The 72,089-nt window shown below is 33.1% G+C and overlaps 3 protein-coding genes across 3 annotated transcripts in view; 1 reads left to right on the top strand and 2 right to left on the bottom strand.

Moving 5' to 3' along the window:
* Nucleotides 1-18,428: 18,428 nt before the first annotated feature.
* On the bottom strand, nt 18,429-24,586 carry LOC130825975 (plastid division protein PDV1-like). Its single transcript, XM_057691439.1, has 2 exons — nt 24,138-24,586; nt 18,429-19,354 (listed from the first exon to the last, which is right to left on the bottom strand). The coding sequence occupies exons 1-2, from the start codon at nt 24,462-24,464 to the stop codon at nt 18,854-18,856; spliced, it is 828 nt and encodes a 275-aa protein (XP_057547422.1). The 5' UTR covers nt 24,465-24,586; the 3' UTR covers nt 18,429-18,853.
* A 5,705-nt stretch (nt 24,587-30,291) lies between these two features.
* On the top strand, nt 30,292-44,510 carry LOC130824852 (uncharacterized). Its single transcript, XM_057689868.1, has 4 exons — nt 30,292-30,615; nt 30,793-32,757; nt 33,159-33,216; nt 44,071-44,510. Exons 1-4 carry the CDS (start codon nt 30,292-30,294, stop codon nt 44,508-44,510), a joined length of 2,787 nt encoding a protein of 928 aa, XP_057545851.1.
* Nucleotides 44,511-61,799: 17,289 nt separating this feature from the next.
* The window catches only part of LOC130825537 (dihydrofolate synthetase), a 12,395-nt gene continuing 2,105 nt past the window's right edge, over nt 61,800-72,089 (bottom strand). The window contains exons 4-11 of the mRNA XM_057690810.1: nt 71,766-71,916; nt 70,885-70,947; nt 70,631-70,792; nt 69,959-70,150; nt 69,723-69,822; nt 66,986-67,117; nt 62,735-62,866; nt 61,800-62,502 (exon numbers count right to left, since the gene is read on the bottom strand). Coding sequence (XP_057546793.1) covers nt 62,165-62,502; nt 62,735-62,866; nt 66,986-67,117; nt 69,723-69,822; nt 69,959-70,150; nt 70,631-70,792; nt 70,885-70,947; nt 71,766-71,916 — 1,270 coding nt within the window. The 3' untranslated portion in view covers nt 61,800-62,164. The remainder of the gene's footprint in view (nt 62,503-62,734; nt 62,867-66,985; nt 67,118-69,722; nt 69,823-69,958; nt 70,151-70,630; nt 70,793-70,884; nt 70,948-71,765; nt 71,917-72,089) is intronic.

Genomic DNA, 72,089 nt, shown 5'->3' with positions numbered 1-72,089 from the left:
CATTATAATTTATTTTCAAAAAAAAATTTATAATAATAATATTTTATTAACAAACATATTTTATTAACATAAATATTAATTATTATTAATAACAACAATATTAAATTAATCATTATCAACAAACATAATTTAATAACATAAATATTAATTATTATTAATTAATAACATATAACGCAAATATTAAAAATTAAAAAAAGGGGGGGGGGGGGGGGGGGGGGGGGGGTGGGGAGTTTTTAGTAATTCGACTTTAATAAAGTACTATTAAGTATGAATACTACTACTAATAAGAACATAAAGCTATTTTAATGATTATGTTGTTTGGTTTGAGGTACAGAGAATAAGATAAAATATTAAAATGTGTGAATAAAATAAAAGCTCTTCAAAGAAACAAAGATTTAACCATTTAATATGTCATTAAGGATTAATTAAATATAGAGTGTGGGATAATTTCTAAAATTAAATATGTAAAAAAACTCTATAAAACGAAATAAAATAAATTACATAATCAAATTCAACTTGATGCAGGGAGCAATAGCGTTTGATAAGTGGTGTTTCGTATTATTTTTTATGTTTTAGTTAATGTTTTGTAAAATTCATAAAATTAGACTTATCAGTATTAAATTAAATAAAATCGATAAGTTTTTATTCCTGTCAAGGACCGAATGGAATCAATTAGACTGATACTCTTAGCAATTCAGCCTTTTTGTATGGTTTGAGGTGATGTACCACCTTGGAAGTTATATTGGGTGTAGTATGGAAACGATAGCCTGCTGGATCAATCACTCTATCTTGCTTGAGGTGGTGTGATTGTGTGAACTATCGGGTTTTATAGGGTTACACAGGTCCTTTAGGTTTTTAAGGTTGTTACGAATTAGTCTCATAGCTTATGAATTTCATAAATTTTGCGAGTTTTCTTAAGCATGCAGCTAAGGCGATTTTTGACATTTATGGAACCCTAGGCGAAATAGTGTAATAGGGCCCTTGAAAAATAATAATAGATGTAAAAAAAATTCATTCATTGTAGCATAAAATATTTTGACAAGTGACATCTCCAAAAAAAAAAAAAAATGAGTTCTACCAACTTTTTACAATAGTAAAAGATGAAAAAAAAAATTCATTGTAGCACAAAATGTTTCAAACAATGTACTTCTATCATGTAAATTTACAAATATGATTTAAAGAATTCAGCAAAATAATTAGCAAAATTACAATCAACGTAAATAAAAAATAAATAGCAAAATCAAATCAACACAGGTCCTTCCAACGCACTTTGGTCTCACTTGTGCACACCTAGGAAAACATCCCAGGAGGTCACCCATCCTAAGATTGCTTCCCAACATTCACGCTTAACTGTGGAATTCTTAGTGAATGGACTCCATTAAAAAAAATACACCTTGCTAATATAAGTAGTATATCAATCCTTTTTAAAGCTAAATCTAGGCTATTACTCTACAGCTAGTCTCTTGAGAGACCGTCTCTCAAACCCAACCCATTAAAGATTAATGTCTACTTAACGTATTCTTAATGCTTACTTACCATATCCTTAATGTCTACTTTCAATATCTTAAATGTCTACTTATATCATTCTTAATACGTACTCATAATATTTTAAAAAACATATAATGGATCGGCCCAATTAAAAATGATTTCTAAAAAGATCATCTTTCACAAGAATATGTGATTACACTAAGGGTCTCGGTCCGGGTCCAAATTTTTTCAGACCTATCAATCTAGGTCCGGGTTTGGGTCTAATAAAAATTACGGTTTTAATTTAGATCTAGCTGGATCAAATCCAAATCCGATCCATGCCCATCCCTACCCATGACTCTTTCAGAGTTAGCCTCATCACTATCGATTCACTCGACCAACGTCTCTTCCCCTTTATCGCTCTATACATCTTCTAGTATCTTCCAACTTCTTCGAAAAGAAAACATTAACCATTGGAGAAGAACGATTTTCAAACGCGTAAAGATAATTCAATAATTCTAACAAGAGAGCGCCTTATGGTGACGCCACTCCTACAAGAGTAGCCTAATAGGCCCAATAATGATTTTTTTTTAAAAACAAAAATAAATACATGATCACTAAATTGATCAATTCAAGGTTATATAATTTTTAGGTCAAAATTTATTTTTTTAAAAGTTATAACTTATCATTTATAATTTATTATTTGAAGATTAAAATTGACCACTTGAAGATTATAATTAATCATTTAGGGTTATAATTTGATGGATCCTCTTAAGATTATAAGTTCTAGTTGATCACTATACATCTGATCTGATGACGTACAATTTAGCACTATAAGCTTTAAATGATCAATTTAAGATTGTATTGATCACTTTTAAAAATGGTTAATAATCAAATTAAAGTTGGCCACTCTAATGATATTATTGTCACTTTAAGGTTCGAATTGATAATTTTTATGTGAAAATCAAGAACTTTAGTTCAGATTTGATCACTTTAAAAGGTCATATATACTTTGAGTTAAAATAGATCACTTTAAAGTTAAAATTAATCACTTTTAGGTCAAAATTAATTCCAACTCAAGCTAAAAAAACAAGCATATTGAAAATTGGTCAACACGTATATATTTAGTCTCACTATAAAACAGTTTTTATTGATAGTTTGTGTAAAATATTCAATTAAATAATTCGAGACATTAACGAGTAAGATCGGAGCATATATTGTTGCTGGCCATGCGCCAGAACGTTTTATTGTAAGAACACATTTTTTGTAGTCGGAGATTGTTTGGTATTTATAGTGTTGTTCAAAAGTGATCCAACCCGAAATTTAAAGTAAACCGATTCAAAAATGAGTTCCTTTTTTAAGGTTTATCGAACCGATGTTACCCGACCCGAAGCTATACCCGAACCGGTTGACAACCGAAAATGGGAGAACTGAACCCGAGCTGTAACCGATTTTTCTAACCGAGAAGTAACTATTAACCGAGATTACCCGAACTTAATAGTGACCGACCCGAGTCATATCCGACCCGAATAATGCTCAAAATCGAACTCAATCCGGCTAAAACCGACTTAACCCGAACGCAGTTTAGATCAAACTGCTGTAAACCTGAACCAATTTTTTACATAGAAGTATAATTGACTCATATGCAATCATCTTATTAGTTAATCTAATAAAGTCATAAATATTTTAATGAAATAAATTTTATAAATACATGGTTACATATATTTAGAGTTAATAATCAATGGTCAATGTTTATTTAACTACTTTTAATCGAATTATATGAAAATTGATAGAACTTTATAATTTTAATTTCCGGTCAAACAAGTAAAAGTAACGATGTAATAATGATCACTAATTAATTTGCATTTTCACTATTTTGCTTTAAGTAAATGAACCTTATCATCAATTAAAAAATAACTAATAACTTAATCTGATGCTAACTCGATCAATAATAATTCGCAATTCGTAGCCGAATTCTACTTGAAAAATACCTGAACCCGATCTGCACCCGGTAAAACCGAACCAATTATTAATCGATGACAACACGAGACCGATTGAAACTCGACATGAACTTCAACCGACACCGACTTGATGCTAAACCGATAGCTCGAATAACTGATCTTCAACCGAACAGTGACTAACCGACCCGACCCGAGTATGACCCGTCGCAACACGCATCTGAAATATAAACGATCCGAAATACAACTGAATTGAATGACACCCGTCCAAAACCAATCCGATTACCCGAATGAACACCTCTAGGTATTTATGATGGCAGATATCTTTAAAATTCTTTTCATTGGTTCCCACTTCCAACTTGCTACCGGAAAAATGGTCCACTGCATTTTTGTTTAAGATTTTCCATACCTAAGAGTAACGACATTTCATGAGTGTGAACATGTCTATATAAACAAAGAACGCGTTTTTCTAGCTTTTACAACTTTAAGTATTCAATTTAACGAGATAAAATCTTTTTATAATATTTTTTAATTCATACTTACAAATATTGAGAGTTAAACATGTGTTTAAAAGTTGTGGAAAAAATTGTTAAACAAAGGGTTTTAATTGAATATATAACGTATTCTGAGATCTCAATAAAAAGCTTAAGTTAATAATTGATTCCCTATGATATGCTATATACTCTAACATGCTTCTTCAAATGAAATTCCTTTAATCGTTAGAAGTGTGGATGCAACACATGTCTTTTTCCTCATACCTAGAACGAAATATTTCAGAGTTGAATTTGAGAGGTAGTTGAGATTCAAACCCATGACCTATGCATGTTTGGTGACTTGAACTAAGTTTCGAACATGAAAAGAAATAAGTAGAATGGTTTACGAAGTTTCTATCAGGAACATACACTAATCTCGGTCGAGATTAACATAAATCACGGTTGAGATAAAATTGGGGAAGACAGAAGTTTTAGCAATTGGATCTCCGATGAAACTCACTTAGTGTCGGGCGAGACTGGTGGCCAATCTGCTTGAGATTAAGAGTTTGTAGAAAATAGTGACTTTGGGCGAGATTAACTCTCGGGCGAGACTCAAAGCGACTTCGGAAGATATTGATAATCTAGGTCAAGACTTTGTTAGAATTAATATGAGGAAGTTAGTGGGTTATTGTTGCAAGTTAGGGGAGGAGTAAAGATGAGTTGGACAATATTTTTGAATTGTTAAGTGAATATAGCTTGCATTACTTACTTCTCCAAAGTACAAGAAGTGGCTATTTATAGCCTTGGTAAGTCTCCTAGTTTCTAGACTATTCTAGCTAAGCTTAGAGTGTTATACACTTTTTAGCATATTATATTCATATCTAGATAATTCTTGAGATTATTCTAGGTTGCTATATCTAGATTTTTCCTAAGATTTTACTAACAATATTCTAGAAACATGTTCTACAAGTTTCTTGTTTAGATTTTTTACATAGATTTTTCTAGATTAACATCTAATACTCCCCATTAATCTGAAAAATCTTGAATTCCAAGCTGTCTTCTAAATTCGATGAACTTTTCCGTTGGAAGTGCCTTGGTAAATATATCTGCGAGTTGTTCCCCTGTCTTGCAGAATTGTAGCTCGATCTCTTGTTTCTCGACCAATTCTCGAATGAAGTGGTGTCGTATCTCAATATGCTTTGTGCGACTATGGAAGACTGGATTCTTTGTCATGGCTATTGCTGACATATTGTCACAATAGATGGTAGTTGGATCTTCTGTATCTTGTCGTAGGTCTTGAAGAATTCTCCTTAGCCAGACTGCTTCACATGCTGCGCTCGTAGCTGATATGTATTCTGCTTCTGATGATGATAGTGCCACCGTTGCCTGTTTCTTTGATGACCAGGAGATGGACTTCGATCCTATCTGAAACACGTATCCACTTGTACTTCTTCGATCATCAATGCTTCCAGCCCAGTCGCTGTCTGTGTAGCCAGTGAGCTTGTACTCATTTTCGGACTCGTACATTATTCCATGGCTCTTCGTTCCTTTGATATACCTGAGAATCCTCTTTACTGCTGCAAGATGTGCCTTGCTAGGTTCACTCATGAATCTAGAGACAATGCTGACTGCATGTACTATGTCGGGCCTTGTGTTTGTGAGATAGATGAGAGATCCGACCATGCTACGATAGAGCGATGCGTCTACTTTCTCCTTTCCATCATATTTGGAAAGTTTCTCATTCGTACCCATTGGTGTCGTCATTGGCTTGCAATCGCTCATGTTGAAATTTTTGAGCATATCTTCAACATATTTCTCCTGTGAGAGAAAAATTCTTCCTGGACCTTGCTTAACTTGCATGCCAAGGAAGTATTTCATAGCTCCAAGGTCGGTCATCTCATATTCCGACATCATTGCTTTCTTGAAATCTTCGATCATTTTTGAGTTAGTGCCCATGTAAATGAGATCATCTACATAAAGGCACAAAATGAGAAAATCATGTGACTCTTGTGTCTTGATGTAAAGTGATGGCTCACTTGGGCTTTTTGTAAACCCATTTTGAATAAGATAGCCATCAATATTGCTATTCCATGCACGAGGAGCCTGTTTGAGCCCATAGAGGGCCTTTCGAAGGCGATACACCTTTTCTTCCTTGCCTTCGATTACATATCCTTGCGGTTGCTCGACATATACTTCTTCTTTTAACTCTCCATTAAGAAAAGCAGATTTGACATCCAATTGAAAAACTTGTAATTTAAGTTGAGCTGCGAGTGCAAGGACTGACCTGATCGTCTCCATTCGAACAACTGGAGCATATGTCTCGTTGAAATCAACTCCGGGTTGTTGTGAGTAGCCTTTTGCAACTAGGCGAGCCTTGTACTTTTGAATGGAGCCATTTTCATTGTATTTGATCTTATAGACCCATTTGAGGCCTATTATTTTTTTGTCTCGAGGCTTGTCAACAAGCTCCCATGTGCGATTCTTCTCGATCATCTTGATTTCTTCATTCATGGCGTCAATCCATTCCTCTTCTTGTGCTGCCTCTTGGAAGCCTTGTGGTTCGTTGGCAATGAGAGCCATGATAGCATGATTACACTGATATTTATCCAAGTAGGCTGGAGGACGTCTGGGTCTTTGTGATCGTCGAACTTCTTGTGTTGGACTTGATTCTGGCGTTGGACTCGAGCTTGATGGTGATCTAGGGCTGCTTGGTGGTGATCTTGGGCTGTTTGGTGTTGATCTTAGCCTGCTTGGGCCTTCGCCTTGGTCTGGGCTTGGAGGTGGAATGACTGTCACTGGAACTTCTGTATTGTGAACTTCTGGATTGCTCTTGTTCCATTGCCAATGTGCTCCTTCATTGAATATGACATCTCTGGAGATGATCAACTCCTTGGATTCGGGCTGATAGAGACGATATCCTTTAGACTCGTCACTATATCCAATGAAGATACATTTTTCTCCTTTTCCGTCTAGCTTATCCCGATTCTCCTTCGGGACGTGGGCATATGCAATGCACCCGAAAACTTTGAGGTGCTCAACCCTTGGCTTTCTTTTGTGCCAAGCTTCATACGGCGTCATGCTTCTTACCGCTTTTGTGGGAGACCTGTTAAGTATGTAAATAGCTGTGTGGACAGCTTCTGCCCAAAAATGTTTAGGCAGATTTTTTCCTTGCATCATACTCCGAGCCATTTCAGCAATTGTCCTGTTTCTCCTTTCTGCAACACCATTTTGTTGTGGTGTGCGTCTGACTGTGAGCTCCTTTTTGATGCCGTGTTGTTTACAGAATTTTTTGAATTCATTGCTTGTGAATTCTCCCCCACGATCGGTTCTTAGAACCTTTATTGAATGCCCACTTTGTTTTTCTGTGAGGGCTTTAAATTGCATGAAGTGGGATAATGCTTCTGATTTTTTCTCCAAGAAATACACCCACATCATGCGTGAAAAATCATCAACAATCAACAGAAAGTATCTTTTTCCGCCAAGAGACGGATTCCTGGTAGGACCCCATATATCAGCATGGACAAGCTCTAATGGAGCTCTAGCCCTCCAAGATGAGGTTGGGAATGGTGATATATGCATTTTGCCATAGATACAACCCTCACAAATTTTCTTTTCATTAGTGATTGGTGGTAGCCCAATCACCATTTCTCTATTTTTTAATAGTTTTAAACTGTCAAAATTTAAATGTCCGAATCTCAAATGCCACAATGTGGATTCATTCACCATTGTACTTAGGGCAGTATTAGACTCCAATTGCATTTTAAGTGGAAAAATTTTATTTGTAGCCATTTTAGTGGTAGTGATTAATTGCCCCTTTTTCTTATCATATATGTGGCATTGATTATTATCAAATTTTACCATATAGCCTTTTTGGACTAACTGACCCACACTTAACAAATTTTGTGCAAGCCCAGGGACATAAAAGACGTCGGGGATGAATTTAGAGGAGCCATTTTTTGTTTTAACAACAATTGTTCCCTTTCCAGAAACTTCTTGATTACTCCCATCACCAAGAGTTATTTGTGATTTTATATTTTCATCAAGAGTGATAAAGAAATTTTTATTTCCGGTCATGTGGTTGGAACAACCACTATCAATGTACCATGTGTCATTTTGCTCTTCTTGAGCATTTAAACAAGTATAAAATAATTGATCATTAGAGTTATTATTTTCTATAAAATTTGCCTCTTCTTTTTGCCGGAAATAACAATCTTTTTCAAAATGAGAGTGTCGTGTACATCTTTTACATTTGTACCGACAGTCTCTTGTGTTATGGCCATTTTTCTTACACAATATGCAAAAAGAGTTATTATCTCGGCTCCCTTGGTTTTTATAATTTTCTCTGCCCCGACCACGGTTATTAAAATTTTTCTTTTTTGGTTGAAAATTATTTTCATGGCAATTATTATTTTTTCCATTAGAAAATTTTAATTTAGCCTGAAAGGCTTGTTCTACCGACTGCTCATCAAATCTACGCATTCTTTCTTCATGAGCCAATAGAGAGCCCATTAGCTCAGTCATGTTGAGCAATCTTAAATCTGTATTAGACTGTTCTATAGCAGCTACTATGTGATCAAATTTTTTTGTAAGAGTTCGTAGTATTTTTCGGATTATTTTAACATCTTCAATTGTGTCTCCATTAGATCGAATTTGATTAACAATACTTGAGACTCGATCAACATAGGATTGAATTGATTCATTATCTGTCATTTGTAAGCTATCAAATTGACCCCACAAAGATTGAAGTTTAAAGAGTATTACCTTTTCCGAGCCTCTATATTTTGTCTCCAGGATACTCCACGCCTCCTTCGCTGTTGTAGCGGCCATGATCGTAGGTAGTATTGTTTCATCTATCCCACGATAAATTATGGAAAGGGCATAATGATCCCTTCTTATGTTTTGTTTATATTGGCCTCTCTTTGAGGCATCCCAAGAAGCCTCTTCATTGGCATCTTTGGGTTTCTCGTAGCCATCTTCAATAATTTCCCAAATATCTTGGGTGATGAAGATTGATTTCATTTGCATACTCCATTGATCAAATTTCTCCCCTTTAAATATAGGTACCCAATTAACTTGGGGATTAAAAATGTTTGTGTTTGTGTTTCAGTTTGTAGAGGAGGCCATTCTATATTTTTTTTTTGTGTGGAGTTAATATAATGTTGATATGACGGTTAGAAGATGGATGATAAAAAGTGGAGGCTTTGGATTAAATTGGCTCTTGATACCAAATGTTAGAATTAATATGAGGAAGTTAGTGGGTTATTGTTGCAAGTTAGGGGAGGAGTAAAGATGAGTTGGACAATATTTTTGAATTGTTAAGTGAATATAGCTTGCATTACTTACTTCTCCAAAGTACAAGAAGTGGCTATTTATAGCCTTGGTAAGTCTCCTAGTTTCTAGACTATTCTAGCTAAGCTTATAGTGTTATACACTTTCTAGCATATTATATTCATATCTAGATAATTCTTGAGATTATTCTAGGTTGCTATATCTAGATTTTTCCTAAGATTTTACTAACAATATTCTAGAAACATGTTCTACAAGTTTCTTGTTTAGATTTTTTACATAGATTTTTCTAGATTAACATCTAATAGACTTCCCTAATCTCGTTCAAGATTGGGCACGTCAACACGTTTTCAGTTCATATTTTGGCGGTTGGGGTTTTGTTAATTAGTTTTTCGATAAATCTAATTTCTTTTGTAAAGGGTTACTATCCAAACCCCCATGGCTTAAGTTTATGGGTTAAAAGAGAGAGGAATTAAATTGAGAGCCACAAATTTAGAGTTTTTGGTGAGCACGAAAAATACTATGTATCATCTTGTTCAGTATTCTCTTTACATAGTAAAATTTATTCACGGTGCTTGGTGGACGTAGCTATCACATTGTTAGTTAAACATGTTAAAGACCTAGTGTGTTTCCTTATTGTTGTTCATTTTTTTTGTTTCTCGATTGTTTTGATAAATTGCTTTCCTTGTCTGCACAACGATTGGCATCAAGAGCACAAGCTCCGACCTTAGAGTGTTTTTTAAGGGAAACGATGGTTGGAAATTCAACAATTAGAATTGAGAAATTTATAGGCAAGAATAGTTTTGGTCTATGGTAGATAAAGACGAAGACGTTGCTAAAGTAGCAACGAATTTGGCGTCCATTGATTTCGAAAAGTGCGACTTCTACTTTGGGATCTGAAGACTGATTGACTGAAGGGGCAATTAGAGGCGATAGAGGACTCTATCATTTTACTCAGCCTAGGTGATCATATCATAACGGAGGTTGCTAATCAAGTTACGGCCCTGAAGTTATTATTGAAATTGGAGTCGTTGTATATGACAAAATCTTTAATCAACAAACAACTTTTGATATAAAGGTTATTTAGCCTCTGAATGCAGTCTTGTATGGCATCAAGAGAGCATCTAGAAAAATATAACTCTATTTTATTACATCTACGTAATTTAGATGTTAAGATAGATGATGAGGATGCTGCTTTGAGTATGCTTGTTTCTTTACGTCAAATTATGAAATTGTATTGAGTCTTTTGTGGTGGATAAAGATTTCTTAACCCTAGAAAAAGGAAGGTTGCACTTCATACTAGGAAATTACATTAAAAAGTAATAGGTGATAATGGAGATAATTCTAGTAGTAGGTTATCTGTTAAATCTGGTAAATCTTCTAAAATAAAAAAGGATTTAATAAGGATAATAATGTTGGATCGAGTGCTGGTAACAGTACAGATGGGTTTATTAGCACTAAGAAAAAGATATATTATTAGTGTCATGAATTGGATCATTTCAGGGCTAATTCACCTAAAATAATTAATACGTCCTAAGTCGTCGTTGTAGAAAATAAGCCTTAAGAAAGTTACAATTTAGAAGAAGACTTAGCATTAGTCAGTTCTATTAGGTCTGATGATCTATCATATATATGATTTCTTTACTCTAATTGTTCGTTTAATATGAGTGAACATGGGGAATGGTTTGATACTTATGAAACTTGCAATGAGGGTATTGTAATGTTAGTAATAATGCCCCATGTACAATAATAGATAGATTTTCATGTTTGGCCATTTGCGTTTCCCTCTATTATTTTTATTCTTCCCGGTTCTTAAATTCTCTCCCTCCTATTTCACGCTCTATCCCTAATACTATTTCATAAATCTATGAGTTCTTCCTTTCGTCACCAATTAATGCCAAACAATTCATAAATTTTTATTAATATCAGTTTTCTTAATCATTTCATTTGCTTTTCTTTTCATCCTCCATTCAAACATTCTTTAAAAATAGTCCAATTATAAGGGTTTTGTTAACCAAGTAATTCTATAAAATTGTATTATTGTCTAAGTTATTATTGATTCTTACTACCTCCCCTACATAATATGTGTAACATTTCCGCTAAGCACAAGTATTAAGTAAAATACAATTATTGTTATCCTTTTATGATGACAAAATTATAAGAGTTAAAAGAAATTTAGAGTATGAATAAAGTATAGATAAATAGGACAATTATTAATATGTTACTTTTTGACATACGTAATAATGGCGCAAACATTGCAAAATAAATGAAGAATGAAAATGAAGTAAGTATTATGAAAAAGAAAAAGTATATTTATAGGTTAAAATCAACAAGACTATTATTAGGAAAATACTGGGGATGACAATGGGTCAGACTCGAATCAAATTATCTACCCTCTGCCTTTATTCTAGATAATACTTGAATTATTTTTGTTAGTTCACTTCTACTCGAAATTGGATTATACATACTCCAACTTTGCTCCGACTCAGATTCTCAAATCTCCAATAGAGTTCAAATATCATCAACTATTCTTTTCGTTACTAATGATTTAAAAACATAAAAAAATTAATAGAGTAGTCTTTCAAATACAATCAATGCTGAAAGATCTAGCAAACTAAAAGCACCGTCAAAGCAACGATTGAGATAGGCTATGCAAGTATGTCTCTAGCAATCTTAAAAAGAGTAGGAAACTCGCTTGATTAGTTTGCCTTCTATACCGAATGGATTTAGAGAGAGCATGTTTAGCTTGCCTTCAAAGTCGATTGGGTTATGGCAAGACGATGGATGCTTGTGGTGGCTGGAGAGCAACATGATTTTCTCATTTCAAGTTGTCGGTGTGCATTGACGGGGACAAGAGGGTGGCGGCGAGAAGGGCAGGTTGATTCTAGGGTTTAGTTTAGTGAGTGTGACCCGTAAAGAGTAAGAGACATAAGAGTCTTAGATTTTTTTTATTCTTTCTAAAGGCTCTAAACCCAAAAACTCTAAATCCAAAATTTTAACAAATTCAAATATTGAAGGCTCTAAACCCAAAGAATGCACATTTTAATTTCAAAAATTTAAACTTTCAAGTAATAAAAAATTTAAAATTTTGAATTCGGATGTCATTGTTCAGACTTGAAATTTGAGAATGTTGAATTCCATGTGTTTTAAGAAAACTTATTGTCAAATTTAGTTTGAATTAACTTATTTTCATTTTATTCTTAATATGAAGTTCAAATTTGTTTAAAATAAAAAATGGCTTAAATTCGAATTCGAAGTCGGTTGTCGGGTCGAGTCGGAGTTGGAGTAGAATCGGAGTATTGGAATTTTTATGAGGTCAAGCTCGGGTTTGTCTCTATATAAGATTCAGACTATATAATCGGATTCAAATTTGGATTTTTTTTTCTCGGTTCGGATTTGATTAAATTTGCTTGGATCGAGTCGGATTAGAGTTGAATTCAGACTAAATAGTCATCCCTACAAATTACCTTTATATTGTACTCACGTTATTATTTTTATTAATTTAAAATTAGATATGTCCTCTATATTTTTGCTTGCACCGTTTGCTTTTCATATTACTAAATGCATGATTCAATTGTAAATATCTTTTAAGTATACAAATCAAAAAATTACAAAAACTAAAAATTAATAAATTTTGAATTGGTATGATTGAAAGAAATTACATATGACTATTTCTAACTTGTAAATTAATGATAATAAGCAAGTTAATTTGATTGATGAATAATACTTAATTCAACACAACATGTGAAAACTTTTTAAGATATACTTCCTCTATCTCACTTATTTTGTATCAATTGTCATTTTAGTCATTCTCTCTCATTTTGCACCATTTTTATTTTCAGATATTGGCTCACCAATTTTTTAAATCTCATTTATAAATTTTAAGTTTCTTTTAATTTCGTTCATACAATTCATTCTTTTTTTCACTTATTACCAATATCTATTTTTTTTCTTAAAAATCCTTAATTTTCTTTTTAATGCAAATCTCTTGGGAGAGAAAGAATAAAAACTTCCAATATAAAAGGAGCATTTATGGACATCAACATTTTACCTCGGAAGTACAAATCAATCTTTTGGTTACCAAATCATGATATTGGTCTTTAAAAAATTTTAATGGTGTTTGAGGGTTCCACTTGTGAAGTGCCCTTTCCAATCAGAAAGTTTTACACATGCATGGTTGATATTGGGCTAATCATGAAGATTAGTCAACTTTAAGCCCAACTCGAATCATAAGCTGTATCATTGCCTAAGCAGCAAGTCTTATGAAATAGGGGTGCATACAATCATCTTAAGCTCTTATTAATCACTTTATATGAGAGAAAATCATATATGGACTTGGTCTATATTATTTAAGTATGTATGAATTTGAAAATATATATAAAAAAAATAAGTATTTTTACTTGATAAGTACAATTAAGTATAATTATTCAGAATACTTGATATTATTAGGTTACTCACATAAAAATAGTGTACATAAAGTGTATATAAAAAAAGTGTATACAAGACTTTTACTTAATTATAATTAGTCACTTTAAGACTGATTGGTCATTTTATGATTGAAAATAGTCAATTTAAGATTATAAGTGATCAAGTTAAGTGATCAATTTAAAGTCATAACTTATAAGTGATTACATTAAGACTATCACTAATTCTTCGCAGAGGCCGTCTCACCGTGAAACTAATTCAATTGGGTCAGCCCAAAATATTTTTAAAAAATAATCGTTTCATATACAACTGGAAATTTAGTTCCTTATTTTGTTTTTTATTTATAGGTCTTTCGTATAGACATGTCTCACGATGAGACAGTCTCATATAAGACGGACTATAAGACTATTATGGAATGAGTTTGAAGTTATGGGGCAGCTATAATTTGTGGGCTCGATTTTTCCTACTACTTAACCTGCTCGCTACAAAACACTCAAAAAAAATGAAATTGAAATCAATAAGCTAATTCATCAAAAAATGCACGATATAAGATAAGTTTCAACTTATTTCCAAAAATAAGTGTGTAATTCCTAAGCCTGTGAAATTCAAAATCCTTTTGTTCCTTCCCCATCTTGTACTCTTTCTCAACCCCCTCCGAATCAAGTTCCAATTGATTCAATGGTTAATTTAAGAGAAAGTGATGAGATGGGACCTTGGGATGATGGAAATGAGAGTAATGAGCTCATTGACGATCCTTCTGAGGATGATGTGGATGTCGATGAGGATGCGCAAGCAAATGACATGACCCTAGGCTACATTCCTACAATCATTGCTCCTACACCTTATGCCCTATGTCCACCTCTAGATGAGTACGTGGAGGACAACTCTTGGAGGACATGAACATGTGATACCACTTACACCGAAGAAGGGGAGTTGGAGAAGGGTATGATGTTTGATAGTAAGGAATCGTTGTTGGAAGCTATTAGAGTGTATCATATTCATAGAAATGTGGAGTATAGAACGGAGACCTCAAATCAAACCATCCTTACCTTGAAGTGTAAGTGGGGCTGTTCGTGGAGACTTAGGGCTACGCTCGATTCATATTCATCTTCATGATGTATTGTTACGTAAAAAGGTAAGCATGGGTCTTTTGTTTTGGGTAGTGACACTGTCTCGACTGGACACATTCACTTGACATCTTCTGTCATTAACAATGTCATTAGAAATTGTATTGCTAAAGACCCATCCATTAAGGTATCTATCGTACGACAGATGGTTAAAGATCGTTTTGGTGTGGAAGTGAATTATAAGCAAGCATGGTGTGCTAAGCAACAAGCCTTGTTGTCCATATATGGAACTTGGGAAGGTTCTTACTCACTTCTTCTACGCTTTTTAAAAGCTTTGCAACATTCTAACCCGGGCCTAGTAGTTGAGTGGTCTTTTAAGGAAGACAATGGCGCAGGTGTATATGTGCGACCTAATGTTAGAACCTTCCAACGTGTCTTTTGAGCTTTTAAACCAAGCATTGAGGGCTTCAATCACTGCAAACCTCTTATCGCAATTGACGGCACACACTTGTATGATAAGTATCATCATACCTTAGTAACTGCCATCGCCCAAGATGGTGATAAGGGAATCTTTCCATTGGCGTTTGCCTTGGTTGAGAAGGAGAGTATAGGTGCATGGTCGTGGTCCATGGCTTGTATTCGTGAGCATGTCACACAGAGGATGGGTTTATGCATTATTTTTGATAGACACGCGGGTATTTTAACAACTATGGAAGAGCCGGAGTGGCAACCACCTTATCTCTATCATAGGTTTTGCTTACGTCACTTGCTTAGCAACTTTAATCGTGCTATGGGTAATGTTCAGCTGAAGAAGTTGTTTGGTAGAACTGTTGAGCAAAGACAACAAGTTAAGGTACTGAATGGTTTGAAGGCAATCAAGACCGCAAAACGAGAGGCAATTTTCTAGATTGATGACGTGGGTGAGATATCTAACTGGTTGTTGTGTCATGATCGAGGTCATAGGTATGGCGTTACTAACACGAACTTAGCTGAAGTTTTCAACTATGTGATGAAAGGTGTACGCTTCTTACCTTTGACAACACTAGTTGAATTCACCTTCTATCGGGTAAACGATTATTTTTTTAAAGACATGAACGTGCTAGTGCATGGTTACTTGGAGGACACATGTACACATTGCATGCCAACAAGATTATCAATAGAAACACCTAGAATGCAAATTTTCATGAGATAATCGCATTTGACTATAAAAGAGGTGTTTTCAAAATTAAGACTCGGAGGAGAAATAGAGGATCTTCCAAGGGGGGTAAGATTCAACAAGTGGACCTAAATCAAAGGAAGTGCACATGTAACAAACTACAGATATACTAGCCATCACAGTACCAATCCCCTACTCTACCTGAGCGACACACGAATGCCTTTTACTACCGTAGGAAGCGTAGGAGACCAACTCAGTTGGATAGGATAGATGAGGGTGATAAGTGTTAGCGTTAGCGTTGTGTATTTGGATTGACTATGTATATATATACACACACACACACACACACACACACACACACACACACACACACACACACACACACACACACACACACACACACACACACACACACACACACACACACACACACACACATATATATATATATATATATGTATATATATATATATATATATATATATATATATATATATATATATATATATATATATATATATATATATATACATATATATATATATATATATATATGAATACATATATATATATATATATATATATATATATACATATATATATATACATATACATATATATATATATATATATATATATATATATATATATATGTATATATATATATATATATATATATATATATATATATATATATATATGTATATATATATATATATGTATATATATATATATATATATATATATATATATATATATATATATATATATATATATATATGTATATATATATATATATGTATATATATATATATATATATATGTATATATATATATATATATGTATATATATATATATATATATATGTATATATATATATATATATATATGTATATATATATGTATACATATATGTATATATATATATATGTATACATATATATATACATATGTATATATATATATATATATATATATATGTATATATATATGTATATATATATATATATATGTATATATATATATATATATATATATATATATATATATATATATATATATGTATATATATATATATATATATATATATATATATATGTATGTATATATATATATATGTATATATATATATATATATATGTATATATACATACATATATATTTATATATATATATATATATATATATATATATATATATATATATATATATATATATAATACATAATTTCAAAAAAATGAGGCCCCTTTAAAAATAATTTCAAAAATTAAACATTTCATCAAAAAATACGAATAATCACATAAAATACATAGTGTTCAAAAAATATTACTCCTACAAATTGTCCTAAGAACAAGATTAAGTAAAATTTAATAATTTTCCATCAACTTATCGACTCCATCAATTCTAAAGAAATTTCCTCCTTGTGTCATCACGTACAAAGAAAAAAAAAATCAAATAAAATGGTTCCTACGAACATTTTGGGATGCAAAATTAGAAATAATATCTGTATCAATTTTTACTAATAACTCTTTCACAATTAATGATATGGTCAAACCATTTAATCCCTCTTGTGATATTGAAGACCTCAAATAGGTTTTAATTAGTTTTAGCTTTAAAAAGCTTTATTCTGATGCCACAGTTGCAGACAAAGTTAAAAATATTCTATAAGCATTTAAAGCATTTGGATAATAATTTACAAACTTCAGAAACTTAAGAATGTCATTAGCAGACATTGGTTTATTTGGAAGAGTCATTTAGAATTAAGAGAAAAAATTAGAAAATATTACCCAGAATAATTCAATTGTTGACTGATTTTTCTACAATAATCTCAATTATTAATTAATCATAAATAATTTCATATATGGGGTCATTTAACCTGTAGCGTTGTATATACTTGCAACTGATATCAAATTGAAAAATCAATTTTCTCTTTTTCTATAAATCTTACTAAAGTATGTTTTTTGAAGTACCACCTCTGTCTCTCTTCTTTTTATCTATTTTTCAACTCCCACCTAACAAAACAATAATACAAAAGAATTAAATATAAATAAATCCAATAAAATATTAATCAATTTCCTTTTTTTCTTTCTTTTATTGAGGACGAAATAATGGGATGAAGTAATGCTCCTCATAGTAGGGGAGAGAGAGAACGAAATGAAGGACAAAGGATAGAAAACGAAGAAGAAAAATTAATTGGTAAGTTTAGTTTGAATGAAGTACATAGGGAGATAAGGATGAAGACCTTCAAACAGTTAAAATACTACGTATAATAACCAGTTAAAAATGAGCTAACAACGCTACATGTGAGAAGACTTATTTATGGTTAATCAATTATAATTATATTATTTTTTTTGGAATAAAAGGAGATAAAAGCTAAGTGATACAATTTTTTTGGGATGAGTTATCCCACATCGATAAATTGAAAATGGTGTGCACGCTTTATAAGCTATTAGAGACCTTCTTCCCATTGCCATATGGTTTTGGGATGATATATATCTCCTTGACTTATGATGTTTGTGCACTTGTGTCCCCCGTTAATATGCTGGCATTCACAATAAGTCCAGCCTAATTTAACAAATTTGTAAGCTTATGAGATTATTGCATTCTCTAATATTATTAATCTACAATACATATTACAAATACAAAGATTGTTTCCGAAACTTCTAAATCAAAAAAACCTTAAAAACAAATTCAACAATACTTATGAAATTCAGAGTATTTAATCACTACAAGACAAAGAAGAAGACTAATCAAAATGAACAACAATTTCTATTCTTCATCTTCAAATGCACATTAAACACATATTTTCCAAAAAAAAAAAAAACCAGCACAGACAAAACTTTACAGTAAAATATTCTAGTAGCCTAAAATCTTATTACTTCTTGTTGAAGAACTCCACTTGTGATCCCGCATCACTGTGATCTCGCATCGAAAATCAGAGGGACGAGGACCAACATCCAAAAAGATTGTATTTTTCGGTACCTTACAAAACTTCCCGGAAACAAAAATGGGACTGGCTTTCAACCTCTTGCAAATCGTACATCCAGGGGACTTGATTGCGCAGAGGAGGAACTATCTCTTAGTGATGATTTCTTAACAGTTCTGTAATGCTTCAGGCCGATGTTATCCTTGTATGTTGCTTGTTGTAGATGAAGCATTGCAAGCATGCTAAGAGCAAATAAAGCAGTATTACCTAGAACTCCACTCAATTTATCGAGTTGAAGTGTTCTTTTGGCGGAATCTAGCCCAGCGAACAGTAGTTTTACAAAGATATTGGCATCGACTCCTTTTTGCTGCATTGAGTGGTCGAAAGGTGCGCTTGCAGGAGGATTAGAGGAATTCTCGGGTCCCATAAAGCAACTGGTGGCATCTCTTACACTTCCCACGAAATCCATAGCTTCGTCAATTACTTTGTATCTTTTGCCATGGTGTTCAGCCAATCTCACGGCAAGAATGATGCGGCTCTGCTCTAATCGTGCAACTGCAGCATCTCTTTCTGCACGCTGCTGAATTTGAACAGTCTGACAAACACAAACATACAAAATAGAAAAGCTTAGGCCCAACTAAAAAGAAGAACTACACATCCACTACGTGGGACAAAGAAAGACCACAAAGTATATGGACAGAAAACAGAACGGAAACAAAGCTCTGGCTGAGGAAAGTAATACAAAGACTCAAGGCTATGCACTAGCTAATTAAGTTTACTTGGATTATGCAACACACATTAAGGCAGATTACAAGCCACTCTGAATGTCTATTACTCTATTCAACTCTCTTCACTTTAAATTTCAGTCAGCAACATTCCTAGGATTCAGGATAGAGTACAACACACCAATTTCGGGATGTGAAGGACTCAGTCGTGCAGGACAATGATATTTCCAAACAGCACATTCATAGAAGTATGCTCTCATATAAGTAGGCAATAGCGAAATAATAGTTATTTTGGAGGATGTTAAAAGAGGATACAATCCAGTCTATACAAAGAAAACTACACAAATTCCAGCAACAGTGTGAAGCCAAACACAACACCCTACATCAACATCACCCTCAATTACTTTGCTACAGTGCCAACTGCCAACCAACTTGGTTCTTCAAAAAACAACAATGACAAAACTTTAATCCCATCCAAGAACAACAAATAGTATAAAAAACTATAGGGTTCAACAATGAAAAGGGAGTTTGAGGAAAAGGCTAAATGCACAAAATCCAAGAATTTAAGAGACAAGAGACGTCCTAAATCATGGCTTTTCAAGTGCAAGCATAAAAACTTAGATAGATCCAAACTCAACTACAGTAATAAGCTTAAAGAGCTACTGCCCACAATTAGAGTCAAAATTGTTCTCCCCTTTATATTGCACTCAATTGTTTTCTACAAAAGGCTCTTGAATAAAGAAAATAATGAACAGCTACGTATCCATTAGGTTCTCATGGATAAAATGAATAGAAAACCTGCATGTTAGAAACATCCCAACAAGGGCCAAGCAATTTTCTAGTAGTATTCAGACCATAGGGTTCCATCTTTTTAGCCAAAACTTAGCTAATGAAAGAAGATAAATGCACAGTAATTTACTCTCATTTGCTTCCTCCGTTCTTTTAGTTGCACCCTATCCATTTTCACACTAATCATCATTTGATATTATTTTACATGTTGCGGCTATTATACAAGAAAGGGATTTGTTTTATTCGTCTCATCGGATATTTTCATAATATCAAATTTTTATAATTTTTGGTTGAGTGTAACTCTAGATATAAGCAACCAGAGAAACGCATTGGACTGCGCAAAAAGGTGTTTGGGTGCATGTAAAACAATAGAGGAAGTACAATGTATTGAAAAAAGGCCTCTTCCTATAGATTTTCCAACTACAAATGCAAGTTTTAAACATGGAAAAAAATATAATCATAGAACATACTATTAATAACTACCCCGAGCTTTGATTTACCACTTGGTTTACTAAAAACTGAGAACTAAAGTATGCTTAAAGGGCAAGTTTTATCAGACGGCCATTAGATCAGTGGTAGTATATGTATCAGAATGTTTGGCTTTAAAATGAATCGTAGTTAAAAAATGAGAGTAGCAGAAATGCAAAAGCTTCGATGAATGAGTGGACAAACCTTGATTAGAATTTAAAATGAAGATATAAGAAAGGGTTTAGGAGTTGCAAATTTTCAGGAAAAGGTGAAAGATAATCGTTTAAGAAGTTTTGGGCATGTGAAAAGATGGGGTATTAGCAAACCAATAAGAAAGATAGAAAGTTAGAGTTTGAGAAACTTAAAAGAGGATGAGGAAGACCGAAAAAGACTTGGAGAACATAACAGAAGTAGATTTATAAATTGAGATGATAGAAAATGAAAGAAGATAAATCCATATGGATGACGATGAAATTAATATATTGGTTCATGTAGCCAATTCCAATCCATGTGGAAGGAAAATCATAATGAATGAAAAAGCAAAAACCATCACTCATTTTCGAATGGGCCAAAATATCATTGATGTTTGACTTAGAATTGTTCATTGGTGGGCTGCCCATCAGGTTCGGCCCATATGGCTCGAAAAATGGGCAGATTTGTACAAAGTTCAAAATTGGGCGCGCCTGTAATGCTCGAGATAATGACACAAAAACCAGCTTATTTATACTATTTGTTTTACGACTACAATTAGTTTATTAACAAGAAACATATATTATTACTTATTGGTGCCCTTTTTATTTGCTGACTCGCAAATGCACCCTTCATTTGTTTTTATTTGTTTACAACTAATTTAAATTATTTATAACTAAATTCATCTATATAAAACTAAATCCTACATGACTAAGCTACACTATGCCAAATTAAGATATCATGTGACCATATGAGTTTTGGCTAAAACTTTTGTTTCCATATTAAAGGGATGTATAAACTCTAATTATAGGCAATGATGTTGACAAAGAGGCATAGAATAACCCCTTTTATATACCTTATACTCCTAATGAATAACCCTTTTTCCATGAGTTCATAATGAATACAACAAAATAAGGGAATGCATGATGAATAATGAGTGGATACTAATGAATTTTAGAGTCTTAAACCTACATTGAATAATTAGACCTAATTATATAAGAAAAAGCTCGTTTACCAGGGCGTCCCACCATAAGAAAAAGGCGAGTAGCGGTAAATAAATTAAGCTCACAAAGGCAACAGGCTTTTGAAATTTTTAAGCTTGCGAGTAGGACTATAGTTTCAAGTCTCATGTGCTAACCATCCAAATCTGCCAATGAAAACCTCTTTTACTGTCCTAAAACTTGAAGACAGATTCTCAAGTAGTCAAGCCCCTTGTTAAATTAATCTCAAAAATGTCATCTCGACATGAAACTAATTGTAAAATTGATTGAGCAACACCAAGTGAATGAGTGAATTATTTATTGTCGAAATCATTGAGCTTAAAGCATCAAATCAAATTATAACCTCAATATCTTCAACATCGATCATAAGTTCACCATATCACATATTCAACAACAAGAATAAAAGTGGCAACCATCTGCACACTATTGTAAAATCTCGACACTAGTGACGACATTGGTATAATTATTAGACACTCCGTTTTGATCCAAAAATATGACAAGATCGCCAAGTGGGACACCAAGTGGGACACTTGAACACATATTTATGCCGGATACAAGTATGAAAGTTTGAAAAACATAGGAAACATGTGGCTACACAAACATAGCAATTTAGAAAGCCATGCCTAAGGCAAGTAACAAAGTGCTTATGAAGAAATCAATAAGGATGAGTCAACACACCAATAATCTTTTAAGCGAACTGTAATCTCAAGTTCTTAGGCTAATATCAAATACTTTCACCATTACATCTAGAATCTCTTACAATCTAAATACTAATTATCCTCCAATAACCATAGTCCTTACAAGACGTAACAAGACACAAAGCAACATACCAATAAGCACACCAATAATCTTTTAAGCAAACTGTAAGCTCAAGTTCTTAGGCTAATATCAAATACTTTCCCCCTTACATCCAGAAATTTCCCAATCTGAATACAAATTATCCTCCAATAACCATAGTCCTTGCACGACGTAACAAGACCCAAAGCAACATACCAATAAACACAAGTCAACACACCAATAATCTTTTAAGCAAACTGTAAGCTCGAGTTCTTAGTCTAATATCAAAAAAAAAATCACCCATTACATATAAAAATCTCTAGCAATCTAAATGCTTATCTTACAATAGCCATAGTCCTTATGGAACGTAACAAGACTCAAATCAACATACCCTAAGAAATACAGAAGGAATAAGCTACTACACACCAAACTGCTTCTAGAAATTTCCCTAATGCACTTATTGAAGAGTCACAACTCAACATAAACCAAAAATTGACCAGTAAGCAAAACTCCATAGACTAATTCCATTCGTTTTACCTTTATACATTGTTAATCTATTCCAACATTAGTCATATCATAATCAAGGCATGTAGGGAAAGGAACTGGAAGGACATGGAGGGAAACATTTCCTTCATTTGGATACCAAGAGGGGAGGGGTGATGGAAGAAAGGGAATAGGAGGAGATAATTTCTTTACCTTTTGTACTAAACAAATCCTTCAACATTCGAAATATTTCGAAGGTTAACACGTTAATCTTCCCTCCTCTATCCTTCCATCCCATCCCTTCATCTCCTTTTCATTAGTTTTCTTCCTAAAATTCTATCCAAACACACACTAAAGGTTTAATTACAAAAAGAAACTGACAATCATAGCAACCATATGAAACAAATTCAGCATTAATTTGGTGTCTGCAATGACTCAGTTATCAAAATTTATAACACCAATAAACGACTGACGCTGAATTACACCAAAACAAAAGAAAATAATAATATAACGAAACAATTCTCCTGAGCAAATAAAGCTAAATTCATCCACGGTGCAAATTGGTCCAGTCTAATATACCAACAATTTCTGGGTAGCAACAAAATTCTCCCCAAACACAGAAATCTAATTTTCCTACATTTTCAAGAAAACAAACAAGTTATCCTAACAAATAAATAAACCCATAATTATGGGGGAAAAAAACAGAGAACCTAGATAAAACCCACGCAAAATTTGGACATAATTATGTAGAAAAACAATAAATGTTAATATATTGATTAATAAGAATACAAGCTACATAAGAACCTACAACAATGAGCAATGAAAATTAAATGAAGTCCCTAAAATTAGATTTTTTTTTAAAAAAAAATCGTTTATATTTGTTGCAAATTGCAATAATTATAAATGAACAGAAGAACAATTTATAAGCATGAAGAGAGAAACTAACATCGAGAAAGCCAAGCTGTTGTTCAAGATGTTCAAGGGCAGAGCGAATAGAATTAAGACTCTTAGCCTCGGCAATGGCGGAATCCTTAAAAAACACAAACCCATTAACATTCTCGTTATTCGTCTTGAAATCGTGATCAAAGAAATGACATTCATTACTCTTGAAATTGTTGTGGTCAGCAGAATTGTTGTTATTTTTGAAGGATTTAGTGGAACTAAGGAAATGGGTTCGAGAAATAGAATGAATTGCATCACTCAATTTGTCATGTAAATCAGAAATCTTGTCTAAAACAGCTTCAATTTCTTCCATTTCAACATCCCATTTCATTTTTTAGGGTTGTGGAATTAGAGGGAAAAAGAAGGGTGAGATTATTAAGGGTTATTAAGACTTGAGAGAGAAAAAGAAAAGGAAAAAGGAAAAAGTAGACATCTATGAGCTTGGCATTCAGGGTGGTAAGCACGTTTGGAATTTGGCCTTGTCTAAAGAAGTGTTCGTGTGATTGTAATGCGAAAATTTGAAATCATTAAATCAAAAAATCAAAAAATAATCAAATAATACCACTTTTATAATTATTTCAAAAGTATGCGTGAAATTATCAAATTAGAAGTTTGGAGCTGTTCGCAGTTATGCACAAATACTCATATCAACTTTTTTTTTCCCAATTCTCAAAACCCTACCTTCACACTCGACATTCTCCCTCTAAAACCATAGATTCAATCCATCATTTCTTGCATTCCTTTTTCAATTTGACACTTTAAAATTAGTCTGGAATACTCTATCTTGCTCAAAGATAAACTTGTTTGTGTTTTTTTAGTGTATATGTAGTTTTTTTAGGTTTATAATCAAACTTGCTTATTTTTTCAAATGTAGGTCACTAGTTGTTAAATCAAGACTCTTCTTAATTATCCATAACAATTCAAGGTAATTTTTAATTGTTTTTATAGCTTTATGTTGTTTTTTGAAGTAATGTTGTTGAATTAGTTGAATTCAATGTTGGTAATATTATTAGAAATGTTGATGTTAATGTTGGTATTAGAAATATTATTTATGAACTTATGAATTGATTTATTATTTGGATTTTATGTGTATTATATATGTATGAACTTAGTTACATTATAGACTTTAATAATTTTTATACCAAAACAGATTATAATCAATTGAATATAATGTACTTGTATGGGCATGAAGTTGATGATGATGTTGATTTTCTTTATATTAATGTAGAAAATGGCATCATTTCGCGTGACCATAGTATGTTTTTGAAATGGTTCTATTCGAGAAAGTAGTGGCAAAGTTCATTATGTTGGGGAAAGACGTAAATTGTTTGCATGTAATTCGAACATGGATTTAAACCACTTTAAACGTTTTATAAGTTCTAAGATTGGATTGGACCCTACTAGAAGTATCGTGAATATAAGCTTTAAATATGACATGAGTAGAGAACTGCTTGCCTTTCCTGTTGAGGATGATGAGGCTATAGATACTATGTGTGAGCATTCAAAGTCCACCCAAATTCCCTCTTTGGAGTTATACGTAGAAGAAGTACCCTTAGGGAATGTAGTTGCTTCTAATCCTACTCCTACCCCTATGCCTATATTAACTCAAGAAACTCCTAATCCTTTCATTCCTTCCGCATCTTATACTTTTTCTCAACCCCCTACGAATCAAGTTCCAATTGATTCAATGGTTAACTTAGGAAAAACTATTGAGATTGGACCTTGGGATAATGGAAATGAGAGTAATGAGCTCATTGACGATCCTTCTGAGGACGATGTGGATGTTAATGAGGATGCGCTAGCAAATGACATGACCCTAGGCAACATTTCTACAATCATTCCGCCTACACCTTATGCCCTATGTCCACCTTTAGACGAGTATGAGGAGGACAACTCATATAGGACTTGGGCTTGTGATACCACTTACACCGAAGCTATCATAGTGTATCATATTCGTAGAAATGTGGAGTACAGAACGGAGACCTCGAACCAAACTGTCCTTACCTTGAAGTGCAAGCGGGGTTGTTCGTGGAGACTTAGGGCTACGTTTGATTCTTATTTATCTTCATGACGTATTGTTACCTATAAGGGTAAGCATGGTTCTTGTGTATTGGGTAGTGACACTGTTTCGGCTGGACACATTCACCTGACATCTTATGTCATTAACAATGTCATTAGAAATTGTGTTGCTAAAGACCCATCCATTAAGGTATCTGTCGTGCGGCAGATGGTTAATTATTGTTTTGGTGTGGATGTGAATTATAAGCGAGCTTGGTGTGCAAAGCAACAAGCCTTCTTGTCCATATACGGGACCTGGGAAGGTTCTTACTTACTCCTTCCACGCTTTTTAGAAGCTTTGCAACATTCCAACCCGGGGTTAGTACTTGAGTGGTATTTTACGGAGGACAATGACAAGGATGTATATGTGAGACCTAATATTAAGACCTTCCAACGTGTCTTTTGAGCGGCTACAATCATTGTAAACCTCTTATCGCCATTGACGGCATACACTCGCATGGTTAATATAGTCATACCTTATTAACTGCCATTGCCCAAGATGGTGATAAGGGAATCTTTCCATTAGCCTTTTCCTTGGTAGAGAAGGAGAATATAAGTGCATGGTTGTGGTTCATGGCTTGTATTCGTAAGCATGTCACACAGAGGATGGAATTAAGCGTTATATCTGATAGACACGCGGGTATTTTAGCAACCATGGAAGAGCCGGAGTGGTAACCACCTAATGCCCATCATAGGTTTTGCTTACGTTATTTGCTTAGCAACTTCAATCGTGCTATGGGTAATGTTCAGCTGAAGAAGTTGTTTGGAAAAACAGCTGAGCAAAGACAACAAACTAAGGTAATGAATGGCTTAAAGGCAATTGCGACTGCAAAATGAGAGGCGATTTTCTAGATTGATGACGTAGGTGATATGTCTAAGTGGTCGTTGTGTCATGATGGAGATCATAGTTATGGCGTTACTAACACGAACTTAGCTGAAGTTTTCAACTATGTGATGAAGGGTGTACGTTTTTTACCTTTGACAACACTTGTTGAATTCACCTTTTATCGGGTAAACGACTACTTTGTTCAAAGACGTGAATGTGCTAGTGCATGGTTACTTGGAGGACACATGTACACAATGCATGCCACTAGGATTATCAATAGAAACACCGAGAAGGCAAATTTCCATGACATAATCGCCTTTGATTATAGAAGAGGCGTATTCGAAGTTAAGACTGGGAAGGGAACTAGAGGATCGTCCAAGGGGGTAAGATTCAACATGTAGACTTGAATCAAATGTAGTGCACATGTAAGAAACCTGAGGTATACCACCTACCTTTTTCACATGTACTTGCTGTTTGCATTAAACGACACCTTACACAGTGGCGGACCCAAGAATTTCAAATTGGGGGTCAAAATTTCGGATATCGGTTGTGGCGACGGAAAGGCGAGGGCAAGTTTCGGATATATATATATATATATATATATATATATATATATATATATATATATATATATATATATATATATATATATATATATATATATATATATATATATATATATATATATATATATATATATATATATATATATATATATATATATATATATGTTTGCATATGTATGTATATATATATATACATACATATACATACATATACAAACATATATATATATATATATATATATATATATATATATATATATATATATATATATATATATATATATATATATATATATATATATATATATATATATATATATATATATATATATATATATATATATATATATATATATACATTTTTTGATTTGTGATTTTCACATTTATTTTTGAAATAAGTTTGAAAGTTGGATTATTTGGTTCATTTTTTTGATTTTTTAACTTAAACATTTCAAATTTTCTTGTATTGCTTGGTGCTTGCCACACATATGGTCTATGGACCAAAATCTATCACTTATTTGGGTCTTTTTTGGTGCTCATATGATTGTTGTTTTGTCATTGGAAAAAAAAAAAGAAAATTGTACCTTTTAAGAAATCAGTTTCACAAAATATAAGAAATCATTTTCATAAACAAAAATTCTTATATGAGACAGTTTCATCGTGAAACATGCCTCATACTTGGATTAGATAGCCCGATAATAAAAATTTTTAGCTGATGTGCTTCCTTTTTTGAGGTCTCACTGTGAGACAATCTCATACAAGACGGATTCACAAATGCTCATATGAATGTCTACTTGACTGTATCATTTATTTTTTTTATCTCTCTCTTAGAATTTTTTTTCTCTCTTTGTTTTCTCATCCTATGTCTTTGTTTTCTCTTCTCCTCTTTGATTTCTTTGTGAAAATGAGTGGATGTGGTTCTTCCAATTGTGCTCAAAGTTGTAGCTCAACTGGAATTCGTTGTTTTCGCAAAGAGGAGGCAAAACTCTGTATTTGTCGAAGGGTACCTAACACAGGGAGAAGTTGTACGGTTTCCGTTTTTGGCGTGTAAGGAGTCCTAATTAGAGTTCACATTAGGAAGAATTTGTCTTTTTTTGCTTTGATGTAGAAATGCTTCTTAATACAGAGGTTTTGATGTATTAATAATATATTCACAATGACAATCAATGAAGCAATGAAAGTGAATGTCTTTTGGTGCAAGTTTATTACTTCATTTCAAGTGTAATATCATAAACTGCCTATATACTAACTATTTTGGGACTAATTGCCTTTATTCTAACTAGTGAGTTATAGTAAGCTAAGTAACAGTATTATTTTCGGTCGATACTTGAGTTGATTGAAATATAGTCTCTGCGAAGGTGTGAGTGATTGACCTTGGTTGGGACGAAATTGGAAATTTGTGGGGTTAAAAGTTCAATTTCATGAAAATGAATGGATGGAATTGAAAATTTGTGATGCACATACACATCCACTATCCTATTCTAAACTACTACATCATGCAAATGGACAACATCATTTTTCCCAACTTTTTTCCTTAATCCATCCTTCAAACTAAAGGCTGAAAACATGTAAAAAAAAGTCCATCTATCCCTCTATCTCCACTGCACTTAGTAACTAAAATTATCAAATAATTTGTGGACAAATATGATCAATTCAAAATGTCCTACCAAAACCTTCGATATACATACTAGAACCTTTAGATTCAGTAAATTCACCCTCATACCAAACTCTGATAGGCACATTAAGATCCATTGTGTAATTAGTGGCGGACCTAGCTAGGGGCAAGGGGGGGCAGTGGCCCCCCCAATTTGAAAAAAATAAATCAGATTTTTTTAAAAAAAAAAATATATTTTTTGCGACCACTTAGCGACCACCTGGCGACGAAAATTCTCGTCGCTAATAACCTTTTAAAAAAAAAATTAAAAACGGCAGCCTACTGCCTACCTACCCAGCCTTCCTGAGTTCCTTCTCATTTCGAAAAAAAGGTACCGAACCCTAAACAGCACAGGCTTCCTCTTCCTCTCCCTCTCCCAAATCTGAAATCTCCACCGCGGCACCGCCACAGCCCACAAACGGCAGCCTTCCTCTTCCTCTTCGTCGCCAGTCGCCACAGCCACTGCCACAGCCCACAAACCGTTCCACAGCCTTCCACAAACCGTTCGTCGCTCACAGTCACTGACTGTTCTTGAGTTCTTCCTCTTCTTCGCTACTCGCTTCTCACAGACACGACAGTACACTTCGTCAATTGTGAGTTCCATGCTTCCATTACTTATTTAATTGTTAATTTGTAATTGTGATTGTTAATTTGTTTAATTTGCAAGATAATTTACTGTATTGTTTCTTGTTTTTTCGTTTTCTTCCATGAATTTTGTTCTTGTTCTTGTTGTTGATGGAGTTGTCAGTTGTAATTGTAAGATGAATTAGATGATGTAATTGTTCTTGCTTGATGATGTTGATGGAGTTGTGGGTTTGTAAGCTCTTTTTTTTGTCTCATTGGTTGATTGAATGTTAATTGATGTTAATTGATGGAGTTGTTGTCTCATTGATGTTAATGGTTCAATTTTGTTCTTGTTGTGGGTTTAATTGAATAATTTGTTTGGTTCATTGGTTGCAAGTTGTTAAATGTTACTTGATAGTTTAGTTCACCTTGATGGTTCATTGAATAATTAGATTGAATAATTGAGTCATATTTTTAAATTAATTAGGAAATGTCAAGTAATTCAAGTTCACCTTGTTCGAAAAAGTCAAAAGCAAAGGGAATACAACCCGATCTTCGTGAATTATTGTTTAAAAGAATGAAATCCCAACAAACATCTAACGAAGGCAATGAATCTCCTCCTTTAAGTTCCCCTCTAAGTCCTCCTTTAAGTTCCCCTCCAAGTGAAGATGTTAATATGGAAGTAGGTGGTTCAAGTAGAAGTAGTTGTGATGAACCATTGGATGATGAGTGGGTGTATGATGTTGAACTTCTTCCTCATGACCCGGGATTGAGGAAAAACATAATGGACTATCCCCCTAATGAAAGAAATCCGGTTAGGAGAGCATATATTCTTAAAAAACCTTGCCAACCCAAAACACATGATTTCCCTCAAAGTAATATCTCCGGTAGGTTACGCCGTTTTAGTTTGAATTGGTTCAAAAAATGGGATTGGCTTGAATATAGTGTTGAAATGGATGCCGCATTTTGTTTTGTTTGTTATTTGTTCAAGAGGGATGTTGAAATTAACAAGGGGGGTGATGCATTTGTTGTTGGAGGTTTTAGAGCGTGGAATAAACCTGAGAGGCTTGAGAAGCATGTTGGAGGAATTAAAAGTGCTCATAATATTGCTTATGAGAAATATGTGAATCTAAGAGATTCAAAGAAGACATCAATTGAATTTTTATTTGATAATGCGAGTGAGGTTCAAATGAATGAATATCATATTCGTTTGAATGCATCCTTAACTTGTTTGAGATTTCTTTTGGGCCAAGGTTTGGCATTCCGGGGACATGATGAAAGTGAGGAGTCATATAGTAGAGGTAACTTTATTGAGCTTTTGAAGTGGTTGGGTGGGAAGGTTGAGGAAATAAGAAAATATACTTTCCAAAATGCACCCAAAAATTGTCAATTAACATCTCCCAAAATTCAAAAAGACATTATCACTTGTTGTGCAAAAGAGACTACTAAGCGCATAATAGAAGAGGTTGGTGATGGTTACTTTTCTATTTTGGCCGATGAATCAAGTGATGTGTCTCAAAAAGAACAACTAGCTCTTGTTTTGCGGTTTGTTAATAGAGAAAATGGATCGGTAGTGGAACGCTTTTTAGGCATTCTACATGTGGGTGATACTACCGCTTTATCTCTTAAAAATGCCATTATGTCGTTGCTTATGGAACATTCATTGAGTCCTTCCATGATAAGAGGTCAAGGGTATGATGGGGCAAGTAACATGAGGGGTGAAATCAATGGCCTCAAGACTTTGATTATGAATGATAATCCAAGAGCCTATTACATTCATTGTTTTGCTCATCAACTTCAACTAACTCTAGTTGCGGTTGCTAAAAAGAATGTTAATTGTACTTGGCTTTTTGACGTACTTGCAAATTTGTTAAATGTGGTGGGAGCTTCTTGTAAGAGAAGAGACCTTATTCGAAAACACCAAGCTCAAGTAGTGGCTCAAGCTTTGGAAGTGGGGGAAATTGAAAGTGGATCGGGTTTGAATCAAGAACGTGGTTTGAGTAGGCCGGGAGATACACGTTGGGGATCTCATTACAAGTGTTTAATAAGTATCATCAACTTGTTTCCTTCAATTATTAAAGTGCTTGAGGAGATTGGAGAAAATGGCTCTCCGGATGATAAGCTCAAAGCTCAAGTTGTTTTAGGATCTTTGGAGTCCTTTGATTTTATTTTTATAGCTCATTTCATGTTGACTATTTTTGGCTACACTAATGATTTATGTGTTGCTTTACAAAGAAAGGAACAAGATATTGTGAATGCCATTAGCCTTGTTAAAAGTACAAAGAATGTGTTGCAAAAGATGAGGGATCAAGGATGGGATAGTCTCTTAGACAAAGTCATTTTATTTTGTACTAAACACGAGATTGATGTTCCATCTATGGATGCTCAATATGTACCTCAAGGAAGATCAAGACGTTTTGCTAAACAAGCAACAAATCTACATCATTTTCGCGTTGACATCTTTTTGGAAGTAATTGATTTGCATCTTCAAGAGATTGATAACCGTTTTAATGAGAAGAACATGGAGTTACTTACATGCATGGCTTCCCTGAGTCCTAGAGGTAACTTTTCATCTTTTGATAAAGAGAGGATACTTAAACTTGCTTCTTTATATCCCGAAGAGTTTTCATGCTATGATTTAACGGCTCTTGATCTTCAACTTGATGTCTTCTTGGATTCTATGCAAAATGATGAAAGATTTCATGATTTGCAAGATATCAATTCTCTTTCCATGATGCTTGTTAAAACAAGGAAACATGAGACTTTTCCTCTTATACATTTGCTAATCAAGTTGATGTTGATTCTTCCTGTTGCTACGGCAAGTGTAGAAAGAGTGTTTTCCGCAATGACGTTTGTCAAAAATAAGTTGAGAAATAGCATGGGTGATCAACTAGTGAATGATTGTTTGGTTACTTACATTGAGAAGGAAGTGTTTCTACAAGTTTCTGATGAAAAGGTTATTGATCGCTTTAAAAATATGAAAACTCGAAGGATGAATTTGTAATTTTCATTTGAACGCTTGTATTTTTTTTTTAATATTTTGGATTGTAAAACTTTTAACATCGGATTTGATATTGTAAATTGTAATTTTCTATTTTTCTTGTAATTTTCTATTTTTCTTTAATAAAAAATTATTCGGACGACAATCAAATTATTTGAACGACGTGACGTTCGGATTTTGCCCCCCCAAATTGAAATTCCTGGGTCCGCCACTGATTGTGTTTAATGATAAAACCCTATAAAATCAAAAAAACATAAGTAAAAAAAACCCATAATTGACCAGCAATTGAGGAAAAGATAATTTCTAAGCAAAATACGAAGCTTTTTTAAACAAAAGTGCAATGGATAATTTAACAGTTAAAAAGAAACACTTGTGCACCGAATATGTTCTGGCAAAAGAAAAGTGCAAATCATGGTATATAAACTTCGTGAGAGATCTTCAAGTCCAAAAACCAGAAGTCGTCATTGAAGAAAGCGAGAATTTGATTGCAAGAAAATGGGTTGAAGAGTACAATTGCATGAGAGAGGTTGAAGTTAGATGAATTAACATTAACTGTTTCGAAATAAAGAGAAAATGACAGCAATAACTAGTTAACTGAAAGAAATAAGTGTTTTTTTGGTTGCCAGTCATTTAACCTTTCTTTGAACATAGGCATAAAAGGTTAACATTTTGTAGTATAAATTAAAGGTTGACCCTTTATTTGAAAATGGGTTAAAGGTTAGCCTTTTAGATATAATTTTTCCTTAAGTTTTTTATATTATGCTACACTGACCGTAAAAGATTTTAGCATTAACTTTTTGATCCCACTTAATATAAATCCTAAATTCGCCACTATGTGAAATAGTAGTAAATTAGGCTAAATAGTATAACTAAATTGATTAAAACATCTATTATTAAAATTTAGATACTCACTTAATTTTTTTTATCTTTAACACGTAATTTTAAATGTGAAATTTGACAATGACTATTTAAAATTTAAGTTGTTTTTGAATTAAGGCTAAATTTGTCTCGCCATAAGACGGTCTTATATAAAAGTTACTTATTTTGTGCAGTTATTACAGATTATTATCTAAAATTTTTTATTTGTATCCAAATATTTGGGATTGCATTTGTTGATAATTGTATACTCCTTTTTTCATTATAAAATCACATCATTCTAGTAATAGTACTCAGGCCTATTACTTTGTAGTTGAAGAATAATGCACAACACAAGTCGATAAAAAATAAGTGAATGTAAATATGTAATCATGTAATAAATAAAGAGAATAAATTTGTGGATAAAACTAAAAAAAATGAGATATTAAGAGTTGAACCATTACCATTAAAAAAGAACTGCGAGGCTTTCTTTGAAATTTGATAATAATTATTAAGCTATATTAGAAATCAAAATCAAATCAAGGGAAGAATGTAAGTATATTAAGCACTTCATCTCTAAATATTTGATAACAATTATTAAGTTATATTATTATAATTTGATAAAATCATAATAAGTAATTGTAGTTTACTTTTAAATTTATATTTATATATGGTTTAATACTAACAACCACTTGTATTGCACGAGTGTATATATACTAGTATATAATAAAATCTTAATTTTAAGATATAATCACGAAGTAGGAGATGATCATGCAATGGATCGGATCCAACCAAACTCAAACCCAAATCATTTAATTTTTAGTGGCCCCATACCAAACCCATACAATTAGGATGTGGAAATTATATACCAGCCCCGTCGGGTCTTATGCTCTCATTAATTTATAATTAATTGCTTTTTCGAATTATTATTAAGCAAATCTTCTGTCCGACGGTTGTACCTATGCGACCAACCATAAATTCAGCCAAACAATTTTTAATGTTATTAATTAACATCATACTTTAAAGTTTTCAATGCTTACTCTAAGGCTTAAGATGCTCATCCCAATGATTTAAATTCTCATTCTAAGTATTAAAATGAACATGCATGTCAAGGCTTAAGTTCAACATCCTATACTTTATTTCAAGTCTTCAAATGTAGTGCCTCTGCCCCTCTTAATTTGCACCACTTTTCATATTAATTTATCCTATTTATTTTGCACCCCTTTTTGGTAATAATTCCACACATTTTATTTTATTCTCATTCACAAACTTATTTTCTTTTTTCATTTTAACTATTTATTTTTATAATAACTTGTTTTTTGTCTTATTCTCCAACCTAATTTCTCATTTCACTCAAAAGTTTTGAGTGCATCCTCTTAGGGACAAAATAAGTATATTCCAAAGCTTAAAATGTATATATTCAAGGATTAAAATCTTCATATTATTAGTTGCTTTTGTTGGTACTTTATTAAGTATATAAGCTGCAATCTTAAGCACTTCTCCGTAGAATGACTCTAATAAGGTAGAATGACTAATCATGCTTATTACCATTTTCTTAAGAGTCCTATTTTGTCTCTCAACAATACCATTCATAATTGGAGTACCAGGCATGGTGTAATAAGGAACAATACCACATTGATCTAGAAATTTAGCAAAAGGCCCTGGACGTTGTTCAGCTAAACCGTCATAACGACCATAGTATTCATACCCACGATCATATCTAACGACTTTAATCCTTTTGTCAAGTTGATTATCAACTTCAGCTTTTTAATTTTTGAACACGTCTAATGATCGATTCTTTTCATGAATGAGATATATATAGCCATATCTAGAATAGTCGTCTTTGAAAGTGATAAAATATAGTTATTTATTTCAAGGACTTGGAAATGGACCATATATATCTGTGTGAATAAATTCTAAGGGATAATTTACCGATTACAACCTTCAAATTACCAAACACGACATTGATACAACCACTTTATTCAGATAACCTGCTAAATGACCGTCGGCCAAGGTAAATGACCTTTGATTTTCAATTAAATTCATTAATCTAACCTAATTTTCCGATTACCCTCCTTTAAAACCTTCTTTCCCAATCTCTCTCTACCCCTCCCCAAAAACCATCATTTCCTCACCCCCAACACCACCACCATCACCAACCTAACAAAATAACAACTATAATCTAAAATTTATTTCTTAAAATTCTAATTTCTTAAATGATACAAATATGTTGAATCATTTATTAAAGTCGTACATCGCTTGTGTAATATCTAATTATAAATCAAAATAGTTGGCAGTCAGGGTGATAGTCTCCTTGGCTATCTTTACAAGCTCTCCTCTTTCATGCCAGGCTTTCCTCTTCAACATTCGCAAATATTTGTATGTACTTGTTCATATTTCAAGGTCGGATATTATTGATGTTTAATTCTTGTTTTTGGGTTCCAATTTTTATATTTAAGTATCTCTTCACAATATAACTTAAATAGCTAAGAATATCACAGGACTCAACTATTGACGTTCACTTTTAATTTGGATACGCCCATGTGCCATCGCTATTTTTCCGTGTTTCTGTAGTGAGTCTTCAAATATAATCATGGATAGGCAAATTTTAAAGAATGCTTCTCTATAGCATTCGTTACCAAAAATAATAATATTATATTTGAAAGAGTCACTACAACATAACTTGCTTTTAGTGTAATATATTTAGCGATATTTAATTTAAATGTCGCTACTTTAAATTTTTAAAAGTATATATATAGTATTTAGTGACATTTATTAGACCCTTTAGCAGCATAATAAAAAATCATACTAAAGCTTTTTGCGACATAAGATCTAGTGACATTTATCACAAATGTCACTATAGACTACAGAAACAATTACATATGCCAATAAAGACCAAATAAAGTGTCGCTAAATCACTTGATAGTGGAACTTAAAATAAAAACCAATGATTATTACACTAAAAATATAAATCAGTAGCATATTTTTAATGTAACTAAATCTAATATCGCAAAAAGTTAAATTTGTTTTAGAGAAACAAAATAAAAAATAAAAACATTATAATATATTTTGATGCGCAATTTAATGATAAATTTCAAAATTTTATAGTTTACTAGGTAATATCATTAATACTTTATATGATTAATAAATCATAGTTTACTATTTAAAAATTGATTTTATATTTCCTCGTGAAAGAACGCCAGGGCGTTCATTAGCAATATAAAATAATAAATACGAAAGGACTACACAACTCTAACTTTGTAGGGAGTAATTAGTTTTTGGTGTTATTTTGATTTTGATATAAACAAAATCAAATCAAACTAAATTCGTTTGTATTTTCAAACCTAGAGTTAAACTAATTTTTTTGTTGACTGTACACTAGTGGAAAAAATCTCATTTGCTGCGGTTTTTGGTGAGATTTTTTGGCCATAATATGCTACGATTTAGACCCCAAGCGTTAGTGATAACAACATATGACCTATTTTAAATGATACGGTTTTATAGGAACCGCAGCATATAGCATATATATATATATATATATATATATATATATATATATATATATATATATATATATATATATATATATATATATATATATATATATATATATATATATATATATATATATATATATATATATATATATATATATATATATATATATATATATATATATATATATATATATATATATATATATATATTGCTTATTTCGTTTAATATTAATAAATAATCCAATAATTAATATACAATGTAATAAACAATGATTAATGTACAATGTAATAATCCAATGATAATCACCAATTATCACCAATAATCACCAACTAATATATATATACACTCTCGATCGTATATATAATAATATGTACATATACAAATTCAAGTCTTAAATCTAAACTAATTACATTATTTACCAAGAACAAAAATTACCAAGATACGCAGCAATCTTGTGTTTCAATTCGCGCATTTTTCCATCTCTCAAAGGGTGTGTTTCCCTAGGAGTGTCGTATAAAATCTATAATATAATATTAAATTAAATGATACATAAACATTAGATTTTACTAATAGTAAATATATAATATTTAAGAACGTAACAAATACTTAAGGGCATCAATGTTTTCGACTCCAACCTCCTTCCAAATTGTAAGATATCGTTCATGTATTTGAGAGTGTAGTATCCGCAATCAACTGTATTATAATCTTGTCGAAAGAATTAAGAGAAAATAGATGTTAATGTTGTGTGCCAAGTTTCGTGCAAAACAAATCAAGTTTGAGCTACTTTATGCGCAAAAGTGCCAAAAAAGCTTAAAAACCCTTAAAATCGCAACTTAGCACGTAATTTCTAGCATATGACTATGATTTTCAATTCTAACCACTTCAATACAACAATATATACCAATCTTGTTGTGTGCCAAGTTTCGTGCAAAACAAACCAAGTTTGAGCTACTTTATGCGCAAAAGTGCCAAAAGAGCTTAAAACCTCTTAAAATCGCAACTTAGCACGTAATTTCTAGCATATGACTATGATTTTCAATTCTAATCACTTCAACATAATAATATATACCAAATAGTGTTGTTTTTTACCACGCTTTACCTAATTAATCAATAGAAATCAATCAATAGAAATCAATAGAAACCAAAAAACCCCTAAAACCGTTTTGCTTGCTGATTCAAAAGCTTTACCATGCTTTTCCTAATTAATCAATAGAAATCAAATGTCATATATTAGTTTAATGATTGAATCAAAAGAAGTAAATTTAAATCAAAAGCTATAATATAATATGGAATACTTACAACTTCAATGGGAGTTGTTCTTTTGGCAAAAAAGGCCTCTCATTCATTCTTCGATATGACCCCATATTTCATAGGGTATCTTTGAAGGTGCTTGCTCTCCACCTTCGTTTCCCGTTTTGATCTTTTTGGTCTTACGGGCACGCTTCTTCGTGATCCAGCCAGTTATTAGCTTGGATTTGAAATCTCTAAATCTTTCAGCAACAGTTGAAAGAAATACATTCTTCTTCTCCTCATCGTTCTCGATGTGAAAAAGATTCTACGAAAGAAAAATTATATTTATTAGTGTCAATTAAATTAATTTTAAAATGAAATTAAATGAATAAAAATAGTAAAGTTGCTTACCACAGTATCATCCCATAGAGAGTTCTTAAAACCCTCCGGAACCTCGTTCCATGCGTACAATATCGAAATCTTGTGGATACATAGGCCCACTAGTTTTCCATATTTCCTGCGCCATTTTCCACAGGGTTGGCCCAATGCATTGTATTCCAAATACATGGGTTCTGTGACTTTGAAGTTTTTCGTAGGACCTCGCCCTTTTCTTTTCTTAGTGGTAGTGGGAGCATTCATTGGTGGGGCGTCTTCAGTGTCATAATCATTGTTAAGTGGTAGAGCGTCTTCAGCCATACGCTCGTATCTAACAATTTGGTCCTCTTTAGTGTCATAATTATGATGCTCATTATACGAGACCTCAATCTCGGGGACAATTTGATCTTTGAAAAGATGCATTGTAGATGAGTACCTGAATGAGTATGAATAGAAATATATTAGAACATAGGAACGTATTCAAATATAACCATTTCAACACAATAATTTATACCAAATTTAACGCATCTTTCTTTATAGAAAACAAGCACTTGAATCTAGGTATTTTTGGAAGATACCACAATACCTTAGCCGAGGGCTCTTTAGCATTCCGAGCCCCTTTACGTTTGTAGCGCGATAACCCACACCTAGGACACTCTTCTAAGTTCTCGTTTTCATTCCGATACAATACACAATCATTCGGACACGCATGAATATTCTGGTACTCTATGCCGAAAGGACACATGAGCTTTCTGGCATAATATGTTGACTTTGAAAGTTCATTTCCCTCAGGAAGCATCTTACCTAACACTTTTAATAACACTGTGAAACTAGCGTCACTCCAATTGAACATTGACTTAATATTAAAAATTGTCAACACTGTTGTTAGTTTGGTGAAGTTTGTACATACATGGTACAAAGGCCTTTGAGAAGCCTCTGTCAACAAGTCAAAAACACGAGGATTTTTTCCTAACTCATCCTCGACTCCCTCCATCATCTCATCAACACGATCCACATCCTCATCGACATTCTCTTTATCTGTCTCATACCCATCAACACGATGTACTATATCCTCATTGACATCCACATTATTGACATCCTCAACAACACTTCTCTTTGTAAACTCCCTCCTCACCATGCCAAACCCAAACATGATATTAAGGCCTAAACCCACATCGAAGTATGTGCTCCCTAAGGATATGAACACTATCTACCTTTGATACATTGCCACAAGTGACACATGGGCAATAAAAACCAACTCCCCCCGTCCTAACTTTATGTTCAACCGCAATACTACAAAATTCTACTACGCCATCAATAAATTCTGACGATTCAATGCTTCCATACATCCAAGAACGATCTTTTGTCATCCTAAGTGTGATTAATTAATTCAAAACAAAATTAATATACAAATTTTAACATATATAATTAACCCTAATTAACCCAAATTAACCCTATTTAATCCTATATAACCTTTATATTATTTAAAGTAATCAAATTATGTATATTTTAATTACAAAACATATATAACAAAAAAAAACCATTTTCTTTAATCAAATACACATAAATCAAAATAATAAGAAACTAATAATATACAACTACATACATAAGTAAATTATTCACATTCAAATATACAACTACATATATACATAAGTAAATTATTCACATTCAATCTACCCTAAAAATCCTAATTAATTAAAATTATTCACATTCAAATATTCAAGTACAACATACATAAGTAAATTATTCACATTCAAATATAAAATACATACCTTGGTAATTAGATATGATAATTTTGTTTCTACAATAGGATTATGTTGCCTACAATGAAAAACAAAATCAAAATTAATATAAAAAAAGACTAAATCCTTAAAACACAATGAAGCTATATTCTTGAAGAACTTAAACAAAGATTGAAAAATTTATACCTTGAAGAACAAGACTTAGCCCTAATTTCGTGGCTTTTTGAAGGAAAAGCAACAATGGTGGGTTAAAGAACTTAAACAAAGATGGAGAAGGAAATTCGTGCAACGGATGTGTTATTGAAGAACATAGTACGTAGCAGTCGTGGGGTTTAGAAGATGATGAACGAAATTGAAGAGAAGAACACAGTAGCAGTTGTGGGTTTTTGAAGAACTTGAAGAGATTTTTGAAGAGATTTTCGTGGGTTTTTGAAGAAATTTTTGAAGAGCTTGAAGAAATTGAAGAACTTGAAGAAGAACACAACAATCGTCGTGGGTTTTAGGAGGGTTTTGAGCAAATGAACGTTGAAATCGAATTTTTAACTTTTTTAGAATCACTATTTGCTGCGGGCTGCCAAAAACCGCAGCATATACTCAAGTCTGAACGTGTTTTTAATTTTTTAGAATAACTATTTGCTGCGGGCTGCCAAAAACCGCAACATATACTCATGTCTTTTAGATTATATGTTGCGGGCTACAACAAAATCGCAGCATTTGAACTAATTTTTTTTTTACGAATTCTTTTATGCTATTTTAAGCTGCGTTCAACAAAAATCACAGTAATTAATTAGCAACAACTATGGTTTTTTTCCCTAGTGGTACCAAACTAAATTGAATTACACCTTAAAAAAACAAAATCAAATCAAACACAAAGCCATATTAGTTAAACCATATATTATAAATTGCCACTATTAACTAAATTTCAAATAAATATTTAAAAGTTCGATCAATCAAACACTTCAAAGTTCAAAGAAACTAAACTAAGCCAAATTTAATTGTTTTGACAAATTATTAATTATTTAAAGCTGATGTATTTTTCTTTTCTTTTAACACATGCTCTTAACTATAAGCACTCCAAAGTTAAGTCTTATTTTTTTCTATTGAAAACCGATTCCAAACAAAAAATCAGATATATATTTTTCCAATTTAAACTACATCAAATAAGAAAAAAAAATCAAATTATTAACCAAAATTAGGTGGATTTGATTTTATGTGTTTATCAAACAATGACCTTGTCAAAAAAAAAAAAAAAAAAAAAAAAAAATCTCACAACTTTTTTAAAATAATATTGTCCCTCAATAAATGATTGGATTTAGATAAGAGCAGATATATTGAAGATCTGAAGAAACAAATAGTCCAATAAAATATTGTACCGACCTAAAAATGGTCCACATTCAGTCTTAAAATCTGAAAAATGAATACCAAGATTATAGCCCTTTTTATTTATTAACGTATTTATTTATATATGTATTTATTTATTTACTTGATAGTTTATTTTTATTTGTGCATTATGTTTATTGCAAAAAAAATGTCCCCCGTTTCACCTTTGTTTGCGCTCATGAAAAAATCTTATCCTAATCCAAATCTGACATTGTCTCAATTTGGAATATATTCCATTTTTGGCATTCTACATTGCCATATAATTTGTTGACGTAGGAGGTGGAACAGAAAAATTATTTTTTTTTAAAAAAAAGGAATTTTTTTAATACACAAAAAGGATGTTTATATATTTACATATTATTCCCTAAATTCAAAAAGTGCTTTCAAAAAATTAGCAAGAATCCAATACTCATAAGTCAAAGAGTCATGGAAGAAGATTTATCTTAGCATCCAAAAATTCATTAAAGAAAATATGCCTTGCAATCATCTAGAGTTCTTTTCTCAAATTTTATGTGAATTAATTCCTCGAATCTTAATATTTAAGTTTATCAAAAATAATGTCCAATACATAAGTCAATTCTTTTTTTTTTTTTTTTTATTGTTTATCTTAAACCTTTTTGTTATCTTTTTTTAACTGTGAAAATCTCATTAATAATACAACATATTCACAATTCGTTAAACATAAATTCACTTATTGTTTATTTCAAATAAACCGACCAAAGGGATCCATTTCACATAACAACTCCACCAACAGATAACATTAAGTTACCCACCCATCTGCACACTACCACAGACATATATAGCGTTTAGCTGACCGGAGGAAGGTGGGAGGTGTTCATTTAGTGTTGGGGGTGAGGTATTAAAAGTAATTTAGAAAAATGTAGAACTTTAAAAAATAGTAACATAGAAATATCTAGATATTAGTAAAGAATTAAAAAAGATAAATCTAGCTAGGAAAAATCTAGAGAAATGTAGTGTAAGAATATCAATAAAAAAATAAAATATTAAGACATTCACCTACTTTAAATAGGTGATGCATAATTAATGTAAGAATAACAAGTAAAAAAAAACCAATTAATAAAGTACTAATTGTTCAATTCCAATACTCTTCCCAATTTTATAATTTCCTTACATTATACTCCCTCCGAACCAAATAATTAGTCCCATTTCCTTGGGCACGGATATTAAGGGTTGTGTGGGGTCCATTAAAAAGGTGGTAGTTGGGTATTTTTAGTAATTGGATTGATTGTTAATGATTCCCTCCTTTTGCTTAATAAAGTAGATAGAATGAATTTTAGAGGGAAAATTGGGTTTCACATTGTTTAAGACTTAATTGAAATTAATACATTTCCGAAATTTTTATAATTAAACAACCATTAAACTACTTAATTTAAATTATAGAAAATTACATCAAATAAATTACAAAGACCGTCAAAATCATAAAATAAACTAAGTCTTCAATTCTTCCTTGATTTCTTCAACGTTTTTTGAACGGCAATTGAAAACGAGCAACCCTCTCGCCACATGTGCATGCGGATATTAAATCTTTCGTTGACTTCAAATTTATAAAAAAACAAACACGGTATGCATTTAGTGTTCAAAATTAATTAAAAAACTACAAAAAATCTAAATGTTTTGATTTTGAAAAGAAGCCATCAATGACACTGGAAGAAAAATAAACTGATCAATAGAAGCCATCCATGAAACTGGAAGATTGTAACACTGATGAAAAGAAGCCAACAATGAAACTGGAAGATAAATACAGTAATGAAAAGAAGCCATCAATCCAATGAGTTGACAATTAGTAACACAGTAAAGGGAAAACAAAAAAATTAAGTGGAATGGCGCCAAACTTAAAAAAAATTGCGCCCATACAACAACAAAAACCACCAAGCATCAGTAAATGTATATAAGACAACATTAAGTGAAGATATCAGCAGCTTCAATTAATTTCCACCACCTTCAATTAAGTATATACAATGGGTAAAAAAAAAAGATGTAGATAATTTTACTAAGACTCAAATAATGCATGAGCTTTTAACGTCACTAAACAGTAATGGAAAGCCTTAACATAGGTTCATCAATGAAATTGCGAAGAAGTACGATTTGCATAGGAGGAGAATCGGAAGGATATGGAGACAGATTCGGGATAAAAAAAAATAAAGTTCCAATTAATGTCAAAAATCAGCATACAACTATGCACAATTAGTTAACGCAGTGACTACAGCATTTGACAATCTGACACCAAATGCACTGAAGAATGTATGGATCACACTACAAGCATGTAAAATTGAGGTTATTAAGAAACTAGGTGGTATGGATTATGACATTCCACACATGAGCAAAGCAAAACTTGAAAGGGAAGGGAGACTCCCACATTGTTTGGGGGTACAGCAGGAAACAATTTACGAGGCACTAAGATATCTGGACACAAAGGTGGATGAAACTACATTTGAGGTCATTTTATTTTACTTGGGGATCAAAGACAAAACAGTTTTCCATCAACTTCATTTAACAAGAGCAAGCACAGAAGCAACAACAGAAGAAGCAGCATATATTCCAGCAAGAAATGAAGCAACAGCACCAACAAAAGACACAACTACATTAACAGAAGCAGCACCAGCATGAACACCAGGAACATGTAAATATCACACATGAGTATACTTTTGGGTTACCTTTTGTACTCACTTTTGGGTTACATTGTTAGGTAAATGTTTAGGTTTAAACACGATGTAGAAATTAAATAGGGGAGATGTTTGGCCGTAAACATTTAGAACGAAATGTCATATAACAATTTATTGATGGCTTCAAAAACAAAATGAAAAACAAATTCATCTCAGATCACAATTTGAACTCATCACAGATAACCCAAATCCCATACTAATTGCCTCCTACATCTGGTAAGAACATAGCCTCCTAAACATAATGTTTGGTGGCTTATGAAATGAAAACCCTAGATTGGTGGCAAAATGAATGGATTTAGGGATTTTGTAGCTATAATCAATTGTTTACCCTCAAAAAAAAAATCATAGGGCAACAAAAACAGAACACGAAAGACATGCATACCATACATACCACATAAACAAAATCATCATTAGTCATAGAGGAAAGATGTATCCATACGAGAAAATGGGCCTCGAACATCTATATCAGACAGCAATTTATCATCATCCAATGATTCTTCATCTGAGGAAGGGAACAAGTTCTCAATGTATAGATCTTGAAGATTTAGTTGTAAATCAAACATACCCTGTATTTCTTCATCTTCAGATGTTATACTTCTTCCCCAGTTAGGATCCGTTTCATCAGAAGTCGTAGACGATGCAGGTAGGCGATTGTAGAAATTGAACCATGGGTTAGGAGATCCAATCGTAGGATCACTTTCTTGGGACGAAGACAAACAAGAAAGACAAGACGTTGGTGACGCCATGTTCGAAAAAACCCAGAAAAGTGAAGAAAAAACCCAGATTTAAAAAACCCCTAAAAGTATTAGGGTTTCAAAGAAGACGAAGATGGTGGAAAAAAATTGAAGATGAAGATAATAAACCGTAAACCAAGGTATTCTTGAGGATGAAGATGAAGATCATTGAAGAAGAGGAAGAGCTATACAGAGGTTGAGGATGAAGATGAGAGAGAGGGAGGGAGAGGTAGGGATTCAGAGTAAATAGGGGAATTATAAAAAGGAGGGAATGATTAAGATGATTGATGTTGGGTTATATTGTTAATTATTTTAGGTTAGTAGGGTTTACGGGGGTAAATTCGTAATTACGTGTGTGAACTAAGGGTATTTAAGTAAAAAAAGATTGCCAAAAATAGAAATGGAACTATTAAAAAGGTTTTGCCAAATAAGGAAATGGGACTATTTATTTGGTTCGGAGGGAGTATAAAATCAATATTTCTTACACGGGTGGGGTGAGGTTGGGGTTGGGTGGAGTAGCCTAAATAGCAGATAGCAAATAATCTAGGTTGAACCAATACTTAAATTTATTTAAAAATAAATAATATGTGATTTATATTCTGCAGATCGTAGATATATTGTATCGTGATAATTTTTTTCTTTTTAATTTCTACTTACAATGTACCTTCACATTATTAAACCAAGTTGAGGATAAATTAAAGAATTAACAAACTATAAACAAGGTAGCAATTTAACACTGTTTGATTAATTAAAATCTTTTAAAAGGGGCTTAAACCATTATAATAAATTTAACTAAATATAAAACTTCAACATTAAATTTGACATTATTGACGATAACTTTAAAATATTTATAGCTTTATGACAAAAAATATCAATAGAATTCATTCCTTTATTTGCATTTTATTCATTTTTTATTAGTAAAATTAAATTGCTCAAATATTATACTAGAGAAATCACCAATTGACAGTATCGTTCCTGACATTATATGATCCTAGACAAACTGAAAGAAATAAGCTCTCTCTATAGAGGGTTCTATATGAACTTAAACGGGTGTTTGGAAAAATAAGAAACACGGACCCTATATATTATAATTAGCATTAAATTTGTAGACATGTCATATAATTCTTAAATGATAAAAGAACAACTCATAAAATACAAATTTTTAAGTGTCTACTTCATTAACCAACATTTTTTAATTTTAGGGTCATTTCTAACTCAGAGCTCTAGGCAAATGCCTACCTCACATATGGTCAGGAATGGCCCTGCCAATTGATATTGTATAATTGAAATAGTTGAATTTAAAGTGAACATCTTACCCGACTTATTATAAATATTAACATAATAATAATAATGCAACGATAAAAATCCTCAAGTAAGATGGTATATTTTAGGTAAATTTGAGGTGAAATGATAAACATGAAATGAAAGCCTCAAAGAGGTTTAATAATGAAAAACAAAATGAAAAAATATAATGCAAAGATGAACACAAGTGTTTATGAGATATCTTAGATACCTCCCCCTCAAATATAGTTTTATTATAAATAATTCAATCATATAATTATAATAAACCTTTCTTATCTTGAGAACAATTTCTCAAGATCACAAATACTAGAGCAAAGTAAGAACACTCTCAAGTTTCTAACAATGCACTAGACTATTCTCAATATATGTGTTTTTGGTGCATTAATTCTATAGATGATGTATCCTATTTATAGAGTGGAGTACAACATTCTAGAACCACATATTCATTCACCATTAAACACAATTAATCACCCACTTAACTATGATAATAATGCCTAACAATTAACATAACAATAAAACAAAACAACAAACAACATATTAAACAAGTTATAATGTGCCCACATCAGTGCTAACTTGAACCAAAAACTGCACAAAAGGAATCCGAGGAGGCTGCTCGACTGCCGCTCGGTCGAGCCATTACCTCGCTTGGTTGAGCGAGCCTTTAGTGAAGCTACTGACTTGTTCTGCCCATTTCGCTCGACCCACTCAGACCTTGCTCGACCCGACCATTTTCGCACGACCGGTCGAGCGAAGCTACTAACTCCCCCTTTCTTGTTGCTTCGATTAAGCAACCAACATCAAACGTTCCAAAACTTAAACCACCCATATACGACATATCTTTATCGACCCTCTCTAAAGTATATGACAAAGCATGTTCGATTATATGTTTAAAGTTAACGTCATCATTAAGATTATTGGCACTTGCTTTAACAATCTTCCCCTCAATTCCAATACTCTTATCATCCTCAAAAGTAACTCTCCTTGACCCAAACACAACATGATCCTCACTTTTATGGCTTAGGCTACCACAACCAACTTTTAGCTCATATATTCTCTTACTCCTTACTCCCTTCATAAGCACAAGGCTCCCTCTAATGACCTTCAAAGTCCCTCCACTTGTTTTGAAAGTGCATCCCTTACTCTCAAGTTTACACAATGATATAAGATTCCTCTCAAACTTAGGTACATACCTTACATCACCAAGTCTGCTTTTGACACCTCCATGTGTCTCAATTTCAACCTCTCCAATACCTTCTAGTTTCACCTTTTCATCATTTGGTAAAGTAACAAGGCCATTATCACCATAACTAAGTTTAGTAAATTTTTCTTTCTCACAACAAATATGGAGTGAGCAACCGGAGTCTATTACCCATCCTTTACTATGAACCACTCCCCCATTAACTAATAAAGCCCCACCATAGTCAGCATCACCAACAAAGCCTAGAGCGGCACTCCCGCTACTCTCACCCTCATGTCTTCTACTATCTCTTAAGCTTTTCATCCTCTTAAGGCCTTCCTTAAATTCCTTGCACATCATTTGTATGTGCCCCTTCTTATTACAATAGTAACACTCTTTTGTCACTAAGGTCACCCCTCCCATGAGACTTTTCCCTTCCTTGATATCCCTTTTCCTTGGTTCTTCCCCTATTAGAACCTCACTAAACAAGCCATCCCCAACACTCTTCTTTTCTTCCCCCACTCTTCTCACCATGACTTGTCATTCTCTCTCAACGCCGCCAATACTTAATAAGGAGTAATAGAGTCCCTTCCTATAAGCAATGTTTGGACTATGTTTCTATAGTCCTTGGGAAGTGAAGCCAAAAAGGAGTAAAGCTTGTTCCTCATCGGTCAACTTTTCATCGGCATTTAATAATTTGCACACCAACTTTTTAAATGTGTTAATATGGTCTTGCATTGTTGTATCCTCATTCTTCATGAGTTGATACAACTCCCACCTCAAGCATAATTTATTAGTTAGGGATTTGGAAGCATACACTGTTTGTAATTTTTCCAACAACTCACCGGGATTGGACTCATTCAAATAATGATACTTGATTTCGGGTGCAATGGCAAGCCCGATTGTGTTTACCGCCTTCTTCCTTATTTATGTCCATTTTGCCTCAATATTATTTGGCTTCTCCTTTAATAGTGCATCATTGATGCCTTGTTGCACCAAATAATCCTCCACGGAGCTTTTCCATATAGCAAAGTTGATTTTCCCATCAAACAATTGAATACAAAATTCTCCCCCTCCACTCATGAAGTTTTTCTTGTTCTTTTAACCTCACATTCTCATACCAAATTGCCCAAAAAGATCTCCCCGCTTTGATACCAGTTGAAATGAAAGCCTCAAAGAGGTTTAACAATGAAAAACAAAATGAAAAATATAATGCAAAGATGAACACAACTGTTTATGACATATCTTGGATACCCCCCTCAAATGTAGTTTTATTATAAATGATTCAATAATACAATTATAATAAACCAACATCAAACGTTCCAAACCTTAAACCCCCCATATACGACACATCTTTATCGACCCTCTCTAAAGTACAAGACAAAGCATGTTCGATTTAATGTTTAAAGTTAACGTCATTATTAAGATTATTTGCACTTGCTTTAACAAAACATTTTGGTTAAGGCTTTCTTTCCATCTTTACCATAAAGATTCAATATTTAGCACTCATAGAATGGTTTAATTCTCTCCCCTTTTTCATATAGATTCACTATCCTACCGAAAAACAAAAAAAACCAATACATCACTTTTTTATTAATAAATTTTGTTACAATCCATGGGGTAGATGATAAAAACTCCATTGAAGAGCTGCAAGATTATTTAGAGTTTGGAAGAGAGAGAAGATATCATACCATGATTGTAAAAATGCAATTCTGATATTATTGATTTAAGTAAATACAGGATGACTCTGTTTATATTAGAGAGGCAGTTACAATAGTGGGAGTGTGGGACATGTGTCATTTGGTTATAGGAGTAAAGAAAACAATAAAAAAAAAAATTCCACGTGATAGCATTGAATTTTTCATGAAATACCAATAGTAGCACTCTTGTAAATTTTTCCACATAGTAGCATTCAGATTATGCCTTATCTAACTGTTGTAATATTTTTCGTTAAATTCTTTAATTTCCATTTAATTCACCCTTTTGACGGTTCTAACCTTATTAAGTATTAGTTGTTGTCTTTATAATTTGCTCTAAACCATTTTTATACTCTGAAATGTTTGATTTACCATTTTGATGTTTAATTCACCATTTAATTCATCAAAGCTTTCAAATGTTATAACAATTTTGTTTTCATTCAAATTATTGTCTTTATAATTTACCCTAGTTAAGTAAACATATGTATTAGTGCTTGAAATGCAACTTGTGAACTTTATAATTCTAGTTAAATACATTTAAGTGAACATTATGGATTATGTAATAGTGCTTAACGCATCTTTTGTCAAAAATGCCAACAATTTGAATGGAAACAAAATTGTTACAACATTTGATAGCGTTGATGAATTAAACAGTGAATTAAATGTCAAAATAGTGAATTAAACATTTGAGAGCATAAAAATAGTTTAGGAAAAATTATAAAGACAACAACCAACACTTGATAAGGGTAGAAACATAAAAATGGTGAATTAAACGGAAATTGACAAGAATTTAATGAAAAATGCTACGACAGTTAGATAAGGAATAAACTAGATGCTACTTTGTGAAAAAATCTTACAAAAAAGCTACTATTGGCGTTTCATGAAAGCTCGATACAACCATGTGAAATTTCCATATATTTTACTTATTCTAAAACATTTTCCCTGATTTAATAAACTTTAATAGTAATATGATGCATTTGAGGTAGATTTTAAGTCGTACACTAAAGTCTAAATATAGAATGAAATTAGGATTAAGAACTTTAAACAATTTGTGGGAAGTTTTGTGTGGTTGAGGGTGCATCAGAATAAATGAAGTGACCTACAAATTTTCAAGTTGAGTAGGTGATGGCAACGTTTATGAATGTATTCTATGCTGGGTTACAATATGATTAATGATCAGTGTCTTATATATTAAATTCTGCCTTTACAAAAATGATATCCACCAGGGAAACCTATCATTATCATAAATGACAATTATTTAAATTTGCTATTTAAAGTGATATTTTTCGTAGTAAAACTATAATAATAAAGTAATATATTTTTTAGAAAAAATTGCTTCTTTATCAAGAAAAAGAAAAACAAAATTTTGTGAGTACTTCAACACAATAATATGAGGATAATCATTAATGTACTTGTTCTTAATTATTTGATCTTAATTATTTGTTTGAAGTTAAATTAAAAATAAGACATACTAAATCAATATTGCTCTCACCGTGAGTTATTTTTTTGTTTCGTGCAAATTTTTTAATTATATATTGTTAATATTGTTTTATATTTTTTAGGGCTCCTTTAACCTTTATTTTTTAGGTTCGGTATGAATCTATACGTGAGCTAAAACTTTAATATGTATTATGTTGTAATACTTCTCTTACACTAGTAATTAACTTCTTGTCTATCAACTTACATGATTTCTCAACTATAAAACCAAAATCTTAGAATTCTAAAAATTTTTATATAAATATTTTAATATTGTATCAACTATAATTATTTAAATTTTGTTAGTGTATCAACTATTTAACCATTTTAATTAAAATTTTTGTCTTCACACATGTGTTAACGCAATCGCTAGCAAAACTATTTTTTGCATTATGGCAGCGAGAATAATTTGCAAATTAGAGCCTCAATCTTATTTTTTTTTTGCAAATTACAATCATCAAGGTATCAATTCCAACAACATTCAGGTCAAATCACAAGATTCCTACCACTTATTTAACCTAAAATTTTGACTACTAAAATGGTCAGAATATTGTGATTTGGCTTGAACATTGTAGACATTAATACTTTGATAGTTGTAATTCGGAAAAAAAAACCTTAAAATTATAATTCGCAAATTAAATGGTGTAAACATCAAGTCTGTTATTCACAAAGAATTCCGGTAGTGATAAACATAAATCAAGGAGAACTTACACCAACCATAAAAGAACAATATTAATCAAATTAAGTATCAGGATAGCGTTAGTTAAAAAGAATAATATTAAATTTGAAAGAGTATATTAATAAACAAAATAAAAAAATATTATATATTTTAACATATTATTTGGTGATAAATTTCAAATTTAATGTTAACTAATATAATTAATACTTATATAATTAAAATTTAAAATATATTTTAGCTTACTATTTAAAATTGATTTTATCCTTATTAATAAATATTGCAGAGGCATCCGTCAGCAAGATGTTAAATAAATAGATGAATGAGAGACAATGCTAAATTTGAGGAGGAAAAAAGGGCATAAGAATCAAGAAGATATGGGCGGAGAAGGGATATGATATCCATTGAGGAATGGGGCTTAAAATTATGGGCAACACAGAATCGGAAATGTATGATATATGATGCTACTACTCCATTTCATTGGCTATAAATAGAGGGCAAATGCTATGTATTGGAAGCATCCCAAAGAGTCAAGTATTCAACATTGAAGGAGTTGCCTTACATGAAGGGTTAGAGTTATGGTTTAGTAGCCAAGGATGACTTGCCTGCTTACTTTCTCATTTTTGAAGATTTTTTTTTTTTTTTTCTTCATAAGAGATTATAGTCAGGCAGTCTCCTTGGCTATCTTGACACACTCTTCCCTTTCATGCTAGGCTCTTTCCTTTTATAGCCATTATCTTCTTATGATGTAGATTAAGCAAGTGAGTTCAATTTTGCTTTTTTCCTTTTTAGTTTAACAATTATTTTATGCTAAAATAATTTTTACTATTTGTTATTGTGTGCACTTACATATAGTATCCTTGTTCATTTGAATTTATTATAATATATTTATGAATATTACAGTCTAATTTATATGATGTAGCAAATTTAAAGGATTAAACTTTAGAGGATAATTTTTAAGTGTACAACAATTATTGCACTCTAGATATGTGGCAAATATCAAGTACAAAATTTATTTGAAAGTGAAACTAATAATGTAGTAAAATGACAATGTTGTTTAGTTATGTCATAATAAATACTAAGTTGATGTCCGTCGACATGATATCAAAAGCCAAATGATATCAAAAGCCAACATAATGAAAAATTATGTTTTGAATCTTATTCACTAACTCTCATTTTAAATAGAGTATACTTGGCGTCAAATATGTGGAGGACATATATTGCATCCACACTTCTAATCCAAATAAATAGAATATTTAACATTTAGTAAAGACTTTGATTAAGAAGATTTATTTACATATTTTACGTCCACTTACATTGAAAAAAAGATCAAGCACTAGACGCGTTCGACGTAATAGTTGAAGTAATTGTTAGTGGTTTATAATGATGTTAAAATGCTACTCTAAAAAAATGTTATTGTTCGATAAAGTAAAAGTTTAAGTAGTATTTGGTGGTGTAGGTAGCTATTTTCAGAACGTTATAAATTGTAGTGCTCCTATATGAAAAAAATGACAGTTAAAGATTTTTTTTTTTATTTTTTTCATAAATCATATTCGTATGCAAGAATTGAAGCTATCATAATCGTTATTTTAGCCGAACAAGAATTGAAGCCATAGAATCTTTTTTATTGCCCTTTGATCAAGATCATTTTATCAAGATTATGAGTCATGGATTCATGGGGTTCATGATCAATAAAATTTGGTTTGAAATTGGGATTTTTTAACTTTACAGGCGCATTTTTACTCTCTTTTTAGGGGATGAGTATGATTTGTCCGTATTTTTTAGGAAAAAGAAAACTCTCATCCAAATCAAATCCTGCCTTGTACGGAATATTAAGAGTATTCCTTACCTTAACCTTTTAATGATAAAAATGAGTCATCTTAAATACATATCAGTGAGAATTAATGATGCTAACCGATCACTGTTTAAAAGTAAATTATTTGTTCTACTGCATTTTAATCGTTTTATTTTAACTAGAAAAAATTAGTTCAATGGGCACCTTTTGTCTTTTTTTCATGCTGCCAAATTTTGAATGAATATATTAGTTTTAAATTATGAACATTTCTTATTAATATGAGATGGTAGATTAAGCGATCGAAAAATTCCTTTTTTAAAATATAAGGATTGGATTGTATGCTTTGACATGCAATGTGGAAATGAGAATCAAAATACTAGTTTAACATTAAAATGAGATTTTGGGATGAGATTTAAAATGAAACTTTGAAAATAAATGTCTAATATTTAGGTTTGATAAATGACAAAAATAAATTAAAAATTAAATTAATATACAAATTTGTCTTTGATGTATTTATTTTTCTTTACTTTCATTTATGACAAAAATGTCTTTTCATAACTTATTTAAGTCTCGAATCAATTATCACCCCTCAAAATATTTTTTTGTGGGATTTTATCCTTCCTAAGTCTCCTTATTCACCCTTTCTCAAATCCTATTCTTCTTAAAGAAATAAAAAAATTTCTATAATCCTACCGTAAAGAATGGTCTTTTGTTTGTGATTAGAAGAACAAAACAAAGTTTGGGTTTAGTTTCTGTGTTTTCATTCACTTCATTCATTACAGTCAATAGTATATATACAAGAAGGAATCCCTTTGTTGCCTAAATTAACAATATTGCAATATTAGTTATTTCTCTAAAATATAAACTAATATTCCTGATTTGATTTGTTTCCTTAATTCTAACACTCCCCCTCAAGTTAGGTCGTTGGGTCATCGACACCCAAGTCGCACAAGACTTCTTCGAAAGACTGAGCTCCTACTGCTTTCGTAAGGATATATATCTGCCAATTGATCTTCTGAACGTACGTGAGGAAGTTTGATCACCTCCGCTTCCAATTTCTCCTTACTCAAATGTCTGTCAACTTCCATATGTTTTGTGCGTTCATGTTGCATAGGATTTTCAGATATGTTAATGGCCGCTTGATTATCACAATACAGCTCACAACTCTTAGTGGGAGTATACCCAAGTTCTGTTAGGAGTTTCCTGAGCCATAATACTTCACCTATCCCCATTGCAACTCTTCGGAATTCTGATTCAGCACTTGACAAGGCAACAACCTTTTGTTTCTTACTTCTCCGTGTCACGAGGTTTCCTCCTACAAGAGTGAAGTAACCAAATGTTGATTTTCTATCATCTTTGTCTCCTGCCCAATCTGCGTCTGTGTACGCACAAAGATCTAGATGACCGTTCTTTTGATACAAGATCCCTCTTCCTGGGAATCCCTTCAAATACCTCAAAATCCTAATTACTGTCCATATGCTGAACCTGTGGTCTGTGCATGAATCGGACTAACCACTCCAACTGCATAAGCAATGTCTGGTCTGGTATGTGCAAGGTATATTAGTTTTCCTACCAATCGTTGATACTGCATACAATTAGTAGGTTCTCCTCCTTCACGCATCTGCAATCCATGGTTAACTATCATTGGTGTCTCAATGGGCTTACAATCCAGCATACTAGCTTTTGCTAATAGATCTAGAACATACTTCTTTTGAGATATAAAGATACCCCGATTAGATCTTAGGATTTCAATCCCTAAGAAGTATTTGAGTCTCCCTAGATCTTTCATCTCGAACTCTTGAAACAACTTGCTCTTGAGGGCCTTGATTTCTTCCTTGTCATCTCCAGTAATAATCATGTCATCAACACAAATTATAAGACAAGTTATTTTTCTCCCACTTCTCTTTAGAAATAAGGTGTGATCCGAGTTGCTTTGGCTGTACCCAAATTTCCTAAGTGCTGATGTAAAATTTTCAAACCATGCTCTGGGTGATCGTTTTAACCCATATAATGCTTTCTTTAATATGCTCCTCTCATTATCTGAGAATTCTATAGAGAAGGCCGGTGGAGCCTGCATGTATACCTCTTCTTTGAGTTCTCCATGGAGAGAGGCATTTTTCACGTCCAGCTGGTGAAGAGGCCAGTCTAAGTTTGCTGCCACTGAAAATAAGACTCTTATTGTCTCAAGTTTAGACACTGGGGAAAAAGTTTCTATGTAGTCAACACCATAAGTCTGAGTATAGCCCTTAGCTACCAATCGAGCCTTGTATCTTTCTATCGTGCCATCTGCTTTATACTTTATTGTGAACACCCATTTACACCCAACAACTTTCTTGTTCTCTGGTAAGATACATTTTTCCATGTGTCATTTTTCCGTAGCACATTGATTTCTTCCTCCATGGCTTTCCTCTAGTGACCATATTTCAGGGCTTCTTCAACACTATTGGGAAGGTTGGTTCTATGTAGGGCTACATTGAATGCTATGGCACTCTGTGACAGATTTCCTTCACTCGTTTGATCAATCAGATATCTCGATCTCCTAGATTCAAAATCTGGATCATATCTCTTAGGAGGGACACCTCGTGTGGTAGGACAATGAACATAGGCTATACGTCCAAAGATTCTGGGAGGTAGGAAATGCGAGGAAGGTATGGGCTGATATAGTTGGAGGGCTTCTAAGGGAGTTTTGTAATTCAAGGCTTTTGTGGGAAGTCGATTGGTGAGATAATTAGCTGTAGCTATGGCCTCTGGCCAGAGATAGGTGGGAACATGTGATTCAAGCATAATAGCACGAGTCATCTCTAGCAAGGTTCTAATTTTTCTCTCAGCTACACCGTTTTTTGGGGAGTATCGGGGCAAGAGGTTTGATGGATTAGGCCTTTACTAGTGATGAATTGATGAAAGTTGGCATTCACATATTCTCTACCGTTATTTATCCTCAAAACATCGGGTTTGGTTTGGAATTGGGTACAGACCATATTATAAAAATCAACAAAAACTCCAAGCACCTCAGATTTATGTTTAATGAAGTAAATCTAGCTCATCCGAGTACAATCATCAATAAAAATAATATAATATGAGAAATCATGTATTTCTGTTTCAGGGGCTGGGCCCCACACATTAGAATGAATAAGCATAAAAGGTAGACTCGTTTTATTCATACTATTAGAATACGAATGTTTATGACTTTTTTGCAAGAATACATGTCTCACATTTAAAATCTAAGTTCAGCCCAGCTAAAAGTAGGAAAAAGTTTTTCTAGATACCCTATAGATGGATGTCCAAGTCTTCGATGCCAAGTCCATAGTTATCGTTCCTTTGACCCATGAGCAAGAACTACTTTGCGTTTTTGAACCGTCTCCTCAAAGTAATACAGTCCTCCTTTCTCAATACCACGCCCAATAATTTTTCCAGTTTGAGCATCTTGCATAAGACAACAACCAGGTTTCATGAGCACAGTACAATCAAGATCTCTTGTAAGTTGGCTAACTGACAAGAATTTGTGTGAAAGATCGGGAACAAATAAGCAGTTATCTAATTTGAGATTTTTTGAAAAAGAAATTTTTTCCGCTCCCTTGACTTTAATCCCTTCCCCACTAGAAGTTTTAATGAGACTTTTCCCTGGTCTAACATGACTCAAAAAATCTTTAGGATTATATGACATGATGTCTGTAGCTCCACAATCAAAAATCCAGCCATTATTGAAAACAGACAAAGCACAATTATTTGAAGGATTAAAAGAAATATGAGTGTGTGCATCATTTATCTCTCGTCGGATGCTTGCATATGCTTCCTCCACTGTGGGTAGTGGATTTTGGAGGAGTATGTCGTGTCTGTCCTTATCAAACGTTTCATATATTCTGGCAAAAAATTGATACAATCGATTTTGTTGAGTCAATCGATTGTAAGTGATAATATCCTCAAGATCCTTCATGGGATTAGGTTGCCTCTGTCTATTTCCTTCCAAAGTGTTATGAGTCTGCTGTAGTATTTTTCGATTATTTCTGTGCCTTGTTCAATTTTATTTGTTTTGACGGTGAGATCGAAAATATGCAATTCGTCGCTGCCGCTACTGTATAACGTTTCTATCCCCTTCCATAGGGTTTTTGCTGTGGAAAATCAAGGAATTGGTTTACCAAATCCGGATCTATGCTTTCGATTATCCAGGAGATGACTGTACTCTGGGTCCTTTGGTGATGGGGGTTCGGCGATGATGTGATTGAGCTGACCTCGACCACTAATGGCCAAGTGCATCAGTCTGGATCATTTTGTGTAGTTTTGATGGTTTAATTTCTCAGATATCGAAAAGGAGGGGTTATTGGTAATGGTTTATGTGGGTGGTTTGTTGGTGTTTAACTGTGAGAACAGTTGCAACAACTGCTCCATTGTTACTGGTTGGTCTGGCGTGATTACGGATTTGGAATCAGTCTCCATTTTGATCAGATAAGGTTACTGGTAGATGATGAAGCCGCTTTGAACTGTTTCTCCTCAGAAACGTTCTTGCTTTGATACCATGATTAGAAGAACAATACAAAGTTTGGGTTTAATTTCTGTATTTTCATTCACTTCATTCATTACAGTCAATAGTATATATACAAGAAGAAATCCCTTTGTTGCCTAAATTAACAATATTGCAATATTAGTTATTTTCCTAAAATATAAACTAATATTCCTGATTGATTTGTTTCCTTAATTCTAACAGATTGTATAATGGGTGGCTTTTTTTTGGTTTATTACTGTTAAAAGATGTGATGAAGAAGCAATTTGTGGGACTTCATTTTATATTGTATTTTTTTTTTTGAACAAAATGTATGGACTTTATTTACATTTTAATATTTGTGTTATGAACTAACTTTTTTAGAATCGTTAATTCACACTCCTATCAAACTTCTCAATATCAAGTTTCATTGTAGCCATGTTGCACCAATATAACCTCTAAAACACGATAACAACAACTTGGCTCTGATACCAATTGAAAAAACGACTATGTATTAGAGTTCGAACAATGTGTTTCAAACTCCAATATTGTCAAGATCGAGTGTATGAGGTTTTGTGACAAACAAATTACGCTATCAATAATATCGATGTTTGTAGGAGAAAATAAAGCAATAAAATGACACAAAGATTTAACGAGGTTCACCCAACTAAGGCTACGTCCTCTGGTGTGTAGTATCTCTTATATTATCAAAAGGAGTTCAAAGAACTCTCAAATATGGAGAATTACAATAGAGAAGAGATATTGGCTAGTGTTTGGCATGGGATGTATTTTGTGGATAATTTATGTGTGAATGAGAGCTCTCTATTTATAGGAGAGATCTCACTAAGTAACATTAAGTACATTAAAACTATGAATAAATGATAATGAAATATCCCCAAGTACTTGAAGAGTCAAAAACAGCATCCTAGGAGCCCTTTGCACTTCTTCATTAAGTCCCATAACTCTTCACACTTCATTACCTTATTAATCCATACTTAATCACCATCATAAATCAATCATCAAAACTTAACTTAATACACCCATATTAACACATTCATAGGATTCCATCCCAAAGGTCACACATGAATGCACCTCATCAAATGTGCACTCAAGTCACACCAATCACAACAAATCTTATTATATATTTTAACTGTTATCAAATTAAATTAATTTATCTTTTACTTCAATCTAAAAATTGCATAATAATAACTTAATTATATATGTGAAGTTTTATTAAAAACATATATAAATTGTGGTTGGCACAAAAATCTATATAGTGTATATCAATGCTCATACTTAATGTTTCTTTGTGGCTCTTTATAAGTATTATGACTTTAGTAGTGGAATTTTAACATAATTTTGATTGGAAAACTTAATTACATATGTGAAGTTTTATTAAAAACATATATAAATTGTGCTATTACCACTTGTTCGGTATATGATATACTAAAAAAACATAATATAACCTAATTTTGACTGGAAAACCTTTACATGTCCAAATTTTTATAATAGTTTTCTTTCTAAAAATTTATTCTCATTCTTTATCATTTAGAAAAATCGTCAATGATACTGGATAAGATTTGAGTAGTTCAGTTAAAATAATACCACTTTCTCCAAATAAAGTCTTGAGATTGATTTTAATTTAGCCCTTTCCTTCATTTAGCCTACCTTACAATAAAAAAATAAAAAATAAAAAAGATACTAAATTATAATAAAAAAATGTAAAGTAAAAACTTACTTCACATAGAGTTTGATTCCATGGAAGTGACATGCTATTGTTTGCTAAATTAACATGATAATTTTTTTTACCATTACTGATATTAATAAAAAGATGAACAAATAAACTCAAAATATATCATCCTTTCTAAAGTTGGGAATATCTCGTGTCATGTCCACCGTCTGTAAGTGGTGTCTGAGCGGGCCAAGGGTAGGGCGAGACATGTCATGAGAATCATGGGCGGTTCTAAGAAGATGTGGGTGCATAATCGTACAGGGCCTCAAATTTAAAAGGTCTCATTAGCAAAAAATTATATTAAAGTAATATATTAATGAGGTCGAGTAGTTGGCTGGAGTTTTACGTAATTTTCGTCTATTTATTAAACGCTAGAAATAATTAACATTTTATTTCTTAATTTTTCAATCCTTAAAACTTTTACACTTTGTTTTTACTATTTTCCATCAAGCCATTACTTTTTTTTTCTCTTCCTTCTTAACATTAGAGATGAAAATTTAACTTGTAACAAATTAATTTAAGTTATTTTTATAAAATTAATATTAATGTAATTAGAAATTGCATTGAATTTTTATTTAATGATAATACTTAAAAATATAATTGTGTTTGTAGAAATGCAAATAGATGATTGAATGCAACAAGAGGGGGGTGAATTGTTGTGTATTAAGTTTAAGATTTTTGCCTCTAATTTTTGCGGAATTATAATAAAATAAAACTTAAACTTAAAATGAAAAAGATAAAAAGAGACAACGATTTTACGTGGAAACCTTCTTGGCCTAATAAGAAGGAAAAACCACGACCCCCCGGGATTTCAAAATTCTCACTATGTTTTAGGCAATCAATTACAATCACATAAAACAATTTGCTTCACTTGAAGCTTCTCTATTCTAGGCCTACTTCTCTTTTTCTTCTCTTTCTCCTTCTCTTTCTCTTCTCACGCTTCTCTTGAAGCTTCTCTATTCCCCTAGACTTCCCTTAAGTCTAGTTACAACAAAACACACAAATACCCTTATAAGGCCAAATTCTCAAAAGGATAAAAATTAAATAATTGCTTTAAGAAAAATATAATAAATTAATTGGTATTGAATAGCTGAAAATATTTTTCTTAATAGATCTCCGTTTATGGACACTCTCGGATCCTCATTCGGTTTGAGCAAAGTTCCTCCTATTTATAGTGGAAACAGCCGGCAGTTACCTTAGACATACCTACCACTATCCTACACGTTCTCAAAAGAAAAAGATAGTGGAATGCCAAAAATAAACGTCCGGCTGTCATTTGCTCAAAGAGAAAAACGGTTCCTTCAAGCTAAAAATAGCATAGGAATTAAAACAAAAGATCCTAAATAATAGGAGATCTCAATCTTAAAAAGAATAAGTCTTAAGCTATTTTTAGATAACCTAAAAATAGTTTTGCCAACCAATTTATTAATTAATTAAGCAATTAATTTAATTCTTAACCGTTACATCAACTTAAAAACAGAAAATAATTAATTCGCAATTTTTCAGCCGATGTTTTTCTCCAGACCTGCGACATGGGAACAGTGTACTGTCTCCATCTACAACTTCAGTCAGATTGTCAACTTTGGGAACAGTAGACCGTCTGTCTACCTTTAACGTCCTAAGCACTTATCTAACTTTTTGGATATTCTAAGACACGTACAACTTCCACGAACCAAGTCATAGACTTCATCAACGATTTCAACAAAATCGGATATTCACCTGCAAAACAATCTCTAAAACATGCTTGTTTATTTAAAAGTGAAGTCATCATCAAAACCTAAGAGACCAACAGTGTTAAATTTTTGATTTAGTTAATTTAAAAAAATCTTTCTTTTCAATTATAAATGATCCCCAATTTAAAAATTTTAAAAAATAAATTGGATCTCCAAATACTTTACTCCACCCCCAATGAGAACCAATAAATCCACCCTAACACACCTTTTTTTTTTGAAAGGACACCCATAACACAGCTTAATCAACCGATTAGTCTATATTTCAAAATATGGTCTCAAATTTTAGAGTGAATAATTAATTCAAATAATTGATTGAAATAGAAGAAAAAAATATATGAATTTTCTTTTGGTTTATTTACATTTACAATAAAGCTGAAAATATAAATTTTGAAAAATACTATATGAATATATAACTATATGCAACATGAAACTCATAAATAAGAAGTAAAATATATTATTATGAAAAATACATCATTTCCTTAATTGACCTATATCAATAATAAAAACTAAAAATTGATATTTGATAAAAAAAAAATTAACTAAATAACAATAAGATGAATATAAAAATGTTGAAAAAGGCCAAAATTGTGTTGGGCTAGATTGGGCCTAATGAGTCGTGCCTCGTGCCAAAAAGCTGGCGGCCCATTCTGCTTAATCCAATGTCGTGACAAGTCGAAAAATCTTCGTCACTGTACGTGCATGGTCTATAGCTTTGTGTCTTTTGCCGAGGCGAGCTGAGCTAATGGCGGGTTGTTCTCGGGCTACCTGCATGCCACCCATGTCTAATCCAAGCAGCAGCTTAGCCATGGATTGAAGACAATATAGATGAAACAATATGCAAAGATCCAGTAATTACAATTAAACCTAATTGATCCCCTGTCCTTGCTTTGAGAATCTTATTACCAACCATCAAACATTTTGTTAAAGAAGTTTCAGCAGCGACAACCATTTTATTTGAATTTCCAATATTACGAGCTGCAGCATTCAATGATTTCGGATCATTAGTATCTTCAAACTCGATACCAAGATCCCTGCATTTTGTAGTCCAAATATCTTTCAAAAACATTGCTGAAGCACTTCTGGATTTGTCTCCTGCAATATCTACTTCTGTCATGAAAACAGCTTCGAAACGTAGACCTGTAATTAGACAAGGTCAAGCTTTAGCTTCCTTCACACGCCTACTTTAAGCGCCCAATCAAACATAGAACCGAAAGTATAGACCACGGGCACACGTTCATATTTTGCATATGTTGTATGTAGTAGTTTGAACATCAGAAACCAAATCAATTTACCCGAAATAGCTCCACAACCTTTAAACTTATATTGAACACTTTGAAACTGTGTATATATGGCAATTTGAAAGACCAACCTGAAAGGAGTTCCTTGGCAAAACCAATGTGATCTTTGTCATCTGCCATTGCAACCACCAGCATCAACCTAGAGTTTGGGCATACGGTAGAAATCATGTTCGCCAATGCATTAGCAGAATCCAGGGTGTGGGCTGAAATGACAAACAAACCAACTAACTACATTGTTCAAACGATTATTAATAGTGCATAATCAAAATGACCATCCTCAAACAATAGAATGGCTTCAAAATCTAAAGTGACATTCACCTCATTCAACATAAGTATTTTACTAAAACAAAACCATAAGTCATTAAATTGCCGCTTTAGTACTCTGGAATTTACTCCATTATGAGGGTTCAATCCAGCTAAAGATTCTAATTGGTAAACATGAAGATCCCTGTATTCCTATGTCAAAGAACTGAGCCTTCAAACGTATTGTTATGACTGGCATTACCTTACACAAGTGGATAAGAGCATCTTAGTTAGAATTTGAGTTTGTTAAAGTTGTTAAGAGTTAGTTAGAATCTTATTTTAGTTAGCCTATAAATAAGAAGAGAGTGGGGGAGAAAAACGAAGAAAATTATTGTAATGAGTTGTTGACTCTTTGGTAGATAACAAGCCTATCTAAAAGCTTGTAATACATTTTCTCATACTGTCATCAGTTTGCTTACCCTTTACTATCCTTTTTATTTTCCTACATTTTCAAAATCTGATCAAATTCATGGCCACCTCAAGTCATAAAAATTGGTATCACAATCCTTCTTTCCAGCGACCTCACCGACACTCAAGAATAGATTCGGTAGATGATTTTCTTGAGAATTTTGACAAGACTTTTCCTCCATTAAAGAAAATCCAAGCTGTAAAAGACAAGATTATTCACTCATTAAAATCTCAATCTATTCAAGAAATGTGTGAGAAATGGAGAAAAAGTCTATGTGAATGGTGTGAGGAAGATTTTGGTGAAAACGGGTGTTTTAGGCATGAATGTAAGGAAATAGGCATGAGGATTTTCTTCTCATCTTTAATGAAAGAAGAGAAAGGTGAGCAATCGAGGCCCATATCCTCCCACCTCAACAACCCATCATTACCCCTAACTAGAACCGAAACTATCCACGAACCCATCTATCAACTCCCAAACAAGCACCCAAACAAACCTGAACTCCTCTCAACGCAGATGGACAACAATCAAACCAGTCTCAAATCGAGTCAGGCCATGATCTAAAAGTTCCACTTACCAAAATCAAAATCACAAAAGAAAATTGTCCCATGAATTTCAAAACCACCCAAAATTGTCAACCCAAAGCTTTTTGCCCATACACAAAACTCGTGAGCATTATGTCTTGACACTACGATTAAAAGTGGAAGGAAATTATTGGTGGAAATCAAGGAATGAGGAAAAAGAAAAAACAAAGAGGAAATGGCGATACAGTGGTGGTTATGGCGGTGGTGGTTGTGGACCAGGGCAATTCAAGAATCTTGGAAATCCCACTAATCACAAAAAGTGGAGAAATAAGAAGAGATGGAAGAAGAGAAAAAATAGGACGTTAAGAAAAAGAGCAGTAACGATGGAAAATTGATGAAGGATGGTGAAAAAGTAAGTGTTGATAGCCTTCTCTGTCGCGGATCTGGTGGTAGTCCAGGTCAGGTGAGGAAACTTGGTGCTGGAAGGACGCGCAATGACGATGGCAGCCCAGATTGAAGAAGAAACGCGAAGGAGGACTAATTGGCGATGTCTATGCCAGGTGTATCGGTGAGTTGGTGTTGACGAGGATGTCAAAGAAAGCGACGACATCATCATGAAAAAGAAATGGCGGATGAGAAGAAGATACGAAAGAAAGAGTTCGACAAGTGGGAGAATTTTTTGGAAAATATTAACAATTGTCCTTGGATAGGAAGAATAGGAAGTACAAAATTAAGAATGGTTATCGTCATATGGATTTATCATTTTCTACATTAAACTACAACTAAAACAAGTAAAGTAGAATATGAAAAATGTATCAAACCCCATTAGCATTGAGAAGTAATTGCAAACGAGTTAGTCACTTGTTTTAAAAAGCTTCGTATAGTCTGTAACTAACTTTTGATGAAGTTGATAACTGTGTAATCTTAAACTAAACTTGACTACGAGTTTTTTCATTCAACATGAATAGGCATAAAACACGTTCCAAAATATTCAAGGAAAGAGCAAGTAATCACTCTTCAAAATTCGATCAACAATAAAAGTGATAAAATATTTGAGGGACTGGCGTACCTATGCCACCCCGCACTGCATATGGAGACCATAGACTAAGGCTAAAAAAATTATTGATAGCTTCTTTCAACAATAATATAGAAAGGGGAGGAAAGGGAAAGAAAAAGGGAGAAGAAGATGGAGCTTCACTATCCCTTCATATCTCTCCAACATTGAAGGGATGGTGTTATTCAAGATAGAGGGAAATGGATCCATGCCTTCTCCCACTTTTTATCAAAAAGAGATCTCGTCCCATTCCCTTTTGTTTCCCTCCATTTCTCTCCATTTCCTCTTATCAAACAAAGTGATTGTTGGTTTAGATTCTCAGAATACTGACATCCAAGTTGGAGCAATGTAAAGAAAAATTGTGATCCAAATGTGGAGGACATTGGGTGCTCTTCCCCTCTATACTACAATAACCCACTTACATTTAGAGAAATTAGAGTTCTGAATGGCACCATAATTATATAGAATTAGCACATATGTAGAACAAAGAACTAACAAACCCACAATTTAAGAGATACTCACTATCTTTATAGACTAAAATTTGTAGTGCGATCGAGTCCCTTAGTATGCAAATGAGTGCACAACTAAACTCGCTACAGTATCCTTGCTAGATTGAAAGTGGAAATTGATGTCACACGTCCCCCTCTCTCTAATATCCATATTGAATATAATAATGGGAAAACTCTTAAGCATAAGGTGTTGTATGAATGAGTTCTAAGATTTTGTGATTGATATTTGATGGCTGGGCATAGGTGTGAACAAATGAAGGCTCCTCCTTCTCAACACCCACCCAAAGAAAATTGGAAATGTGTGCCTAGAAAAGCTCCTATTATGGTCAACCCGGAACAAAGCGTTGCAAAGGATAACACAAACAGCAAGGAAACCTATTCGCTCCTAATCATCATCAATGTGAACATGGTCCTAATTGGAATAAGTCTCAATTTAGGGCTATAATCCTAAACCCCTCTGATGATAAACAGAATAACTTTAAAATTCTGGGTATAGAGGATGAATGGCCGCTGCTTAGGTCCGGTAATACCCCTCTTTGAGCTCTGGGATTTTAATGGGATGTTGGTGGGACTGTTTAAGGTTGGTGTTGGCTGTAGGTGGTGTGACGTAGAAGGCATGTGAAGGTGTGTGAATATCTGTCAGCCTTTGGAAGCCCTCCTCTTTTTCGGTTCTGCTCTGTTGGGTGGCTTGGTTGATGTCTGTCTGCAGGTGGCTTTGTATGAGTGGGTCTCATGGGCTGCAGTGAGGTGTGCAGATGACAGTATCGCCTGCTGACCTTGCAGGTGGCTGAGCTCTCTGGGCCACTGTCTAGACCATTGCTGCTGTGTTTTATGTTCCACTGTTCCCTGCTACTGTTGGTATTTGTGGCTGCTTCTGCTATAGCTTTTGTTTGTTGGTTCAGGCATGTAGCGCCTTTGGTTGGTGGTAGCTAGCATCCTAGTCCTGCTTCGCTTTTCCTCTTTTTTTTTTTGCATAGTTTTGGTTTTGGTGGTTCTGGTTGATTAGTATGCCATGGTTATATATGTTAGGGGTGATTTTTTTTAGTCCCTTTTTGGGTTAATCGTTTTTTTTCTATGTTTTGAGGGTTTTTAGTAGCTTTTGTCCCTCCCGTGGGTTTCTCTTGTACATTCACTGTTTTTATGGTTAATATAACTCATTTGCCAAAAAGAAAATAAAATTTTCACAAAGCCATCTTTATAATATTCTTTCAAATCAGCGCCTTACATAACCATTTGATTTCAAAGCACCACCATTATAACATCTATGAAATTTGCGTGTTAATTCATGCGGATAAAGGAGAGAATAAGAGAGGAAGAGCTCTTATATAGAAGGTCATACGCTAGTAAAACCATGAACTAACTGTTGCTTTTGGATGAGAATTGTTAGTATGGTGGTGTTAAAGTCTTATTATAAGAAACATAAAAGGTAGTTTTTTTTTACAAAAATATTATGAAATGTGATTTTGTAAACATTTGTCTAATAATAATACTCAAAACTTAAGTGAAAAAGAATAGAACTAGCAAACCTCCGTCGAGCAACACCATTGATCCAGGAAGTCCTAATGCTTCAATTTCTTGGATCTTCAAAAACTGGCCTCTACCAAGCAATTGTGTACTCTCCAATCCAGTACGAATGGATTCATCAGTAACCCTCCAACCTGACACAACAGTAGAGCTAATGAAAAGCAAGCAACATTCTAGATTAAATCAGATCCAAAATCGTGGAAATCTTGGTACGATTCATTATGTTTGTCTATCAAGGGATAAACAGAAATCGAACACATGCCAAAGCCCTAGAGAGTAAGGAGTTTGCATCTACAACAAAAGCCTTAATCTCAACAATATAAGATCGGCTACATAAGCCAAAACACACCAGCATGGGGTCGCTAACAAAAAATATTTGGCCTATCTAATCGAATACTAACAAAAATATCTAACACTAATCTGAGAATCGTGTTTTGTCTCAATTGGAGAGTAAGTACCACTTTCCTGGAAATGAGTTTGATTCTCACCTACTTTTTCCCTTTTCCTCGGCGTATCCTGTATTAAAAGAATTTTGAAACTAATCCGCAAGGAAAAAAGTTCTAAATTCTAATGATCATCTACATATATTCTCCTTTTTCATTATTCCTATCTATTGTCATCTAGTCTTGTAAATTCCAATTTTTCATGTCATTATTAACTTATGCCATCCATGTCATTTCAGCCTACCACTTACTCTACTAAGCTCCTCAAAGTCCAAAACATCCACTTTTCTATCTTCTTTGCAATGTGTTAAACGATCTTGAACAAAATCAATCTCTTTACTCTTCCTTGTGATGAAGGTTGGCCCCAAGAAAATAATGTCAAAGGCACTGGCAGAATAATTTTGCATATCAATATGTTTTAGCCTAAGAATGAAATTCCAAACATGTGGTGAGGTGTATTGGAAAGCACACTAGCTAAAGGTTCATGTGTAGTGATTGGAAATGGTTGCCAAACCTGATGTTAAGACCACATGTGGGAGTGCAAATCACCCCTTGAAAAAACAGTCCAAAATGACAAATAGATATTTGATGTGTGATGAAGCGAAAGGATGGAAGACCTAAATTTATAATAACGTTTTATCTCCAAAATTCCATTAGCAAAATGCTTTGGAGGTTTCCAATGAAAGAAAAAGGGAAGCTCTCTGACATGACTGTCTTTGATGGCTAGCTTTTGATTGAATCTGCTACTGATTGGTTACACAAAGCCGGGTAAGAACCAAATAATCAATGGGGGAAGGGTGGCATAGTGTAAAATAAGGCGACATCGCATTGCATTGACCGCGTTGTAAAGGTTTTAAAAAAACAAACTGATATTTACCTCGTTGTAAAGGTGTAAAAAGTTGCATATTGGTCCATATCATAGGATTATAAATGGTTTCGACAGATATTTAGGCGTTACGATACCCATATCACTCTCATTATTGCATCATCGTTTTGTTATTACCGTATTTTTACACTTGGTCATGCATGATCAATTCTCTATAACACTAATAGTGTAAACATAAGATTTAATGATGTCCCTCATTGCTTGATTTGCAACATTAAAAAAAAATTCCTGACCATAAGCCTCAGACAATGCATGTCTACAAAGAGTTCATGAGAGAAAGTTAGAGAAGCTGCACCAAAATACAACTTCAATCGTGTCTCGTCAAAGCTTAAAAACTAAAGGTAATATTTTTCTGGTGATTGGCCTCTTTATTTTAAAAATCTTTCTGGTGGACATGATATTGGTAGCTGCCAAATAAATTTAATTTTTTGATGAAGTGAAAACAGAGGAAATAAAAGCCTTAATGCACAAAAGATTGATGAGACTGGAAGAACTTGAATTTTTGCCGATATATTTGAAGTACACTACTTCACCCTGTTCCCCATCATCAAAGCATTTTATTTACGAGACTGTTTTGTACTCAATACAGATGAAGCAGCAAAAGGTTTTCCTGGTATGAGAGGTGGGTGGAGTACATACTACATGAACACCAAGATTGTACACTTGAACCCATCAGTATTCACAGCACACTTTGGGAATGAACAGCAATGAAGATAGAGCTAATGGCCCAATACAGGATCTTTACCTTGAATGAAAAAATAAAAAGTTAGCCTCTGAGCATAATGTAAAAATGCAGTTAGTTACGATCGCGATCGCAGTAACGGAATGGTGATGACGTGAGTGATGCAGTTATTGTAAGGCCTAAATATCGGTTGAATCATAAGATACCCCTTGATGCGGACAAAACGCGGTTTTATTTACACCTTTACAACGCGGGAAATATCGGTTCGTTGTTTTGACAATCTTTACAGCACAGTCGATGTGATGCGATGCGGCTATGTTTTTACACAATGCCTCTAAGAATCTTATGGATTCTATATTTGTACACTGATGCATTCTCTGCCAACTTTAGAGATATGATTATATGAACAACAATGCTGGTGAGCTATTGCTGATTTTAAGAGGAACCTTGATAGTAGAAAACTTGAGGCAATGATATTTCCTCAAGGAATAAAACAAAAATAAAGGACATGGATTCAACTAACTGTTGCTTATGAAAAGCAAAGAAGCCTTCTCACCGATTAAAAGTTCGACAGGACAGTAAATTTGGGAGTTGTTCTGTAGCTTTTTGATGGGGGATTTTCCCACTAAATTGTACCATAACTATCACAAAACAAAAAGAAAGTGTTGCCTGCATGATAAATGTATGCATAAACAACAGAAGCAAGAAATAGACAGGGTAATCTTCACCTTCATTACGAAGGCATAATGCAGCACAAGTTGCAGTTACAGCATTATGAAGTTGGTGATACCCAAGCATTGATAAATTCAAGGCACTTAACTCTATACACTGCAAGAAAACAATTTATTTAGTCAATGGACAAAAATTGGGCTGTAGGAGCAAAAATGTTGTTTTAAAGCAAAGCATAAACACGAGCTTCAGAATTTAGATGAATAATTTAAAGATCTGTTAATGTTGTACATACCAATGGTATGTCCTTCTGAATTTGAAGCAATATGTCACAAGATTGGCGTGGTTCACCATCGACAATTCCAAAACCATTTATGACACTGTTTTTTTCAGAATCACAAACAGATACAACTGGTGAGCAGATTGACAAAGCTTTATTACGTATAATTTGCTCAACGTGAGGAAGAAATGGCCCCCCAAGAATTACCTATGAAATTAAACAAAGTAACCAGTCAAGAATATAGCAAAAAAACAGACAATACTGTGACTGAAATCATATACAGAAATGTATTTTCTTCCACAACATTAAAGTCGCACTGATAAAATTAAAACTCTGCGGCTCCTGGAAACAAGGTTATCACATAGCTTCACGAAATTCACTGCCACACAAGTTACTAAAACTCCCAGTTAGAAAAGGCCGAAAAGTTAAATTTCTCACAGCTTTAAAAATCTAAGGCAGGTAGCATGAATGTTCAAAGCCAAGGATTGCCACAAACATCTCAAACTGAGGACTAACTTCATATCAAGGCCACACTCACCTACATTTGGCGACATCCAAAGACTTACAAAATCCACAGATACTAGACACGAAGAGTAACTCCAACAAAGAAAACACAATAATAACATCAAATTTGATCATGTAACTAATTATCTCAAGTAGAAATCAACAAAGGAAGAAGCACTGAACTGGGCGGCCATGTTTGATAATCCCTGACTTCGCCAATGCTATGCTTTCCAAGGAACCACCAAGAGCAGCCAGGTGTTCCTTTCCTATAGTCGTTATCACTGCTGCAGCAAGCTCATTACTAGTGAGTATGTTGGTAGCATCCCGTGATCCGCCTAACCCAGCCTGGCATTTTCACATTAATCACAAGAACATACGTGCACGGGTAAACACATTCAAAGGAAGTAATATTGACATCTGCGGAGCTCAATAATTACCTCAACAACAGCGATATCAACATTCTGATCAGCAAAAAGAGTAAATGCTACAGCCGTAAGAACCTAAAAGTCTTCTGTTATCAGTACAAGTAAGATACAACAACTGCACTCAAGTTAGTGCAGTTCAAAATAATGCAAACAAGAAGGAAAATAGAAAAACAAAAGTTGAATGAGTTTATATGCTTTGTTAATCCGACTTTTTGGTTTTCCTCAATTATTTATAGAACGTGTACTCAAGACCAGGTATATTGATATGTGCTATTTTAAAAAGAATCAATGCTCCTAAAAATCCTAGCAAAACTGCACAATTTACATAATCTAACAATAGATAGATCATTGATGGTTGCCAAAAGATAAATACAAACTAATAAAAACAAGAAAATTTCTTAATCACACAATAAGACATCAAAAGAGGTATATCTCAAGGTGACCAATCCACTCAATGGGTCAATTTGTGCACACTCCACCCTTGAACCACAGCAACAGTGTTAGGAAGGAGCACATACAAGGTAAAGGAGGGACCATGAGTTAGTGAAGAGGGTGCAGGAAAGGTCAACATCACATGCAGATACAAACTAACAATACCAAACTAATGAGGTAGTTCGAGTTTCAAACCCCAGTGTCAATGTGGCATGGTCGAAAGTATGATGTTCACATGCTCAATCAATGAGCTAACAGTTTTCCTGATTAAGAAAGTGTTGCTAGCATTTCATGCATAGACACCGCATATTTTTTGCATATCCACACAATGGAATTAGGCCACAACCCACTTGTAATCGAAATGATTAAACTTTGCTTTCATTCCACAAATAGGACAGAAATGAATTTCTTCAAAATTCGATCTTTTCAAATAACTCATAACACAATAGACGTGTATCTACCTCAAAATGACTCAGCAGCCCATGCTCATTAGCCACAGCCTGATCAAGGAACCTCCTGATCCTCACAAAAAGAGAATGCAACAAATCTGCTGGCACCGGTTCATCTCGTAATCCCACAGACATACGCTCCCTTATAGTTCGGATATGAGGGCTATTCATATAGAAATGCAAGGATGAAAAAATAAATTCGATGACATCAACATAATCACACAAAATCAAACATTCCAAGGCTTTTTGGCTGAGCCTTAGGAAAAAATATAGATAGCCCAGACATTTTGTATAGAATAACGATTAAAGAAAATTTTAAAAGCTCTATTCCAAGTG

This window comes from Amaranthus tricolor, chromosome 10, assembly GCF_026212465.1.
Source record: "Amaranthus tricolor cultivar Red isolate AtriRed21 chromosome 10, ASM2621246v1, whole genome shotgun sequence".
Taxonomy (NCBI): Eukaryota; Viridiplantae; Streptophyta; class Magnoliopsida; order Caryophyllales; family Amaranthaceae; genus Amaranthus; species Amaranthus tricolor.
This window is presented reverse-complemented; position numbering and strand designations above follow the sequence as displayed.

What these genes read in the sequence shown, in the direction of transcription:
- LOC130824852 (XM_057689868.1), top strand. Translation starts at nt 30,292, where the DNA reads ATGTCAAGTAATTCAAGTTCACCTTGTTCGAAAAAGTCAAAAGCAAAG. An exon ending in CCCCTAATGAAAGAAATCCG is followed by an intron (nt 30,616 to 30,792) that starts GTTAGGAGAGCA and finishes TATTTGTTCAAG; the next exon opens with AGGGATGTTGAAATTAACAA. An exon ending in AAAGAAAAGTGCAAATCATG is followed by an intron (nt 33,217 to 44,070) that starts GTATATAAACTT and finishes GTCAAAAATCAG; the next exon opens with CATACAACTATGCACAATTA.
- LOC130825975 (XM_057691439.1), bottom strand. Translation starts at nt 24,464, where the DNA reads ATGAAATGGGATGTTGAAATGGAAGAAATTGAAGCTGTTTTAGACAAG. An exon ending in AACAGCTTGGCTTTCTCGAT is followed by an intron (nt 19,355 to 24,137) that starts GTTAGTTTCTCT and finishes TGTGTTTGTCAG; the next exon opens with ACTGTTCAAATTCAGCAGCG.